The 72,089-nt window shown below is 38.8% G+C and overlaps 1 protein-coding gene across 9 annotated transcripts; it reads left to right on the top strand.

Annotated features, from left to right (window-relative positions):
- Window positions 1-16,541: 16,541 nt before the first annotated feature.
- On the top strand, window positions 16,542-60,808 carry flvcr1 (FLVCR choline and heme transporter 1). Of its 9 annotated transcripts, none has more exons than XR_015758439.1 (11): window positions 16,542-17,362; window positions 27,356-27,500; window positions 29,262-29,399; window positions 30,382-30,449; window positions 31,236-31,339; window positions 35,023-35,133; window positions 39,399-39,504; window positions 42,575-42,686; window positions 46,419-46,484; window positions 48,133-49,907; window positions 51,530-60,808. XR_015758439.1 is itself a non-coding variant. In XM_043695857.2 (10 exons), the coding sequence occupies exons 1-10, from the start codon at window positions 16,736-16,738 to the stop codon at window positions 51,605-51,607; spliced, it is 1,545 nt and encodes a 514-aa protein (XP_043551792.1). In that variant the 5' UTR covers window positions 16,543-16,735; the 3' UTR covers window positions 51,608-60,808. The 9 variants fall into 9 exon arrangements, 2 of the variants coding, with proteins under 2 accessions (XP_043551791.1, XP_043551792.1); XR_015758444.1 differs by lacking the exon at window positions 46,419-46,484 and having other exon boundaries at window positions 48,133-48,206; window positions 49,852-49,907; window positions 51,530-51,636; XR_015758443.1 differs by lacking the exon at window positions 46,419-46,484 and having other exon boundaries at window positions 48,133-48,229; window positions 49,852-49,907; window positions 51,530-51,636.
- Window positions 60,809-72,089: the final 11,281 nt, after the last annotated feature.

The following is a 72,089-nucleotide window of genomic DNA, read 5'->3' as shown; positions in this document are numbered from 1 at the left end:
CAGGCAAGGATGCCTGGAGGCATGGTACATTGGGGAAACCGAGCAAAGGCTACGACAACGGATGAATGGGCACCACACAACAATCAACAGACAGGAGGGTTCCCTCCCAGTTGGGGAACACTTCAGTGGTCCAGGACATTCAGCCTCGGACCTTCGGGTGACAATCCTCCAAGGTGGACTTCGGGACAGGCAGCAGAGAAAAGTGGCCGAGCAGAGGCTGATAGCTAAGTTTGGTACCCATACTGAGGGCCTCAACCAGGACCTTGGGTTCATGTCACATTACAGGTGATCACCATTGCACTACACACACAGATATTCCTACACACACACACACTCTCACATACACACGGACACAGGTACACACAGACGTGCACACAGACACCCACACACACCCTTATAGACACACACTCCCACATGCACCCCCTCACAGACTTAAAACACTCTGCACTCACTACACACGCACACACTTTCTCACACTCACAACCCCCACCCCAGACAGACACACACACACACACACACACACACACACAGACAAAGACCCACATGCACACATATATTTTGTGGGGTGAATTTGTACTTGCAGAGTTACATTGTACTTTGCTCAAAAACTGCATGCATTCATGTCGAACTCTGAGCTCAAAAACTGCATGAATTTATGTAAAACTCTGTTATTTCACTTTTTAGATTAGAATCAATCTAAACATCATGGCATAGACAGACAACACAGGGGGCCAACACCTTCAACATATTGTCTAGCTATCACCATTGTTAACAGCTAACCAGAGAATGCAACTTTAAAAAAAAGGTTTTGTGATTTACACATGAAAGAAGTGAAACTATCATTGTATTCTAACAGATGAAAGGCTTAACAGACATTCAATTTTTCAATGTATAATTTCAGTTACATCACACTGTAAATTTTTGCAATAAATTCTGTGTTACGATCGAGCCCTCCACTATCACCTGATGAAGGAGCGTCGCTGCGAAAGCTAGTGTGCTTCCAATTAAACCTGTTGGACTATAACCTGGTGTTGTGTGAATTTTAACAATGACCATGAAGTAATTGTTGATTGGTTTTTATGACAATCTGGTTTACTGATGACCTTTAGCGAATGAAATCTGCTGTCCTTACCTGGTCTGGCCTACATGTGATGTCAAGCACACAGAAATGTACTTACCTCTTAACCGCTCTGAACAGTTAGGGATGGGCAATAAATGATGGCCTGGTCAGCGATACCCATATCCCATCAATGAATTAAATGGGAAAACATGGGACTTTTGTGGCACAGTGGAAAGTGTCCCTACCAGAAGGTCTGTGTTCGAATCGCACATGCTCCAGATAATAGTAATAACATATTAATCAAGAGATTCAGAACAAAAGTGGGTCAATTAATTTTTTTGTACAGTTCATCATGAACTAATTGGTTGTCAAAACAAAAGATTCTGTTTTTATGACGCTCAAATATAACTTTTAGAAGTTGCATGTTTTTGCTGAGTATTGAAGGGGTTTGAATGGAACTTACAAGAATGAATGGTGAGACAGATTTTGAAAGGTGGATTGACAAAGGAAGCAAAGAGCTAGCTGTTTATTACGTCGCAAGCACTGAGCTGAGGAGAACTCGATGAGTTGATAGGTTATGCAAACATTTTACATACAAGTCCTGACTTGAATTGTTCTTGCTCAATTATCTTGTAATGCCGTGCAAGTAATATGTGCAATCTTACACTTCTGAACCTTGCACAATTTTCAGAGATCTTTTCACAAGCAGTCTGGCTTTCTCCATTGCAACAGCCAAGGTAGGAAAGTTGCCTAACGCTTGGAATGGGTGTGGGGATCACAGTAAGCAATTAACTGGTGCCCATTCTTCTGTTGGCAATGGCACATTAAAGTTTTTGCTGTCTGCTGCTTTGCTACAATTGCACACATCATCAGGAGGCTGAAACTCCAAGTCACTAATGCTACATAAAGGTAGACTTTATTTCTGAAGGGAAAGATACATTGTGGCTGCAAGAAAGCATAAGAAGGTTATTTCAAATCTGTGAACCAAAGCCAATCACTTTTACTTTTCTCTATCCCTCTTTAAATTTCTTTTTATTCTCCGAGACCTCTCCTGTTTCCATACCTCCTGGTTTTTATTCTCTCTCAAATACTCTGCCTTTCCAAATTCCTTCAGTACTCGTTGACCTTTCTACCCTCCAACTGCGACCAATTTCTGGAAGCATTCTAATATAAGCTTTGAAATGAATGAAAAGTAGTCTCCACCAACCAGGCCACGACCTGTAAATCACTAAATTGTTTTGCAATTTTAAACTTAGTTCCAAAATGTAAACAATTTCACCAGCAGCCAGAAGAAATCATGCAGCAACTAGTCTTAATGTCATTCATGACTGTTTTGTGTAGCATTGATGGCCTTGTATACTGTTGACCAGCTATTTAGCTGTATGAAGCTAACACTAGTGTAGAGTGAACTGTGTTGCTTGAAAAGGGAGCAAGAGTGTCAAATATTCCTGCTCTGTCGTCATTAATTTCATATGTCCAAAGCTCTTTATCAAGATAACAATCAGCACACTTCCCTTTAGAATCTCAAATGTTATTTTCTAGCATTGGATGACCATATTGTCCCTAAGGAAATAGATGCTGCAGAGCCCAAGTTCTGTCCAAAGTGTTAATAATAATTTTCTCGTAACCAATCAATACTTAGTACTGATTACTAATAAGCAATCTTTATAATTTAAACTCTTGATTGATAAAGACAATCATATTTTGTGATATCACAATTCAGTGGAAATGCAGAGAGGAGCAGCTCACAGGCCATACCAGCACATGTAGAAGATAAGCTTCAAAGACTCATCAGAACACCAGTAGCTCAGGATGTCAAATCAGGTTGAACAAACAATTGAAGCCTTATGGAACAATCTAGATCTACTGGCAATCTAAACAATTTTTTCTGTACTGCATTCAATGAAAGTACATCCCTCCTTTAATATGAAGACAAAATCTGCATAATACTCCAGTTGGGAGAAAGTGAGGACTGCAGATGCTGGAGTACCAGAGTTGAAAAATTGGTGCTGGAAAAACAACCACACGGGATGAATGTAGATTTCTCCAGCTTCCTCATTTCCCCTCCCCCCACCTTATCTCAGTCCCAACCCTCGGATTCAGCACTGCCCTCTTGACCTGCAATCTTCTTCCCGACCTCTCCGCCCCCACCCCCTCTCCGACCTATCACCCTCACCCTCACCTCCTTCCACCTATCGTATTCCCAGCGCCCCTCCCCCAAATTCCTTCCCCCCTACCTTTTATCTCAGCCCGCTTGGCACACCAGCCTCATTCCTGAAGAAGGGCTTATCCCCGAAACGTCGACTCTCCTGTTCCTCGGATGCTGCCTGGCCTGCTGTGTTTTTCCAGCACCACATTTTTCAACTCTAATCCTCCAGTTGTGCTGTTACCAAAGTCCATTACAATTGCAGCAAGGCTTCCTTGTTCTTGCATTCCAATCCTTTGTAATGAAGACTAATATGCAGATTAGTTTTCCAATCGATTGTTGTACCTACAAATTAACGTTGTGTTTCTTGTATGTCTCTGATTTCACACCTTTTAAAAAATATTTTACTTTTCTTATTACCAAACTGAATAACCTCATACCTACCCACATTATACTCCATCTGCCACCTTACTGTCCATTCACTTAACCTCTCTATATCTCTTTGCAGGTTTCTCGTATTTGCCTCACAGCTTACATTCTTACCTAAAGTGAAACTGTAATGAGTCAAACCCAGACTTAAGAAATTTTGGTTATGCTGAAATTGTCAACTACTTACATGTGAGAATAACAAATCCCATAGACTAATGCCTATGACAGACTGAAATTCTCCAAATTAGCTGAACTTGTTTAACCATGTTTAAACTAAGCTGGCCAAATACAGCAGAGAAGAGTACAAAAGGTCTGCAAGCCACTTATGTAACTGTCCTGTTTTAATGCCCATTTTGGGTGGCCACGTATTCAAAGAATGAAGACATTATTATAAATACTGCAAATCATGGAAATCGTGGATTGATATTGACAATGTTTACAATGCAATTGGAATGCCTACCAGGACATCAAAAAGTCTTTGCTGTCTCTCCAGAAATTTCCTCTTGGACCTGTGTTGTGTTAGTGAGCAGGTGAGACCCAGCTGTCTGCCTTACTGGTCTCACTGAAATATGGGCAAATGCTTGACCTACGAGTGTTGTAATCCAGAAAGGGACTGACCCCTTCAAAAAATGTCATTTTTAACCTTCTGCACCGTCAATGGGATGCTTTGAGATCCTGAATGAGTCTAAAGACACGTCAGACCATCAAGATAAAAACTGTACTCACCTTTCTTGCTTTGCTTCTGTCTTAAAAACTGCTTCAGCATTAAATTTATGCACATGGCACTTCGCCTCTGTTGTTGACCTCATGAGTAAATCCTAGCTATCCACTTTTCCAAACCAAAAAGAAACTGGATGCTGGAAATCTCAAATAAAATGAAAATGCAAGAAATTCTCAGCAGATTTGACAGTACCTTTGGAGTTGACATTTTAATTGTGACATTACATCGAAAATTCAGACAGAGTGCAGGAAATCCTCAAGGACGAAGGTGAAGAGCCAGAGGTGGTGGCACAAATGATGTCGGGAAGAAGAGGAGGAACATACTACAGTGGGACTTCGGAGAACTAGGAAGAAGGCTGAAAAGCAGGACGTCCAAGGTGGTTATCTCCGGTTTGCTTCCAGTTCCTCGCTGGTGAGGCCAGAAACAGGGAGATAATGGACTTGAACGTGTGGCTGGGGAACTGGTGCAGGAAGCAAGGATTTAAATCCTTGGATCACTGGGGTATGTTTTGTGGTAAGCATAAATTCTACAAGAGAGACAGTTTGCACCTTAATAGGTTAGGGACCAGCATTCTGGCAGGCAGGTTTGCTACTGCAACACAGCTACATTTAAACTAAGTAGCGGGAGTGAGGGGACAAACTGGGTGTTTCAGAAGGAAATTGGAGGGAAAGTTAGAACAAGGGAAGTCAAGAAAGACAACTGTATCAATGAGGCAGAAAATTCAGAAAGGGATCATGCTGTAAGGTTGAGTGAAATAGGAGTTGATGGGAAGGGTGAGGGCAGTAACAAATTAAAAATACTATACATGAATGCACGAAGCATTAGAAATAAGATGGATGAGCTTGAGGCTCTTTTGGAAATTGGCAGATACGATATTGTGGGGATAACTGAGACGTGGCTTCAAGTGGACACGGCCTGGGAAATGAATATTCAAGGCTACACGTGCTATCATAAGGACAGACTGACGGGCAGAGGGGGTGGGGTGGCCATGTTGGAAGGGATGATATTCAGTCCCTTGCGCGGGGGGACCTAGAATCAGGGGATGTAGAGTCAGTGTGGATAGAGCTGAGAAATACCAAGAGTAAAAAGACCCTCTTGGGAGTTATCTACAGGCCCCCAAACAGTAGTCTGGATGTCGGATGTAAGTTAAATCAGGAGCTGAAATTGGCCTGTCGCAAAGATGTTACTATAGTTGTTATGGGGGATTTCAATATGCAGGTAGACTGGGAGAATCAGGATGGTATTGGACCTCAAGAAAGAGACTTTGTGGAGTGCCTCAGAGATGGATTCTTAGAACAGCTGGTGCTGGAGCTGACCATGGAGAAGGCAATTCTGGATCTGGTATTGTGCAACGAACCAGAATTGGTCAGGGACCTCGAAGTGAAGGAGCCATTGGGAAGTAGTGACCATAATACAATAAGCTTCAATCTGCAATTTGAGAGGGAGAGAGTACAATCAGAAGTGACAATTTTTCAGTTGAATAAAGGGAACTATGGAGCTATGAGGGAGGAGCTGGCCAAAGTTCAATGGTGCAATACCTTAGCAGGGATGACAGTGGAGGAACAATGGCGGATATTTCTGTGTATAATGCAGAAGTTGCAGGATCAGTTCATTCCAAAAAGGAAGAAAGATCCTAGGAGGAGGCATAGGTGGCCGTGGCTGACGAGGGAAGTTAAGAAACATATAAAGTTAAAAGAGAAAAAGTATAACATAGCAAAGATAAGTGGGAAAACGGAGGACTGAGAAGCTTTTAAAGAACAACAGAGGATTACTAAGAAGGAAATACGCAGAGAAAAAATGAGGTACGAAGGTAAACTGGCCAATAGTATAAAGGAGGATAGTAAAAGTTTTTTTAGGTATGTGAAAGGCAAAAAAAATGATTAAGACTAAAATTGGGCCCTTGAAGACAGAAACAGGGGAATACATTACGGGGAACAAAGAAATGGCAGAAGAATTAAATTGGTACTTCAGATCTGTGTTCACTGGGGAAGACACAAGCAATCTCCCTGAGGCAACAGTGGCTGAAGGACCTGAACTGAAGGGAATTTATATTTGCCAGGAATTGGTGTTGGAGAGACTGTTAGGTCTGAAGGTTGATAAGTCCCCGGGGCCTGATGGTCTACATCCCAGGGTACTGAAGGAGGTGGCTCGAGAAATCGTGGACGCGTTGGTGATTATTTTCCAGAGTTCGATAGATTCGGGATCAGTTCCTGCGGATTGGAGGGTGGCTAATGTTATTCCACTTTTTAAGAAAGGTGGGAGAGAGAAAGCAGGAAATTATAGACCAGTTAGTCTGACCTCAGTGGTGGGAAAAATGCTGGAGTCAATTATAAAGGATGAAATTACGACACATCTGGATAGTAGTAACAGGATAGGTCAGAGTCACCATGGATTTATGAAGGGGAAATCATGCTTGACTAATCTTCTGGAATTTTTTGAGGATGTAACTCTGAAGATGGACGAGGGAGATCCAGTAGATGTAGTGTACCTGGACTTTCAGAAAGCTTTTGATAAAGTGCCACATGGGAGGTTAGTGAGCAAAATTAGGGCTTATGCCCGAAACGTCGATTCTCCTGTTCCCTGGATGCTGCCTGACCTGCTATGCTGTTCCAGCAACACATTTTCAGCAAAATTAGGGTGCATGGTACTGGGGGCAAAGTACTAACTTGGATTGAAAGTTGGTTGGCTGATAGGAAACAAAGAGTAGTGATAAATGGCTCCATTTCGGAATGGCAGGCAGTGACCAGTGGGGTACCGCAGGGATCAGTACTGGGACCGCAGCTTTTTACAATATATGTTAATGATATAGAAGATGGTATTAGTAATAACATTAGCAAATTTGCTGATGATACTAAGCTGGGTGGCAGGGTGAAATGTGATGAGGATCTTAGGAGATTACAGGGTGACCTGGACAAGTTAGGTGAGTGGTCAGATGCATGGCAGATGCAGCTTAATGTGGATAAATGTACGGTTATCCACTTTGGTGGCAAGAACAGGAAGGCAGATTACTACCTAAATGGAATCAATTTAGGTAAAGGGGCAGTACAGAGAGATCTGGGTGTTCTTGTACATCAGTCAATGAAGGTAAGCATGCAGGTACAGCAGGTAGTGAAGAAGGCTAATAGCATGCTGGCCTTCATAACAAAAGGGATTGAGTATAGAAGCAAAGAGGTTCTTCTGCAGCTGTACAGGGCCCTGGTGAGACCACACCTGGAGTACTGTGTGTAGTTCTGGTCTCCAAATTTGAGGAAAGACATTCTGGCTATTGAGGGAGTGCAGCGTAGGTTCACGAGGTCATTTCCTGGAATGGCGGGATTATCTTACACTGAAAGACTGGAGCGACTGGGCTTGTATACCCTTGAGTTTAGAAGACTGAGAGGGGATATGATTGAGACATATAAGATTATTAAAGGATTGGACACTCTGGAGGCAGGAAACATGTTTCCGCTGATGGGTGAGTGCCAAGCCAGAGGACACAGCTTAAAAATATGGGGTAGACCATTTAGGACAGAGATGAGGAGAAACTTCTTCACCAAGAGAGAGGTGGCTGTGTGGAATGCTCTGCCCCAGAGGGCAGTGGAGGCCCAGTCTCTGGATTCATTTAAGAAAGAGTTGGATAGAGTTCTCAAGGATTGTGGAATCAAGGGTTATGGAGATAAGGCAGGAACAGGATATTGATTAAGGATGATCAGCCATGATCATATTGAATGGTGGTGCAGGCTCGAAGGGCAGAATGGCCTACTTCTGCACCTATTGTCTATTGTCTATTAAATTAAAGCATGGATTCATGAGAAAAAAGAGTGGGGAGAGAGGAGGAGGAGGAATACAGTAAACAGTGGTGGAGATGAAGCCCAGAAAGTGACAGAAAAATAATTGGGCAGACCAAGGAATGGGTAAAGGTGAACTTGAGATAATCAATAGCTACTAATGGGGACCATGAGTGGCTGACAGTGGGCTTTTTGTGGGAGCAGCCCATGTGATGACAAGGTCTAGTGTGTAGGGGTTGGGGTATAGACATGGGAGAAAGTGCTCAGACCCTAAAATTATTGAATTTGATATTGAGGCCTGAAGACTGTTGGGTCCCAAGCAGAAAATGTGGTGCTGTTCTACCAGCTCACACTGGAGTACTGCAGCATGCCTGAGACAGAGATGCTGGCTAGGGAACACTGCAGTGTGTTTAACTGGCAGACAACACGAAGCTCAGGGTAATTTTTTTGAGAGAACATCAGTGTTTTGCAAAACGGCCACCCAGCCTGCGTTTCGTCTATTCAAAGTAGAGTAGACCACATTGTGAGCAGCGAATACCGTAGACTAGATGAGTAAAAACAGAGACTTGAGTAGATGTGCACAAATCTTTGAAAGCAGGAGGCCAGTTAAGAAGTATTTTAAAAGATATACTAGATTATTAACTTTATAATTAGGAGTATGAGTACTAAAGCAAGAAAACTATGCTAAATTTTTATATGGAAGAAATTTATTCAAATGGTACTGAGATTCAAATACTTGTTACGTTGAGAGACCAAGAAAGTTAGGGGAAGAATTGACAGGTATTCAAAATCATGAATAGTTTTGGTAAATACATGGATATTTCGCAAGAAAATGTTAGGTAGGTTAATACCTGGCTTAGCACCATGTTTAATCAGTGTAACAGATTTGTACATCATAACTGGCCCTCCCCAACCATCTCCTTCAACCTGACCCAACAAACTACACCCCCCCCCCCGGCAATTCAGCTCCACTATTCCAATCACCCAGGCAAGATCATAAGACACAGGAGCAGAAATTAGGCCATTTGGCTCAGCAGGTCTGCTCTGCCATTCAATCATGGTTTCTCAACCATATTCTCTCTTTGATACCCTTAACAATCAAGAAACTACCTATCTCTGTCTTAAATATACTCAATCACCTGGCCTTCACAGCCTTCTGCTGCAACGAGTTCCAAAGGTTTATCACTCTCTGGCTGAAGAAGCTTCTCTTTATCTCTGTCTGCTTCCTTGACCCAACTACCCACTGAACCTGAGTACATCTTAACTCAACTACCCAGCCGACTCAAGCACACCTCCAGCCCAACTACACACTCAACCTGATTACCAGCCTGATTACCAACTCAAACAATCACACACTTGAACCGACTACTCCACCCAACCCAACTGCACACCTATACTGACTGCCTACCAATCCAACCACCCAACCCAACCCAATGCCCATTCGATCTTCAAACTCCTCCTGACACGAATGCCCCAACCACCTGAACTACCTACTCAACTCACTACCCCTTAACCAGAGTACCCTTGACTTGATTGCCAACTCCGTCAATCCATTTATTCACTCATTCATCTATTCATTAAAAGACTGAAGCTTTTACAAATTAACTTCAATATGGCAGGGAGCAGCTTAAAAATTGGGTGTGTCTTTCTTTGTCATCCACTCTCCTGTACTTACTGGACCTGGAGAACTGTTTCAGTAGGGATTAGGAGTCCTTGCTGAAAAGTGATAATTTCAGCAAGCTGCAGCAAACTTCGTAGGTGGCAGTTGACTAGGTCTGGGTCATTGTGAATCGACACAAAATAGCAGAAATGGCAGGCAAACATTCTCAAAGCAATTAATTAAGACTCTTTTTAAAATTACAATATAATAGGATATTTTAGTTTGACAGTTTAACTTTATTCCACCTTTTGCTAACCTTTTCAGTGGACAAGTGGATGTATTTGAGTAAACCATAAACAGTTAGGAAGATAAGAATGCTTGCTTCTTTATTCACTTAGCAGAAGGGAAGGAGGCTGAAATAACTGCACAAAGGCCTGTATTCCATCACCAAGTCATCCTTTATTTACACTTGACTCTGATCTCGCTTCCTCAGAGCCAGCTCTCAAGGCTGGATGTTTGAAACACCTGCTTTTATCTGTTAGCCAGGGCTCCCTAATTGGACCAAATTAACAGCCCCAATCAGGAAACTCATATTCGATGAGGTCCAGTTGGCTGACCTTACAATCACTACATCCCTCCCACTCTGAGTCTGAGGACATAGGTCGGTTCTTTTCCTTGTAGCTCCTCCAGGGGTGAGGTTCCTCTGATTCTGACTTGGATATGGACAGTGTGTAGCACACAGTAGCCCGCCTCTTGCACTCTGAACATCTCTGAAGAAATTAATCTTGTTCTTCAGGTGGCTAAGGCATCAAAGACACGTCATTAGCCATGTCCTTCTCAGGTTCCAAGGTTTCTTCAATGCTTATCTGAGGGGAGAGACCAGGGGTTCTGCCAGCCTTTCTGATTCTTCTGAGGAGCCAGGCATGTTTTGCTCCTGCCAAGTTGGAGTTTGCAGCTTTGATATGGCCCACATGCTTGTTCAGGACTGTAGCACCAACCCAAACTTTCTATGTAGAACTGACCTCAAGTCGACCATGCCTGTTACCATTGCAAGGCTATTCCCATGGTTCCTATACAAAAGTTAATCACCAATCTCTCTCGCTTAATGGAGCCTTGTGTCTGGCACTGATGTTCCTGATGCCATTTGACTTTAGGAAATATTCAAATTCTGTGCTGGCAAATGATTGGTCATTATCTGTGACTAACACTTCCGGGAGTCCATGTATTAGAAAAGATGCATGCAGGTTTTGTATTATCGTCCCCATATTTGACAATGTCTCCATGCACATCTAATCACTTTCAGTGACTGCTTATGAGACCTATGCTCCAATACAGACATGAGAGCGAAGGCACCTTTCGTTGCCCTCCCTTTATCTTCCAATGGTTGTACCCCAGTTTTGTCGACTCTGAAGCCCAAGTAGGTCACTTGAGGTGCCTGAACACATATTTTTCTGTTCTAAGGCATAACCCCACCTGGGAAGAATGTTTATGGACTATGTCCAAGTTCTCCAAGTGCTCCTTATTGGTCTTCCCTGTCATTAGCACAGTCTAGATAAATGGCGAACTGGAGGAGACCTTCCAAAATGTTCTCCATCATCGCTGAAAAATTGCACAGGCTGATGATACCCCAAATGGCAATCTCATATATTGGCACAAACTCTTTTGGGAACTAATTGTAGCATACTTCTGGGATTGCTAATCAAACCATAATTACAAGTCCAGCTTCATGAAGAACAACACCCCCCGCCAGCTTTGCATATAAATCCTCAATGTGAACGATTAAGTATTTATCTAGCTGCGAAAAGTAGTTTGCCATTTGTTTAAAATTCCCACAAAGATGAACCGATCCATTGGGCTTCACAATCCATACGACTGATGCTGTCCATTCTGAAAACTGGACTGGTTTGATGATGCCTTTCCAGCTTCTGATTTTTGACACTACTTTTACCCGTCAGGTTAATTTCATTGGGTGGGCCTTTCAGAATTGTGGAATTGCTTCCTGGTCAACATGCAAGATGACCTTGGCTCCTTGGATAGACGCTAGACCATCATGAAAAATATCCAGGTATTTAATTAGACTTCATTCAGGCAGTCATTTTCTAATCAAAAGATGTTGAGCCAATCCAGATGAATCTTTCTCAACTAATTTTGCCCCATCAAGCTTGGGCTCGAGTCTTTTACTACAATTAGTGGTAATTGAACCAGCTCCTTCTCATAAGATACTAGAACCAAAGTTATGCCCTTAATTTGTAAAGGTTCCCTGGTATAGGTTAGAGACAAAACTATAGGTTCTCAGTCTAGCCAAGGTCTTGTGCAAACTTAAGGGTTGGAGCCTAAAGCGAATTTTGTTAAAGATTGGTTCTGCAATCACTAAAACGGCTGCACTGGTATCAACTTCCATTAAAAGTGGGTGACCATTTTGATTGGTTCTGATTTGGATGTTGCTAAGCAATTTAGTTGTTCCAGGCCAGATAGAGGTGGTCTTTCCAAGCATGCACTCACCTGGATAAAGGCCTATGAATTCTTTTACTCAATTTAGATCTAGTGGGACTCTTTTACTGTCTCACACCAGCAGCAATTACAATGGCCTGATGGCCCAGATCCTGAAGAAAATTTTAATCATTTGGCCAAGGCTTACTTTGTTTTGGTGTTTTGCTGTGGGCTGACCTTGGTCCCCCGGGCAAATGTGAGGACTGCAGATGCTGGAGATCAGAGTCTAGATTAGAGTGGTGCTGGAAAAGCACAGCAGGTCAGGAAGCATCCGAGGAGTAGGAAAATCAATGTTTCGGGCAAAAGCCCTTCATCAGGAATTCCTTGGATGCTGCCTAACCTGCTGTGCTTTTCCAGCACCACTCTAATCTAGACTAAGTCTCCCTGTGCAGGATTTATCCTGGTGTTCGCCAAGATCATTTGGGCTGACTAGGGTGTCCTGAATTGGTTTACCCTGAAACTTGCTGCATTTTCCAATGATAAAGCCACTTGTAGTGCCTGTTTGAAGTCCAGTTTGGCTTCAGTTAGTAGCTGCTTTTGCATGGTTACATAATTAATCCCAGATACCAAATGGTCACTCAAGATCTCATTGAGAGTTAAACCAAAGTCACAAACCATGTTTCTTATCCATTTCCATAGCCCCTTACAGCCACTCAAAAAATACAGTTCTAAATCATGCTCACCCTAATACTCCAGCAACACTTATGGACCCTTATAGCCTTGATGCCAGCTTAGTAAAAACACACACCTCTCATCCACCTCCATGGCTCCTTATGTTTCCTAACAAATGTGGTGCCAAATCAAGCCAACCCATCACCGGCTCTTAATAGCCCTTATGCCACCTTAGGTATCCACCATGCTGAGATGAAATCAAATAGAGTTCTAAATATGGAGTACTTACTTCACTACATAAAAAAACACTTGCATCGATGGAAGACTGTCCAATGCATTTAATTCCCACTAACTTTCTAGTTTGTTATGAAAAAACCAAACATTTGTATGTATAAACCTACATCAAAAACAGCTAATCCTTTAAACACTTCTTTTAGTGTCAGTGAAGCTGTAAATATACAAATTGTCATTGTAATGAGGATTGTGAAAAGCAGTCAAGCATTATTAATACTATGTTGATAGCACTTATAACTGTGAGGAGAAAGTGAGGACTGCAGATGCTGGAGATCAGAGCTGAAAATGTGTTGCTGGAAAAATGCAGCAGGTCAGGCAGCATCCAAGGAACAGGAGATTCCTGAAGAAAGGCTTATACCCGAAACGTCGATTCTCCTGTTCCTTGGATGCTGCCTGACCTGCTGCGCTGTTCCAGCAACACATTTTCAGCACTTATAACTGTGTCAACAAACTGCTGAAAAAATGTTACAACAATATATTTGTACTCTCGCATTCACAACCAGGCAGATTTTTTTTACATTTTCAAAGAGCTGATATCTGAACTCAGAGCCAAGTCTAAATACTCTACTGAGTTCTGGATTGCCTCACATGCGAGCCATGTGACATCCATTTACCATTTTAGACATGCTACAGAGCTTCAAGGAAGGGTTCAGAAAAGATTTACAAGGATGTTGCCAGGATTGGAGCATTTGAGCTACAGGAAGAGGCTGAATAGGCCGGATATTTTTTTCCCAGGAGCATCAGAAGCTAAGGGGTGACTTAACAGAGGTTTATAAAATCCTAAGGGGCATGGATAGGGTGAATAGCCAAGGTCTTTTTTTCCCGAGCTCGGGGAGTCCAAAACTATTGGTTTAAGGTGAGAGGGGAAATCTTTAAAAGGAACCTGAAGGGAAACTTTTTCACAAGATGGTAGTGCATGTATGAATGAGCTACCAGCGGAGGTGGCGGAGAGGGTACAATTACAACATTTAAAAGGTATCTGGATGGGGATATGAAGGGTTTTAGAGGGATATGGGCCAAATGCTGGCAAGTGGACTAGATCGGTTTAGGATATCTGGTCAACAAAGATGAGTTGGACAGAAAGGTCTGTTTTTGTGCTGTGTAACTCTATAACTCCATAAAATCAAGGCTGTGGAGGAACATATCTTTCATAGGGCTGTGAATTTTTGGCATTCTCTTCTCTTGGGATTACTCAGCCGAAGATTATATTTAATACTAGCTGGTGCAATAGATTTTTGTGTATAAGGTTTGGGACAGTTCAGTAATGTAAAGTTCATGGTAAGTGTTCAGCTACTTTTGTAGTAAACAGGAGAGTATGTTTGACCATATGGTCTAAACATTTATTTCTTATATTCTTATGAAACCAAATACTGCATTTAATACATTGAATATCTTGGGCTTTTTAATAGACATTGGAATAGAAGATGAACATTTAGCCCCTCAATCATTATGCCATTTAATTAGATTTCTACCTGAACTCAATTTACTTACCTTGCTCCAAATTCTGGACATTTTCACTTCACGAGTAATCTATCTTGATATTAGACTTTCAATTTATCTAGTCTCAAAGCTGTGAGAAAGAATGTTTCAGATTTTCATGACCATTATGAAGAAATGCTTCTTTGCTTCGTTCTAATTGGACTTGTTCTGAACTATCTCAACAGAGGAACCATTTTTTATTTAGCCTACAAATCTTTTAATCACCTTAAACCTCACTTAGATCATCTTTTAATCTTCTATAGGCAGGGACGCTGGAGCCTAGTTTTTACTGTCCTCATAATTTAACCCTTTCAAGGCCATGTATCATTCTGGTGCCCCTTCTCTCTGACATCTCTGTCCCAAAGTCCACTCTCATTTCTCACCTTATGTGATACAATCAGTACTCTTGACAGACATAACTCATGTTCCTTTGCATTTCAACCCCCTTTGGATACATTACAATTTGTATCTGTCCATTGTAGCTTTTAGTGAGCTCTGTACACGGACTTCTAAATCTCTTTGCTCCTCCTCAGGTCCTGGGTTCTTACCATTAAGCATCCGTCGGTCTGTAATTGATGACCTCATATTTCACCACTGAATTCTGCTTGCTGCAGTTTTTTAAAAAATGTGCACTTATTCAGGTCATGCTCCTTCGTAACTTTCTGTTTCCATTGATACTACTTGTGCCATCTAATGTAAAGTTTGTCATCAAACATATATCTGTGGCTCTTTATTCCTTCCATACTTGTTGCAGAATTGTATTAAACTGGTAGTAAGATGTGTAATTTTACTCAAATAAAAGCAAAAAACGGCAGATGCTGGAAATCGGAAACAAAGAAGCGTCATTCCAGACTCGAAACGTTAGTTCTATTTATCTTCATAAAAGCTGCCAGACTTGTTGAGTTTCTCTAGCATTCTCTGTTTAGGTAGTTTTATCAATTTTTTTCAGGGTAAGAGGGGAAAAAATCCATACAATTGCAAAAGCAGCACGAGAAACTTGCTATTATTGAAATGATACCACATCTGAGTATTCATTGCCTACCAGATTATCATTCTCTGTGTGCCATATTTAGCTTTAACACTTTACATTAAAATTATGTTGCAGGCCTTGTTTCACGTTTGGCTGCGGTAAAAGAACGGTAATCTTGAATTACAGTTTTGCTTATGTGATATTTCTCAGACAAACAGCGGTTGTTAATCATTTTTGCCATTGGGGGAAGTCAAAGGGGATACGAAATCACATGACCAACAGCCATTTTGTGAATATATTTGCTAAAGGGAAGGGGCTTTAGACGTCGACAGTTTAAAAAAAAACTTGTGGCAAAACACCATTAAAACATTTAAACGTGTTTATGTGGACCATGTCTTTATATTTTCATACAAACTGCTTACGGTGTGTTTAAAATCCTAAACAGAACATTTCGAAGATTTTTTTTCAAACTAACCATAGCGGAAAAATGATGTCACATCAGCAGATTTTTCAATTGGCTTACTGAAAGCCAAGACACGAGTTCCATTGCGCTTCTTATGTTTTCAGATCGGATTAAACTGAAGTTTTATTTAATTTTAATTCTCCAATTGGCAAGCGGATTTGTCCTTTGTCCGTGCTAATATTTTGACATTCTCAAAAAAATAATTTTTCTCTAGCGAAGATTGCGCATTTTCCACATCGGTGCGATGCTCGGCAGCCAATTGGTCGATTGAGGTGCCAATCGTTTTATAGTCCCGCCTTACCACTGTATTCGATTGGTCGGTACTACCCTCCGATGCTGAAAACCGGTTGGTGGATTAAGCCTCGCACCGCCTGTTACGGTAGACAACTGGACAGAGCCCGCGTCAATCATACACTCCCCCATGATCCTAGTCCTTATTGGACCAAAGGTGCATCAATTGTCGCCCCACCTTTCAGGAATGCGCGAGGCGACTTCATAAACCGCTGCATCCCAGAGCCGCTCTCAGTCGCTTAGGAAACATCTTCAATCAGGAATTGTGCGTGTTCCTAATTGCGAATTTCAAAGCTTATTTTTTTCGAAAAATCTAAAGTGTAACATATAAAAATATATATTTTAGTTTATAAGCAAGTTGAACAAGCCATATATTTTGTGTATCAAGAAAATAAATAAAACAAAAGCTAACAATGGTGGATGCCGATGGAACTGGGTGCCCTGTCACAAAGGCAATACCTACCGCCTGCGGTAAAGAAGTGGTTATAAACGGTATTACTGGCCATATAGACGGTGTTATACAGGACGGAAAATGTGTGAAAACTGCTAGGTCCCCTGAGGAGAGGGAGGCGATGCTGACCGGCGATGTGAAGCCGATCCAGACGCGCCTTTACTGGAACCGTTTCGTCATTCTGGTCGTGTTCAGCCTGTACTCCATGGTGAACGCCTTCCAGTGGATCCAGTACAGCATTATCGCCAACATCTTCTGCCATTTTTACCAAGTCTCCTACGAGCAGATCGACTGGCTCTCGGTGGTCTACATGCTCGTCTACGTCCCCCTCATCTTCCCCGCCGCCTGGCTGCTCGACAAGAAGGGCTTGCGGACTGTGGCGCTGCTGGGCTCCGGCCTCAACTGTATCGGAGCCTGGATTAAAATCGCCAGCGTGAGGCAGGACCTGTTCGGAGTGACCATGTTCGCCCAGACGGTCTGCTCCATCGCTCAGATTTTCATCCTTGGCCTGCCCTCTCGAGTAGCATCAGTGTGGTTCGGGCCCAAGGAGGTATCCACAGCGTGTGCCACCGCCGTCCTGGGCAATCAGGTAAGGAGCATCGGGGTGGGGTGGGGTGGGGTGGGGGCTGGGTCTGAATTTGGGGAGGGGGTGTTCGGGTTTGGGGTGCTCCAGGGGCCGCAGAGGGGCGTGAGCGGCTGGGACGGGCGGGCCGGAGGCGCTCCGTCTCCTTCGTCCTTTCCCGCCGCTGCAGAGGTGTGCCCCGCCCGTTGGCGGGTTCGCCGCCACTTGGCACGTTTCCGCTGCCTTTCCGTTCTCCATCCCGTTCTCCGTCCCTCTACCCACCCCCCCGGGGGGGGTTACCGAGTGCTCCGGAAAACGCGCTTCCCCAAGGACTGCAGCCGGCTCGGTTATTGTTGCCGTTTCCTCTCCCCGTGACCCGATCGCGGTTGAACACCGACCACCTCGAATCCTCCCGCCCCCCCTTGCCCCACCAAACCGTCAAAAGTACGTAGTTCTGGAGCTCCAGTTAAAACACCGCCCGAACCCCGTGAAGGAAATTGGCGGCCTTGAGTTTTTTTTGTATTCGCATATATTCGAATTTGCCTTTACCTTGGATTCAGTTGCGTTCCCTTTTCGGCCACGGTGCCAGCTCATCCGACAGCTCTAGTTCTAGATAACTTACAAATAAAGCATTTTTTCTGCATTTAAAGAAAAGCATATTTACTCCCCTTCGAGCTGGGGCACGTAGCTCAGTCAAACGCATGCACTTCATCAATGTGGATTTCATCACGTAGTGATTCAAGCAGGAAACCTTCAAAAATGGCAGTTACAGTTAAGGGAACTTGGCAGAAGAAAATGGTGTCCTGTCTTGCAATACACTTTTTATAAGTTTGTAACTGGTGTCTCATTCCATCGTTCGTTCACTTGACTAAGAAATCACTGAAGACATGGGAAATGTTGCGCAAGACAGCCCCTTTTTTCCCCCTTGAAAAGTATCATTATGGTGAACTGCAGCCTAACCTTTTGGCATCAGGCAGTCTGAAATTGGCAGCTCTTGTGGCACAAGTTGTGTACCCTTTCTTTGAGGAAGTGCGGTTCCTGAAACGCTGGTTTTAATTTATTGGAGCCAGTTTGTTCAGTGAAAATTCTTTCCTCTGTTTCAATGGTTGATGATCTGAGTCTGTGTAATAACCCTTGACTTGATCTTTTTGATTTTTCTTTGATTTTTCCAGATCTCATCCTCTTATCTACACTTTGAAATTATGGCATGGTTGGTGGATGTTATTTTTGAGTGGTTGGTGAATACAGTATATTGGCAGAAGCCCTCCCCATGCCATTGGGCAGTGGCAGCTTTGTCATCCTGCAATGCCCTCTTTAGTGTTCTTAGCAAAGGAGACCATTTCAGTTCAGGCCTTTTATTTCCTGACTTCCATCCCCCACCCCCCTTTTTACCCCCAATATTACTTCTGAAAACTGGGGGCTTAATCCGTCACTAAGTATTTGGTGTCTGCTATTCGTTTGAGATGCCATTTTTGTTACTATTTGTGTATGCTTTAACATGTCTTCTATTTTCTCTTAAAAATTTTGAACAATAAAAACTTTCTGTGAAAGGACAATTCCAGAACATTTCTGTGCAATTTTGCTGAACATAAATACCTTTTAAAAACAAAACCTCAAGGAAAGGCAACAAGGATTTCCATCATTTTTCCAGCTGATACAGATGTTGATCAGTCCTCTCGGATTTAAGGAGAAAATGGATTCAGACGATTTGAGTTTTCTGATTGCTTCAGACATAACAGACAGGACTAACAAGTATGCCATTCTGTTTTTAATATTACAGTAACAGAAAAAGGTGAGGCAAACTGTATGAAACTTGTGAGCAGACTTTGTGCTGAAGAAACAAAATGTTTAGCCAGCTAGACAAACTGAGTGAGGCACTAGGCATGCATCTTTTTAATGTTCATGAATTAGAACATGCATGAGAATTCTCAAATGCAGTATCATCACAACATACTGAGTATAGACTGAACATTTGGAACTTCTGACTTGCAAACTTCAGACATTGAACAAACATGCCATTATAACATCCATAAACAGAAAGTCTTATGACAGTATATATAGAGTTTCCAGGAACAAAATAGCAGCGTCTTCAAATGATCCCAATTGTAATACGCAAAGGATCCTTTCCTTTCAAAGGTAAAATCAGATCATTGCGCATTAACCAAAATGGATTTGCAGTTTCCTGTCGTTGTAAATCATGGGACTGTCCTGTAAGGAAGACGGAATCCAAGAATTCAGAAGATGTACTAAACAACACAGCTAGAGGGCGATAATCACTCCACCCAGACCCTAATGCAACACAAATGATGAATGTGATGCTGTAATCTATCCAGATCATTGATGATTGAAATGAACATGCTGTTTATAACTGTGCAAGAAATGATAGACACCGGGGTAAGTGCAAGCTTATTCAACCAGCGTGCCTATAACAAACGAGCATTAGAATCTGATGGTGTCCAGCTTCAAAAGAATGATACATCTCAAGTGGAGCCACAGTTTTTGAAACTTGACCTCCTCGCAATACTTTAAAATTAGCTCCCAAACACAGGTAGATGGTCTTTTTTGCAAAGGTTATGAACAACGCAATAATGGAATTCCTTCAGCAACATTTCAAATGCTATTCTTCATACATAATTGGCATACCTGGATATCAGTGCTTCATGCAACCCAAGTGAGGTAAGAAGCTAACTGGAAATAGTTGAATGATTGTGCCAGATTTACACCTGATTTTGCCACAATCACCCAGCCCATTACAGGACTTAACAAGAAAAGGTGTTAGTTCAGTCTGGGAGCTGAAATTTTTTCAGATACTACAGAACCAAATAGTTAGATTACAGTAATAGCATATCTACTGTTGACTGCATGTTATGATAGAGGCAAATCTAATCAGACGAGAAGCTGTTCATTTTCGTCCAAAGATTTCTGTAGGTTACAGCTGATGTGGATTATTCGGTCTTTGCTAATCTTTTGAACAGCATTTATTTAAAAATAGAATATGAAGCAGTGATCAGCACATGGGAGTTCAACACTTTTTTTTTATGTAGCATTCAGGAACTTAACTGAATCCTGATACCCATCACTAGGTTTCAACATGTAGATGTTCAATATGGATGAGGTGCACTGATCAGAAGAGGATCTATTCAGTTGTTTCAGTATGTGCTCTCTGAATTTAATTGTTGTGCACCTCACTGCCTGTGCATTCATCATAGGTCTACTTAGGTATTTGTCCATTCCTGTTTCAGTATTATACATTTCAGTCATTCTTTCCTACTAGGTAATCATTTATGTTTTTGGTGTTATAATTACCTTCAGTTAGCTACAATAGATTGTCTCTTCATTTTTGCATGAGTGTTTTGCGCAAGTGAGGTGAGATTGGATTGTCATATATAATGAAGTATCGGAAGTTTCAGAAGTGACCTTTAGGTATTTGCAGAAACTTGAAGACATCCTCCTTCTACATCTATATCAAAATTCAATATCTTCAGCAAAAGCTAATTTTAGTTTGAAATATGCTGTAGTTTGAGAGAGCAGGATCCTGGAATAAGGATTCAATTCTAGAATTGGGTGTGCATTTGTCACTATTCAAACTGCAGTCCAGTTGATTTAACAAATGTTTGTTAGTGTTATTTTTGTTTGGGTTACTGATATCAGTTGAGAATATTTTAAGATTTGATTAATTGAGGTAGTATAATGATAGCATGTACTTAGCACCTCCACCATGTCCAGTTCTGCAAAGGTGAGTGTATCTCCACTTCCACTTTTGTCACATCTCAATCTTGATACGTTAGAAATTAAGCCCCACTGTTTGAGGAGTCTTCATAAAAGATTGTCAACCTGTATCTAAAGCAACAATAAATGGGGAAACTTTGCATACTTTAAAAAGAATGCACAAATTACTGATTATTACAAGTAAATAAACTCTAACTACAAATAAAATGATCCATTGGCATAAATTCCACTTGTTAAAACTCTAACCCGTTTATAAACCTCTCCCTTATGCATGCATGCGCATACACCCATAGAGATGGAAAAAAATTCTTGGGTTTTGTGGGCATAATCTGGGAAAGCAGTTCATTGTCCTCTAAACAGGACCTGCTGAGATAATTCTTGTGCTGATCAAATTGCTGCGTCATACTGCACTGCTTGCAGGAGATACAGGTGGCTGGTTCACACCTATAAAAAAAGCTCTCTGACTTAATTGAAAATCAAAGCTAAGAGCAACTGCAGAAGAAATAATAAACTGGCTTTCTTAAAGTGGCATTAACTGCAGAGAGCTCCTGATCTTGTAGCTTCTCTCTGTTTTGCTCAAGGCACCAAACTGTTCAGCTATTTAAAATGAATTGTAGTTAGCAGGCAGAAGATCTTCATGGATAACTGGTTACTAGTCCACAGACTAATCAGTTGTTCATTGCTAATTGAATCTCAGTATTCACAAGCTTTTGCACCAGCTTACCTGCAAGCTACACTTATGACACTGCTGGTTTCAGTAATAGTTGGTTATTGCTTTCAAAACTGCAGTAATTTGTAATCCTTGATTTTTTAAAACAGTTCTCATTTCAATCCAAAATAGAAATACAGAAAAATATGAAGACATGATCTTTTCCATGCTCAACTGTTTAACTGGCTTGATGGGACTCACTGAGACTGAGCATGCTGTGATGTTGGTTTTAGTTGGAAAGGGAAAATGGACAGCCTTGAGTAGAGATTTGATTTTGAGAATATTAACATTGTTTTGATTACTGAGCCGGTAATCCAAAGCTCATTCAAATTCAAAGATGGTAGCTTGAGTCGGTGTTAAATTCAGTTTCTTACATAGATCTGCAATAAGTTAGTAGTGTCAACACTGGTAGTGTGAAATTCCTGAATATACTTGAAGGATAACTGTCCTATTCTGCTTTGTGTGGCTCAACCAGTCCTGTGTTAACTCTGTTTTGAGACGACCTAGTGAGACACTCAACTATCCCAATTGCTGTAATAAAATTAAGAGTGTGTGGACCATCTGGCATCAACTCCTAGGCATCTGATTCACGCACCACATAGCATGCCTAGTCAACTCCTAAAAACACTCTTGGTTTGGTGCTTGGCCAGAATTGGGAGAATTATTCATAGACATGCCATGCAAAAATTTGGCAGTTCTCATAGAATAACATATTTTGACTAGTCCCCAGATTTTTATCTTCTCTGGGAATGTCCTTTCCCTCTAGCGGAAGCTGAACAGTGCCGTAGTGAAGAAGGAGTGAACTTGGGTGTTCTCTGCATGATTTCAAAATCTATGAAGCCCCTCAAAATCAGCTCAAATCTGGGCAAGGAAACACAATAAGAACTGTGGATGCTGGAAATCTGAAACAAAAACAAACCACTGGAGATCTGGCCTTTTCTGTAGAGAGAAAAACTGAGTTAGCGTTTCAAGTTCAGTGACCTTTCAGTACTGGATGGGTTCTGAAAAGGGTTACTGGACTCCACATTAACTTTGGCAACATCTGTAGAGAGAAAAGCGAGAGTTGCTGAGTTTCTCCAATGCTTTGTTTTTGTTCAGTGCCACCTCATGTTATTGCCTACAATGCTCTTAGCTAAGTACTACTTCCAAATTGTATTCAAAATTGAGAAGCACTGTGGTATCAAAAGCTGAAAAGTTACTGAGTTTAGGGTTGTTAATGTCCAAGATCAAGAATAGCTTAGCAGCAACACTCTTGACTCGAGCTCTGAATGTCATAGCTGGAGTTGGTTAGTATACTTGATCACCTCCTCACGTTTATACCTATTGCAAATGCATTAGCCAAGAGAGACCACTGCAGTGTCCTTTTGGAAACTATGCTGCATCTGCAGAATGAGACGTCTTTTGTGTTGTTTTGTCCCACTGCTGTAAAGTGGGGGAAAGTACAGAATGCAGCTGCTTGAAGCTGGACATCCCTGAGATTGAGGACAATCGGCAGAAAAACTCTTTCACAATTTATAATTGCAGCCAAATATATCTCCTAGTCTTCCATCGCCGTCAAGTCAGGAGGCCAAATGTGGTTTGTGAGGATCTGAGAAGATCGTGACATGAGTGGAACCAGGCACACTGCATATTTTATTATTGAAGTGCGTTTCTGAAGTACAAGATTGCATACTAAAGAGTGACCCCTAGTCTAGGTTCTGCTTAAAGAGAAGCAATCCTCTGTGAACTTTTGAACTGCTTCCAGTGCTTTTACATCAGTACCCCAGATGTGGTCTAGCCACTGCCTTGTATAACTTGAGGTACAACCTCCTACTTTTGGATTCAATTCTCACAATTTGAACATTCTATTTTCGTTCCTAATGACTTGCTGTACCTGCATAATACATTTCTGCAAATCTTGTGCTACAAATCCAGATCCCTCTATTTTGGAGCTCTGCAATCTCTTGCGGTTGAGATAATATGTTACTTTTTTATTCTTCCTGTCAAAATGAACACTTTCAGATTTTCCTGTGTTATAACTCAAAGTTACCAGATCTCTACTTTGTTGTCATCTTTTCCCCAACATATTTTCTGACCTATCTTTGTCGTCCAGCAAATTTAGCTGACATGTGGCATGGTGGCTGAGTGGTTAGCACTGCTGCCTCACAGTGCCAGCAACCCGGGTTCAATTTCCACCTCAGCAACTGTCTGTGTGGAGCTTGCACATTCTCCCCATGTCTGCATGGGTTTCGTCCGTGTGCTCCGGTTTCCCCTCTCAGTCCAAAGATGTGCAGGTTAGGTGAATTGGCCATGCTAAATTGCCCGTAGGGGAATGGGTCAGGGTGGGTTGCTCTTCGGAGGGTCGATGAGGACTTGTTGGATCTAATCATACCTTTTGGTTCCGTCATCCGACTTGTATAAAATTCTGAAGACTGTGACCCTGATCATTGAAACACATCACTTATAATGTTTTGTCAACCAGAAAATGACCAATGTATGCCTATGCTCATCCTTCTTGGACAGCAAATTATCTGTTCATACCACTACATTACTCTGTACACTATAAACATGTTTTCTGCAAACATGTTTTCTGCAAGTACCTTAGTGTATCTCTTCAAATATCTCCTGGAAATCCTAAGCCAGTTCATTTACTCAACGTCATTCAGGTCAGATATCCTTTTAACTGCACATCCATAAACTCAAATTATCTAAGTTTATTAGTGCACCCTCATATCAATTTGTATGGGGAATCTGCAATCTAAACACATTCAAATCACATCTAGTGGCTCTGGCCTGTTGTTGCTGGCAGTTGTGCTTCAATTAGAATGTATATGTGTATATCTATAGATTATTATACCTGTGTATGTATAAATTAATAGTTTCTCATTATAAATGGCCTGTACTTCATTCTAGAGGTTTTTTAAACCCATTTACAATCGTGCAAACTGGTCAATGCACTTTTCTAAAAGAAAAAGTCCAACTTTGTTTACTCTGTTTTGGGATTGACATGCAAGGGATCAAAACACAGTTATTAGAATTTGTAACACTGGGAAACAATGAATGTAGCCAATTAAAATATATTTTTGTTTATAAAATGAGGCTTCAATTAAACCTTAAAGAACAAATAATCAAGTTAAATTCACTCAATGGACATTGCCTCCCCAAATGTTCCAGAAGTTTTTTTTTCCCCCAGCAAAGTAAAATAATAACTCCCTTTCCTCGTACCCGAACTGAGGAGAATAAAAGAAAGATCAACTTGCTCGGGTGAAGATAAAATGAACATAGATGTGAAAAGAGGCTGATAGTACATATTAGAAAATAAATTGCAACCTAGGAGCAATGTGCCGATATCGCTGCCAGATGTGCATTTCCCCTTCTCCCAAAAATGAATAATGAGCCTATGGGCTTTGTTGATCTGTAGTTGAGAGAGGTGATCTCACTGTTAATGACAGACAAAAATGTGACATGCATATCCTCTAATCATTGGAATTTTGGCAATCTAGATCTTTCCTTCCTTAGGATATTGGAAGATTACTTTTAATGTTAATATGGTCCAGTACCCAGCCACTGTCACAATCTACTCAGCTGTGGGAACTTTGTGCCCAGGCTCAAATGCCTTTGTAGACTTGCCCACTGCTGCTCTAATCACTGACTCTTTCAGTTGAGTGTTTTAGCAGCAGAAATCTCAATAGACTTTTGCTTCCAGAAGTTTTCCTAATCTAATTTTTCCCTGCTTTTTAGGGCATTTGAAGGTATATGGCCTCTATTTTGAATTCTTCTCTCTATATAAAGTACTTCAACAAAGGGACTTCATAATTTTCTGTCCTCCTTCTTGAGGGCAGTTAGAGGTTGCCATTAAATACTAACCTCTGAGAAACATTATATCCCACAAAGCACATATGCAGCTAGGTGCTTGTAGGCTAGTTCTGAAGTTGTTTAACAGTAACTGAGTTAATCCACAAGTACCAATTGTCCTCTGGTATCCTACTGAAGCAGCTACCATTCAGTAGGCCTTTAAGGTAATTGGCAATGGGTAGCTCAACTGAGAACAATTTGATAAAGGGATCAGTGCTGATATCCTTGCAGTTTTCATCAGTTGTTCAGGAATATGGTTACTGTACTTTGATCTGGAGAACCACAATATCTTTGTCTTGGGCACATATGGTAATGAAAGGAGATTAAGTGCCTCAATCAGTGCTCAATTATTTTATACATTTGCGCATTATCTTCCAATTTTTATTTCCAAATTTGTCTGTACCACAGTTTCCTTTTGTGTCTTGCTCATGTGGTAGCCTTTTGAAATATTTCACTGTGGAGTAGTGGCACTTGTAGTGTTATCCATTATTTCAATTTTTAATTGTAATAGTAATGCAAAAGGTTGCTAATAATTTAAGCTACTTGGAGAACGTGGGAGATTCACTTTTGGTTGGGGTAAAGACCACTAAGGAAATGACCGAATATGGAATAATACTGAATATTAGCTCTGGCCTCACTGATTAGACATGTTTTGAAAGGATGCTTGGGGGCAGGTGGAATACCAATAAATCAAAGGCCACAGGTTTAGCAAAGCTATACTTCAAATAGACCTTGGGCTGTGTTATTGTTTATGTGCATTTATAATTGGTGTCCTGTCAGTCATTGATTTTGTTTTCACGTGAAGCTTAGTAATTCAAAGCCAGGCTATGATAAATCTCCTGATGCTGCAATATCTCCCACCATCCCAATGGAATGTATTTGTTGGAGTGCAAGGTACATTCTATAGATGGAAATATATTCCGCCTTGAGAGCTTACAGCTTAATGGTCTTAACATAAAATTCACCAGCTTCAAAATCTCCCCACCCCTAACCTCATACCATGTCCAGCCTTCCCTCTCTTCCCCACCTCCTTGACTGGACCTAACCTGTCCATCTTCCTCATCTATCCGCTCCACCCTTCCCACTGACCAATCACAATAATCCCCTACCTGCATCCACCAATTACTGCCCCACACCCTCCCTCTATTTATTTCTCAGCGCCCCACCCCACATCCTGATAAAAAGTACCAACCCGAAACGTCTATGTTCCTGCTCCAATGCTGCCTGACCTGCTGTGCGTTTCCAGCTCCACATTTTATCAACAAGGAAAAATAAGTGTTGTGCAGGTAGCTCCTTCGTGACCAAACTCCTCATCTTTTAAAGCTCTATAATTAATTTGCATCTAGACTATAGGTTATCTAGGTTCAAGTGCAGAGGGAGCTCCATAGCAATGTATGCACCTTAATCTTAATCTGCCAAACTCCAATTCAGAACATTCTCATTTCCTCAATCTTTGAGAGGCAAGCATTTCCAGTTAGGAAGTGAAGATTTATAGGGTAGGTGAGAATGTATGTTTTGAACCCACAATTGGATCAAATGTCATCTCATTAAATGGTGGTGCAGGCTGCAGGGACTGACTGGCATATTCCTGCTCCCAAGTCTTATGTTTGTACATAAAACAAAAGAGTTTTGAGCTTTGAAATACTACCCAGGCTGTTGAATGATTATCCCTACTTAATATAAATTGCAATTATTTCAATACAACAAATGTCATGTTTTCATATTTGAATTGTTTCTTTATTTCACAGTTGGGTGTGGCTTTTGGATTTCTTTTACCTCCAATTTTGGTGCCTAATACTAAAGACGATCTTAACCTAATGGCAAGAAATATAAGTATATTGTTCTATGGAACAGCAGCAGTAGCCACGGTGCTCTTCTTCTTGGTTGTAGCAGGTAAGTTTATTTTGTTTTAAAAAATGTGAATTCTGATTGTATTCATGGCTGGTATGTGAAAGCATGCATCCACAGGATTTTGCATACAAATAAGATGGACCAGAGGGTAGAAACACTAATTTTTTCACACTTGAAAACAAACATTAGAGTCAGCACCTAACTGCATTAGTTAATAGACTTTGCTTGGCATAACACTCTAAAATCATGCAATTCCTTAACAAACCTTAATTCAGCAAACTTGACTTGGCAACATACAAGTTAACCATGGCAATTGGTCAGTTTGGACAGCATTTGGTAAATTTTCAAAGCTGCTGTGGTTGCAATATCAGACCTGCAGAACATAACACTTTGTTTCTGCAGTGATACGAAATGTTTTACGGTCATTTTGGCTGCATCAAATTAATGAATTCATCAGTGAATTTAAGCTCTATCATACATCTTTGTGGAAACCTTGTCTAAATGGGTAAGTTAGTGCATAGCATAGCTAATTTAGTTTAGGTTGACTAGGACAGGATGTTGTAGAATAGATTGTTTAATGTAGGACATGAATTCCAAGAAATTATCCAAGTCCCAGCTGTCATGTAATAGGGGATAATTAAGGAACAAATGTCCACTTTCCAAAGCACAAGGAATTTAAAATGAAAAATTGTTGCCCAGTCAAAATTGATCTGAACTGGGCTTTATGTACCATGGCGCGCTCGCATTGTGTTTGTGCTCTTGACTCTGTACTCTCGTTTGGGAACCATGTAAATCCTAGTTCAACTGATTACCAAGTAGCTAATAAATGCATCCACTTTCCTAATTCATGCCTTTTGTTGGCTTTCTATCGTGTACATTAAACATGGATTAAAAGATTCTTTAGCTATTGAATATAGTCATCCAAGATGAAAAGAGGCCATTTGGTCCATCATGCCTATGTCAGATCTGAAGAAACTGTGCGAGTAATTTTACTTAAGTACACTTTGCTGATAGGTCTGTGTTTCACTTGTTAGTAGTCATTCAATCCCCTTTAGCCTGAATAAAAATACTTGAGAAAACATGGATATTAATCATTTTAATCAGGATTTTAATTTGAACTGGTATCATTGTTAACTTTGTGATCCTGGAATGTTAAATTGGGTTTGGGTCCTATGTTGGGCAAGTTTATTCTCTGCCCAGTAGTAGGAAAATAGCTGTACCTGATTTTGTAATGAGAAATCCAAACAATTAGTTAGAAAAAAAAAATTGGAAAGGCTCCATAGTATGCAGAAAGTAACTTAGAGAAACAGGTGTCCATACCCTAGCCTGCATACATGGTATGTTTAACTTTTCCAATGAGGCTAAATTATTTAGTAAACCTTAACTTTTAAGTCATTTCTGGTTTAGGTTATCTAGGTCTGGTCTCTACTCGAACGTCTCTTTCCCCCTTCTCCCCATGCAACGGATGGAATCTGAAGATTGGAGTAGATGTTGAAAATGTCTTGCGTTGATGGAAGTTTTTAAAGAAAATACATATCAGTGCTGTGGTGCAAGAAGCTAGAAGTTTGACATTCTAGAATTAAGATGGGGTTTTATTACCCCTAGTGACTGCCAATTTTTTAATTTAAACTTTCTTCCTGATTTTTGTCACAGTATTTACTTTTTCTCTCCATCTTCCCTTATATCTTGGATTCTTGTAATGCTGTAAACTGAAGTTGTACACAATTCTTGGTTTAGCTTTTGGTTTGGAAGGCTGAAGTTTGCCCTTCTATGCTTACACTTGATATTTTTTCTTCTAAATAGTATTCAAGGAAAAGCCTCCACTTCCTCCAAGTCAGTCACAGGCTGTGCTTTTGGACACTCCTGATGAGTATTCTTATAAACAATCAATTATAAACTTGTTCAAGAATGTTCCATTTGTGCTACTACTGCTAAGTTATGGTGAGTAATTCAATAATTCCAATTTGAATTTTAGTTTTGAGATACTTTGTATTTAATTTATTTCTTTTCACTCTCGTTCTTTGTTTAGTACTTGAGCTTTAATTTGTTGAATGTTCTTCATAGCTGTTGGACTGAGTGTTCAAAATTTTCTCTAGGTTTGCAGGTCTGGGTCTGGTGATCATATATTGACAAGAGCTTTCTATGCAAATTAAAAATTCATTGGCATAAAAACTACTGAAGTACTATGGCGCAACCATGAGCTTCTATCAAAATATTCCTGATTAACAGATTAATTTTTCTTTGACGACTTAATTCATCAGCAGTTGATTAGTTTGGACAAATATATTCCATCTCATACATAGAACAGACTTTAATTCTCAATGATTTTACCTTCATTCAACTGTTCTTGGATTTGTTTGAAATCTTTGAATCAGGGTGAACCTATTTCCCTTTAAATCAGTCCTCCACTCTGGTTTCCTGTAAATGGTTACTCTAGAGTAGAATGTCTGAGGGTGTTCTCAGTCCTCTGAAATTGTGATATCTTTTACAACATAACATTGGAAGGCTCATGCCAGTGAATCGCTTTACAGGGTCACCTCAATGGCAAGCAGAAGTTGAAGCTTAGGGTGTTTAGATTAGGTTTTGCACTGACATTGCCTTATTCACTTCAAAGACAGTTCATGGAACTTGTTGTTGGAATGGGTTAGTTAATGGCATACTGTGGAAAATTTGAAGTTATTCATAGTTTAGGACTTGTACTCTACAGTTTTGACTCTTTAATTCAACATTTATTGACTATCACTCTGCATTAGGTGGACATGATGAGCATAGGATTAATCCAAGACTTGTAGGTTTCAGCTCCAGCTTGAGAATATAAACAGGCAAGGCGGGTCTACAGTCGAATAAAGCTTGGAATAATATTGTGTGTTTTAAGAGATATATTACTGTAGCTGAGCTAATACATTTATTTTATCTCTTTTAGGTATTCTGACAGGCTCCTATTATTCTGTAGGAACGCTATTAAATCAGATGATCATTACTTACTATGAGGTAAGTTGGTAATCTTCAAACTAAGTGAAATTTCATATGAAGTTTCAATCTCCAATCACCCTAACAAAAGTTTTTCTTGTGAAATATGAGCTGTTTTCACGAGTAAAATGCATGATTACTTGACCAAATTCAATGTCTGCTTTCCTTACCGTAATATTACTTTTATCTTTATAACAGATGGTATTTGTGGGGGGTTTGAAATGATTTTAATTTAATTAGATTAGTATTTAATACTTTTTATTCTAAAAATGCATCTGTATAAAGTTATCAAGGTGATCACCAACTGAATAACATGTAAACTCAGTTGTTTCCAAACATGCATAGCTTTTTGATTTTTTTTGCCCTTGCTGACAGTGGAATCCATTGATAAAATTTTGCAAGTAGTTACTTAACTGTAACATAGTTGCCTTCTGATCTTGCATTGTTTCTGTTAATTGACTCTTTAGTAAAACAAATCAATGCTGATTTACTTCGGGTCCCCATTGATTCCTTGTGATTTGCAGTTCCACATTAATATTATTTTGCATCCGTTCACTTTATTTTAACACATGCTAATTTATATTTGTCTTGCGTATAGTATCATTTTGCTCCCATCTATATTGCATGTTTTCACAGGTGTAAGAATACTTTATGAAGGAAAGTGAAAATTGACTGATTTCATATTGGATTATTTCGGATTTTATGCCTGATAATTGCTAGCAGAGCACCGTGGGATGTTTGTTAGCATCCTGTTAGATAGGAGGAAAACATTTTGTATGTCAATTTGAATTTTGTTTTTGTTGCAAGGGTGAAGAATTAAATGCTGGCAGAATTGGACTAACTTTAGTGGTATCAGGGATGGTAGGTTCCATCATCTCTGGTTTCTGGGTGGACCGTACAAAGACATACAAGTGAGTATAACCATTTTCGGCACTTAACTGCAGTCTGTGTAAGTGTGCGAAGAATCCAAATTTGTCCTGACTTGTTGATTTTATGACTCTTACTGGTACACTTTCCATTTGCTTGCTGTAGGACAACTCAAACATTGAATATGATGATTCTAGAAATCAGACTAAATCTAATAACACCATAACCTATTCACGTAAATTTTTGATTTTTAAGTCACGCTTTTCAGGCTTGACTTGACTGACTTGTACCAATCTAGACGTAGTTTGCTTGAACATAGTGAAGGAAAAGGTGTTGTACCATTAGGTCTACGGAGAGCTCTATTCTGTAAATAGTGATGGTTAGTGCCAGCACCTAAAGTCCTTGCTAAGCCAACTATGTTGAGGCATGCTACCCAAATGTTTTCGATCTGTATCTGAAGCCTTGAATTATTAGGTTTCCTGCTGTGATTTCAATAATTATAATACATAAACATTTCATGAAAATAACATGCTGTTTAATTTCTCTTTGTTGTAATATATGTATATATTTTAGAATGTAAATCTATTTCTCTGTAATGTGTTTCTTTCTTCTTTTTCTCTTTCTCTTCTCTACACTCTTCACTATTTTAGTAGTAATAGATGAAAAAGTTTACCATCCAAACTTTATGGTTAGAAATCTATAGAGTCATAGTTCTCCAAGACATCATCTGGGTGATTTAGATATCTGCATAACAACATTCAATGTCAATTTTCTGCAGAATAGGCAACTGAACAGCTTGCTGTTTTGAACTGAATTTCAAGAACCAATTTCTCAGTTATCCAATTGTTCTACAGCATAATACCTGATATTCCGAAGGGATTGCTTAACTAGAATATATAACACAAAATGACAATAGTAAACAAAGACTCAACTGACATCCAAATGTAAAAGGTTCTAGGAATGCAAGAAAATAGCATGATATGTTTAGAATTTCACTGTTAAATCCTTGATGATGTGCTTGACTAATGACCTTTATATCTCTTGTTCAAAAGCTTAATATTGTCTTGTAGCAATCTGAATATTTGTGGCCAACTCCAAAATCCTTGTCTGCTATAATCTACAAAATAAGTAATTAGCAATTAATTGCAGTTCTAATTATTAATAGGTTATCTGAAAGTCCCTTTTCTAAAATATAAATATATTTAGCTAGCTTTGTTTATCAAGAAGTGTGGTAAGGTTCAGTTACACCTGCGAATTTGGCAAATTGCTTCAGTTGCTACGTTGATACATGCTTGTACTGTAACATCTATCTATGAAACTGCTTTCTGCAGACTAGTTCACATGAATGTTCACAGTTTTTGATGAGATCCAGGTCTATAGCATGTGTCATTCATTCTGTAGAGTCTGGTCTTTTATTGTTAGATTATGGATGATTTATCTTGTCGCCTTTGGCCATATTCTTTGAAGCCAAACAAAAATCTATGCATTAATCTAGAAACAGAATACTGTGCAAACTGGAAGTTTTAAACACACCAGAAATGCTGTTGATGGGAAATTGACTGCAGATGTTAAATCTCTTTCTCCTTCCTCTGCTGATCTATCTGATGAATTGTCCAGCATTTTCCTATTTCAAAACTGTTCTCATCTTTGACTTAAATTTCAATTGTCCCAGCATCCATAGGCTCTTTTGTGAACGTTACATGCTTTTACTACTCACTGTTGTTTGGGAAAGGTTCTCACCTTTAAAGGCTTTGCTAAATTTTAAGATGATCTATTGTTTTGGATTTCTCCCACCAGTGGAAAATGAGTTTATATAATTTCAAACACCACTGGCAAACCCCGCTCCCCCCCCCCCCCAAAAAAAACTACATAAACTCAAGGGAATATAAACATAATGGTACACGTCTTTATAATTTAAATTGTGGTGTCCTTTGGATGAATCTGCACTATAATCTCCAAGCACAATGTATATTTCCTAGTAAATAAAATCTGAAAGAACTGCAAATCAGAAATAAAAATAGAAGTTGTTGGAAAAGCTCAGCAGGTCTGGCAGCATCTGTGCAGAGAAATCAAAGTTAACATTATGGGTACAGTGACCCTGCATCAGAGCTCCAGTTCTGAGCTTTTCCAGCAACTTCTGTTTTTGTTTCTGTGCATTTCCTGGTGCCTAGTGCGTAAACTTAAATCTGGTATTGTAGATGCATTCTAAGGTGCTGTATAACTGAAGCATCACATCCACACTTTATTTCAAAGCTTAACAATTCATGAACCTTATTGATTGCTCTTATCTGTATTTACTTTTCAATAGGCCTTGCTGCATTGTAACAGCTATAATTATATTTGACCCGTCTGGTTTGGCAAATCCTCTATGCTAGTAACAGGCAACAAGTAATTAGTTGCACTTCATAATTTGTGAAAGGAAGAATGTTGGCTAGGAATCTGGATATTTCTCTCAAATTGGTGTGTAGTTGTATACATCTTTACTCCACTGGAGAGCTCTAGGGGTAAAATGTGGACCTTAAACCAGAACTTGAACAAGTTATTGCACACTTGATCACTTTAACGAAAATGAGTTAAACTTGTTTTAGTAGCCCAAACTCGGTGTTTTTATTACATCTCTAGACTTTAAATTTATTTTTCAAAATGGGGAACTTTGTAACCCTTTTTGCCTGTGCTTTGTGACAGTGGGCAGCAGTGTCTGTTCTATTGTCTGCTAACATCAGTCACTGAAGACTATTACTCACTGACGTCAATTAGTGGGCAATAGTGAAAACGTTCTGATATGAAACAACTCTTCAGCCAGTTGTGTTTAGCATTTCAGTGGAAGGTATGGAATTTTTAAAAACACTTATTGTATCAACCCTAATAGAAATCTGTCTGCTTATATGTACCTAATTTGGCATGAACCAGTGGCCCAGAATTTGCTGGGAAAATCAGTGAATTTTAAGGTGCATGCCATTATTAGTTTGAAATTGTCCTGTACTTGTGCTGAGAATCGCAGCTTGCTATAAATGTCTTCATAGAGTTTCAGGAAAGTCCTGCATTTCCACTTTAATCACCAACTAAGCTCACCACAAAGTTGGGGATGGTACTTTAAAGATGTTAGGATATTTATAACTTCTAGATTAATGATCCTGCTTTGCCACTAGATCTCTGACCCAGAAAAGGAACAATTGAAATAATGGAAACTGATTCCTGTAGGCAGTTTTTATTCACAATTTTTTTTTAGAAAACCCTCACTTTCCCCTTTCTTTCTTTCTTTCTTTTTTCTTTCTTTCTCTCTCTCTCTCTCTCTCTCATTTTTGTTCCCCCCTCTTTATTTCTCTTGCTGTGCCTAATCTACCCTACTTCCTTATGTCATTCTTGTTTCTTTTTCTGTCCTTAAATCATATTGGTTAAGTAGATAAACTGTTGGTCCCATCATTTACCAGGATTCCAGCTAAGCTGTTATCAGCTTGAACTTAAGCAATTTGCAACACAATTTTTTGAGTTGGAGGCAAGGGAGATGTATTAACTAACAGGGCACGCTCCAGCAAATTCTGAGCCAGTGTCTTATTTCAAAATCCACTAGAAGAATTCTTCTAGAACTTTGTTTTTAGCAACCCTGTATCTTCATTCGTTAAATATATGCATGTCTTTCCTAGTAGTCCAGAACTAATGTATTAATATAAATGTTGAATGGGAGTTCTACCTTTTGTAATTCTTTTCCTTGGTTTCTCACTTGCAGACAGACTACCCTTGCTGTCTACATCATCTCATTTATTGGAATGCTCGTTTTCACCTTCACATTAAATCTTGGTTACATCCAAATAGTCTTTGTCACAGCAGGAGCCTTGGGGTAAGAGACCATTTTATATTTCAACTAAATAGATAAAGGAATCCATTAATGTGTTTTGTCTGTATTTTTATGCTATTGCATTGAAAGTGTTATTAATGTTATTTATTGGAGTGATTTTTAAAAATCTATTTATAATTCAGATTAAGTTAATTCTTAAATGGTGTTAGTTTTGCAGCAGGATTAGTTTAAATTTTTAAAATGCAGTATTCAATGAGATGAAAATTTGTGAACCGTTTTTGCTAATTTTTTTTTCCTTGCCATCATTCCTCTCTGGTTAATTGCTTCTTGATAAGGCATAGTTTCAACCTGATAATCAGTATCAAGGTTTGCACATCAGGGTATTCTTCAGTGGGTATCACATTTCAGTCTTGCCTGTTCTGATATGTTACCTACACACTGGATAGCAATTAGAATTGGGAACTCAGCCTTATTTTTTGCCCCCTTCCACACCACAGTAGTAAGTTCCATCCTATTGTCTATACCTCTATTAGCTAACACTGACTGAAGATTAAAACACAGGAACTTATTGATCTGTTTAAACTAGTCACTGAGCAGACTTGCAGAGTCACCAGGGGAGTCTGATGTCTCTGTCTTGATATTAATTGATTACTGAATGGTATTTGTATTGTGAATAAGTATTATAATTAGATTACTTTTGCCATGTCATTCCTTTTAAATGTTGTGAGTTCAAGTTGATAATTTTTGAGGTCCAAATATATTTTGAGAATGGAATGATATACCTTTGAACTGTTAATTCAGAGTCTCAGCAAGTGCAGTCTTAACACTGTCAGCTGCTCTTCTTTCTCTGCATGCTCCTTACTCACTGTTATATCGTGACTAAAAGCCTTTAAAACACTTAATTGGGATATTAGAATAAAATCTTGGAATCATGATTAGAACTTTTTATAATCCTTCTTAATCAGTGTATATTTTAATAAACAAAGTTTGCTATAGGTCTGTACTAAAAATTAATTACCATTCCTATTGAGACCCTCAACAGCTTAAATTTACAGTGTACCTGACAGTCACATGGCGTCCCAATGCTTCTTATCAAATAATGTTTTGCTTTTTGTGTGAAACATGTACTTTTTTATAATAATGCATTCAAGCTGAAAATAGAAACATTTTAGGAATATTCTTAACTGCTTGTCAGTGATTTTAGTTTCAAATATACAAGTTAATCACTCCAAGCAATAAAATGCAATAAATAAGCTTGTCCATTGAACCCTCCATTGAGATGTAATGGAATCTTTTATCAAATTTATTTGTGACAATGTATCCGCTTTTTATTGTTCTTCAATACTTGTTAGGGACATAATGTTTTTTAAAATGTTTGTAGGTGGCCCAGTGGTGTACTAACATGTTGCGCCACAGAGTAATGGACATGGGTTCACCGCGCGATTCCTTGTATGGTGAGTTCTTGATCTCAACCAGTTAGTCTAGGGGAGATGCTTCCCCAGAGCAAGGGAGGGAAGCCAATTGCACACCTCCAAAGAGCTGGTTCAAGAGCACTATTAACAAAAGCTTAGGAAGAGGTGGTCACCCACCTTTAGTTAGGAAAACCTATGCCATACAGGTTGAAAGATAATTCTCAAAGCTGAGTGGAATAATTCCTATCCTAGCTTTGAACTGTTGAGAAGGTTCGACCTTCTCATTCAGAGGTGAGCACACTGAATATACAGCATTGTGTCCACAGCGCACATATATTGAAAGCTGCGTGCACTGGAGCAGTTGAACTCTTCCAGACAGCTGTAAGGGTATTTGCTCATGCTCCAGGACACTGTAATAAACTAATTTGTTTAAAGTGGTTGATGTTTTATTAACATGTTTAAAAATTTGTTCTTTTCCACTTCAGATGTAAAATACAAGTTATTGTTGCAGACAGTGTTTTTGCCAGTCTCTGTTCACTTATGAAATGAATAAATTGCTCATTTAATTATCTCTATTCCCTCTGCTGTGGCTAGCCAGGGTTATTTTATTTATCTTTTTTGATTGCTAAGTAACTAAACTTACTAACTTTACTGACTATTCAGTGAAATGTAGATTGAATAGATTTGTTTTGCACTCACTTTAGTGTGATCTTTGTTTAATGTGACATGTCTAAAATACCATATGATGTTCAATTAGTTAATTGCACTGTTGAATTATGAACTGACTATCAGTTTTCCAACCTTTTCCTTCATGTGGTGCCCAATTTATAGTGGTGAACAACAGCTGAATAAGCACACAGTTTGGTCGTCTCGGTGACTATAAACCCGCAAGTGAAAAAGATGATTCACTGGAAGCTCTCACTTCAGTACGTGCCCAAAAATCGAAGGGGGTCAGATCACTTTTTTTTTAAAGCCACTTTGTTTATTAGTTCAACTGTCCTGAACCACCTTGTGACCCCTGTGTTACAGTTCTGACAGAATCTGTAGTGCATAGCATGATTCATGTGTGCAATAACTAGCACATTTACAGTTTAAGAAAATAATCAGTACTTTTCCTAGTAGACGTTGGGGACTCTTGTAAGGTATACAGTAAAATTCTTGGCATTGAGAACTTCAGATTGTGCTTAATATGCCATTGCTGTACCCACAAGAAGTTGGAATTGTATATGCATAGATTCAGTAGTATCAACACCATAGTAAATCAAATAGTATAGGTTTTAGAATTTAAAAGTTTCATTTCGTCAGAGTCGAATCTGTTACTCTTTTTTAATTTAGCATGCCCCTCCCCAAGTAACTAAATTGGCTTTGTAGCAGTGTGGTTTGCTGCAGATACTATGTGCTTTTTTAACACTCTGCAGAGCAGCGTTGATGTTTCTATAGTTTGTAATTTTAAGAGATGTATACCTATGTAGCTAACTTATGTTGCATCTTTATTCATCCAGATATTAATCCTAATGACATTAATGTTTAAAACAGGTGTAGGATAGCCAGGGTAAATTGATCTGATCCAAATTTCAAACATGAGAAAATAACTCCTCCACTGATGCCATTAACTAAGGATATAACTGAGGAAATGTTGATTGACAATTGATACATTAATAAGGTTGAAAGGCACACATCTACACCCATGTCATTTCCAGTGCCATTCTTCAATCCTCATCCTTAAGTCCTCATCCTTACCTAGCTAGGTTTGTGATTAAATTCAAGTTAAGCGCCTTTGTTTATAGCTTTGTCCTAAATATAAAGGTGTTTTGACTGTACCATTTCAGTTACTAATGCCTACCCATCATTGACTTAATTTGGAAACAATTTCAGAAACTTTGGAAACATTTGTTGGGGGCTGGGAGGGAGAATGATTAGTGCATCTGATTACTTAATGCATTTTTACTCATTAACTACCAATTAAATTTGGCTGCATGTTGTACTTCAGTTCTGTGGATGTTTAAGTATAGTGTTCGAAGATCAGTTTTCAATTTTAAAATTTGCTGAAGGGAAAAAATGAGATTTCTTGTCATTTGATAGTATTGAACTTGGGTATATCTGAGCAAATGCACATTTGTAGAAGTGTTTCATCCAATACTTAGTTGAGTTGCATGATAAATCTTCAGTCATATTTTTTGACAATATCTGAAATTACTTTTTATATTTCTTAAATAATGCATGAAAAAAGTTCAGTACAAACAATCTAGAAGAATATTCACAATTTAATGCAGACAACAAAAGTTTAACTATAGTAAATATTTACCACATAAACACAAAGCAAGACATGTAGTTTGAATTTGCAATAAAAGTAATTTGTTTCTAGTTTGATGAATGCAAACGTTCCCATTTTAAAGAATAGTTTTCTAAATGCATTAGTTTAAAGTCTTTAGTCCATACGTTATTGTGAGCTTGAGTTTCTAGATGAATGTAGATAACAATTACACTTACAGTTCTAACAGCTAAAGTGATCTGGCAATCTATGTATAGTACAGATGCAACACTTGGGGGTTTTGAATAACCTGGGAAAGTAACTTAGTATTTCAATGTCAGATCTAGCATTTTAATTCTTAAAATTTATTTCATTGTTAAAAACTTGCACTTGCTAAGTATTGAAGTCAAAATAAATATTTTCACTGCGATTAGATTATTGTAAGTATCTGAATCTTGTTAAAATGTTTGGTAATATTTATGTACTTGAATAAAATAATTTGTATTTACTCAACATTTCACAGCTGAAATTAGAACTGGACTGTTTGAAAGTTCAGTCACCAAAGGATTCAAAAATGCTGTTTACACTTGGTTGTTTGCTGTGTTTTCTATGCAAAGTGACTAAATACGTTTTTATATTTTCAGTTTTTTCATGACTGGTTATCTTCCATTGGGATTTGAGTTTGGTGTTGAAATAACTTACCCAGAGCCTGAGGGGACATCATCTGGACTTCTCAATGCATCTGCACAGGTAAGTTATGATTTGTAGGTGGAGGATTGTTAAATTATTAATATTTGTCAAGCTAGATAGATATGTTTTGTCATTTGATAAAGAAGCTGATGAATGATATAATCGTCCATGCTCTCTCGTCATTCGTTTATTTAAATACTGGGTGTTGTGATCTGACTAATACTTACATTTCTTTCATCAAGTAAAGTATATTTGACCTAAATTTTAAATGTGAAAATTTAAGTATATTTTTCTCTGTCTTGATCATAAAATCAGAAGATATAAGAGCATAATTAGGTTATTTGGCTCAGAGTCTGCTTCATCATTCAATCATGGCAGATATGTTTCTCAACCCTGTTCTCCTGCCGCCTTCCATAAATTTTGATCCCTTAGTTAAGAAGTATCCATCTATCTCTGTCTTAAATGCACTCAATGACTTAACCTCTACTGCCATCTGCGGGAATGAGTTTCACAGATTAACTACCCGTGGGCTGAAAGAATTTTTCTCATCTCAGTTCTAAAGGATTGTCTCTTCACTCTGACGTTGTACCTTCTGGTTCTAGTCTCTCCTGCATCTTCTCCACGTCCGCTGTATCCAGGCCTGTTCAATGCCAGCACGTCCTTCCTTAGATGTGGGACCCAAAACTGCTTAAATATTCCAAATGTGGTCTGACCGGAGCCTTCTACAGTCTCAGCAATACATTCTGCTTTTGTATTCTAGTGCTCTTGAAATGAATGTTTAACATTGCATTTGCCTTCCTAACTGGTAACTGAACCTGCATGTTAACCTTAAGAGAGTCTTAAGGGCTCCCTAGTCCCTTTGTACTTCAGATTTCAGAAGTCTTTCCCCATTTAGAAAATATTCTTCCATCAAAGTGCATAATCTCACACTTTCTCCCATTGTATTCCCATCTGCCCCTTCTTTGCCATTCTCCTAATCTGTTCAAGTCCTTCTGCAGTCTCCCTGCTTTCTCAACACTACCTGTCCCTCCACCTATCTTTGTGTCATCTGCAGACCTAGCAACAACACCCTCAGTTCCTTCATCCAGATCCCAATACTAACCTCTGTAGAACTTCACTAGTCACTGGCTGCAATCCTGAAAAACGCCCTTTTATCCCTGCGCTCTGCCTTCTGTCAGTCAGCTAATCCTCTATCCACGCCAATACCGTGCCCCTAATACCAAGTGTTCTTACTGAGTAGCCTCCTGTGCGGCACCTTGACAAAGCCCTTAGGAATTCCAGATAGATCATGTCCACTGGCTCTCCTCTAATTTGCTCATCACCTCCTCAAAGAATTCTAATGGAATTGTCAGTCATAACTTCCCCCTGACAAAGCTGAATTGACTCAACCCGATTTTACCAGTTATTTCCAATACTCCAAAATCTCATTCTTAATAATGGACTCTAAAATCTTACTGACCAAGGTCAGGCTAAATAGCCTATAATTTCTGTCAGGGTCCTGCTGCATTTGTTAAACAGGGATGTTTCATTAGCCATTTTTCAGTCCTGTGGAACCCCCTCTGACTTCAGTAATTTCTAAAAGATGCTAATGCTAGCAGTGTCCTCTGTTAACTCCTTCAGAACTCTGGCCTGTCATCCATCTGGTCTAGGATTTATCTACCTTCAGACCTTTCAGCTTCCCCTTCTCCTTAAGTGATGACCTCTGCACTCACCACTGCCCGGACTCTTGAAGTTCTAGTATACCACTGGTGTTTTCCACCATGAAGACTGATGCAAAAATGCCTATTCCTCTGCCGTTTCTTTATTCCCCCTTACTACTACTCCTGCCTCATTTTCTAGTGGTCCTGAGTTCACTCTTGCCTGTCTTACCCCCTTACTACTACTCCTGCCTCATTTTCTCGTGGTCCTGTGTTCACTCTTGCCTGTCTTACCTTTTATATATTTGAAAAACTCTTGCAATTTTCTTTTATGATGCTGGCTATCTTACACTATTTTCATCTCCTCGCTTATTGCATTTTTAGTTGTCCTGTAGTTTTTAAAGGCTTTCAAATCCTCTCACTTCCCATTAATCTCCACTGAATCATGTGCTTCTTCTTTTGCTTTGATGCTGTCCTTGACTTCCCTTATCAGCCATGATTGCCTCGTCCTACTTTTAGTGTGCTGGATGAATCTTAGGATGAATTTCTGCTGTGGTTCCTGAATTGCCCTCAGAAACTCCATGCCATTGCTGCTGCACTGTCCAATCAATTCTGGCAGCTTCTTCCTCAAGTCTTTGTAGTTACCTTTACTGAATTGTAATAATGTTACAACTGATTCCAGCTTCTCCCTCTCAAAAACTTAATGGACTAATGTTTCATGCTAAACAATATAGGTCCATAATTTGCGATGGCTGTCATTGGCTAGATTTATCCATGCCATTTTAACAGCGTCAATACTTTACAAGTTATGAAAGTCTTTCGATGAAAATGTCATGGCAAGATAAACCAGAGTTCTGGGATCTAATAGATGTGCAATCAATTGTCAGACTGAAGGATTGGGACCAAGAAGGAAATATACGATAGAATGGGTGATTTAAATGGTTAATCCAATATAAAGAAAAATGGGATTAAAGGGAAAAAATATTGGGTTTTAGTTTTTATGGTTTTGTATCAACCAATTTAAAACCTGATTAAGCTCCACACTTGGAATAGATCATTTTCAGTGCCCAGCATTTGACAATGATAATTAATTAAAAGTGATGATTCCAGTCATGGCTAACATGTTGCTGGCCCCAGGGGTTTGGTAGAAACTATTTAATCCAGATGAATTCTTTCCTACTGTTTAAATATACTTGTGTTGTTTCTGATAGAAACTTTTGATATGATTATTTATTAAATTGTTGAATTATGGATTACTGTGAGCACTACATTTGATGTTTGAGTTCCTGGCTGATATTCCACATAGGCTAATTTCCTGAGGAGAGGATTTGTTTTCTGACAGTCAAGTAACTTGCCAGCATTTAGTGCACTTGTAATGATCACTTGGTGAGATATTGTTGAGTAATTGTGGAGCTGTATGCAATCTAGTTCATTCCTTTAAGAGGAATTTTGGACAGTTATTTCAGTAGAGTTTTGTTTTGATTTAATTGCAGCTATTTGGAATTGTGTTCACACTGGCCCAAGGAAAGTTGAAAGCTGATTATGGCACATTAGCTGGAAATCTTTTTCTTTGTTCTTGGATCTTTGTGGGAATCCTTCTTACAGGTAATTAATTACTTTTTACTATTTGGCAATTGTTGTGTAATAAATTTCTGCCTGAGGGAAGCAGCACATTAAATCTGCTAAATATATAAAATGCAATGTGGAACAAGAAAGAGGCTGTTCAGACCATCAAGGCCATTCCCTCCACAGATCTTGTATGTTCTTTCCTATTCAGGACAACACTCAGCCCTATCAATCTTAAGAAGGTGGCAGCCAACGACTGATAAAATCCAAGAAGATAAAGCTCTGAAATTTTACCCAGACCCACTTCTATTCTTCCTGTATTTTCTCTTCCCATCACTTCTAGCCCCCCACCTGAAGGGTAATGAAGTAAAACTTCTGGATCAATCTAACGATGCAATATGCACCTCTCAATGCTGACTGTTCCACTTGTTTCTCCGTTGTACTTGGAACCTTCACAATGGTTCTTTTAAACATTTGTCCAGCTTTGAAAGAGTTAATTGCCATTGCATTGACTGCTTTTTAAATATGGAGAAGATAGAGAAAGATACTTTCTTTCAATCTTTTACTCAGCTTTGAGCATTACTAAGTTTCCTTTACTTTTTGTGATCAGTCCATGTTCAGGAATATTTGCAGTTCTCTTTGCAACATAGGGCCCCAAGTCTCCAAGTTATCTTGCTCTGCGAACATTCGACAGTGCATCGGTATCCTTTATGTTTTAAAATCATGTACAATGTTCCCAGTGAGATCAAATCGTAAGATACACTGGGCTCAGATAACCTATTTCAATTTTGTTATTTGAGCTACTTTCCAGAAGTTTGATGTGTTAACAGCTTTGCATTGACTGAATCTTTTTAGTGAAATGTTGTTTTTCATCTAAATTGCTTTCCATCACTCAATGCATATTCCTTTTACACTCAAGCATGTATTTCCTATTCTACTTTTCCATTATTTCTTCCACATTCACTTTAAACTCACCTAGATTTTTTTGGTATGTTCTCCATTTCCTTTACACTACTGATTTGCCTATTGCCTGGCATTATCAACAGAATTTTAAATCATTTGAAATATCTTGCGTTCAGATCATTTTTAAATAACATAGCAGGGAGGTCAAAGCAGACTGCTCAGTAATGTCTCAGCTGATGCCTCTCATTCATTTTTTCCCTCTTGATCTTCATCTCCCCATTACTATTCTTAGCTAATTTCTGTTCATTTAATGAAATTAGTCTCTTATGTTTAAACATATCAGATGGCATCTGAAGATCCAAATAAGCTTTACTGGACATTACTTCTGTTAATGTTAATTCCAACTTCACCTAATTCCATACTAATGGGACATAACCTATTGCTTTTAAAAAACATTAATTACAGCTTAATACCCCATTAAAATATTCATGGAGCTCTTGGAGGGCTAGATACATCAGTTAGCATCTTGTGGCTTGATTTTTCGTCGTTCTAGTGTGCATAGTTTAATAACTTCAGTCTCTTCATACCACCACTTTTTAATTCCGAAGTGACTGTTTTTTAAGCAATTTGATTACCTAGAATTTGTCCATTATTTTCTAAAATGAAGACTGATGTGAAATATTAATATTGACATCACTTCTTGACCTGTCTGCTTTTAAAGAACCTACTAACTGGTTTCTTAACAATTGAGAGAGAACGTCTGAATTTTTCTTGCACCTATCTCCAGTCATCTTTTCTATTCTTGTGGAAGAATAGTTTTGATTCTATTTGTTTCTCCTTTCTCTTCAAAATATTATCATCTTTAGTGCTCCTTGTTTACAGCAGGGATTCCAATATGTTTCTTTTAGATTACATTAGATTACATTACATTACAGTGTGGAAACAGGCCCTTCGGCCCAACAAGTCCACACCGACCCGCCGAAGCATAGCCCACCCATATCCCTACCCCTACATTTACATTTACCCCTTACCGAACACTACAGGCAATTTAGTATGGCCAATTCACCTGACCTGCACATCTTTGGACTGTGTGGAGGAAACCGGAGCACCCGGAGGAAACCCACGCAGACACAGGGAGAACGTGCAAACTCCACACAGTCAGTCGCCTGAGGCGGGAATTGAACCCGGGTCTCTGGCGCTGTGAGGCAGCAGTGCTAACCACTGTACCACCGTGCCGTCCACTAATTCATTTCATAGGAATTAACGTTGCACCAGGCTTCACTTTTAACTTTGCCTACTTACTCTATTTTGGAAGTGTTTTAATTTAACTTTGCAATCTATGCAGTTATTCTCATCAAAAGCTTAATTTGAACATCAAATCTACCTATTTAGTGGCCACCATAAAAATAGTTTTCAGTTCCTTTTTAGATTATTAGGCATTTCTGATGGATTGTTGAATACCATAGACCGACTGTGGTGCTTCTGTTGTGTTAAATAATAAATTTCTGCCCCGTTTAACTGTTCATCTTCCTTCATCTTAATATTTCCTGGTTTATCCCCATTGTTCCAGGGTGCCCAACTCTCTCATGTTGACTCTTAGTTACCTAAGTATTTAAACATTCTTAACTACTTTCCACTGACAAATGTTTTCCCCAATTATTCTGCTCTTATTAATTTCGACTGTATCAATTGTTAATTCATTCTTAGCTATTTTATCATTACACAGAAGCATTAATTTTCTGCCTAATTCTGTCATCGGAAAGCTTCTATTACAGTAGCTTTATCTCTTTAGTTCTGATTAGATTGTAATTTTTTTATATTGCATTTATACTAGCTGCATATCTAACCACCTATTTTGATTTTGGGTTGCTAACGCACATTTGTTTTCCCTATCTGATTTGAGGTTATCATTTTTTTCCTCAAAAATCAGTTCCCTTCAGTACGTAATTCAGTGATTATTTATTATATAGTATCTTCCTTTGTACCTGGATATCGACATATTACTTCCTGGCTTTTATAATATTTCTAACTATTTTTGTACTGAACTTCTACAAAACATTTGGTTCATCCACATTGCCTTTAATGGAACATCAGCCTGTCTTCCTGTGTCCTTCCTGTGTACCATTGCTCCTGGAAAATGAGGTGCTGCACTTTATGTTCTCTCTCAATTCACTTTTATGCTTACCTCCATACTGGGTTCCTGATAAGAATGGCAATAATCGCCATTATGTCATTTGCACCATTTTGGTTTGAAATGCTGCTTTTGATTGAGGAGACATGCACTGTCTTTTGGCACATTCACTTAAGGAATTTAGTTTCTACCTGCTAGATAACTGTAGAAAATTCTTTGAGGCTGTAATTATGTGGCCTTGAGTAATTTTCAGTTCTTCCATCATTTTACTTGTAGATTTCGTTCAAACATGTAATTTAAAAAAAAAATTTTTCAGAACACAATCTTACACCTAGTATGCTTCTTGTTTTTATTTACTTTTTGTCACCTTGATCCTTTGTTAAGCAATAGGTATGTCTTAAGATTCTACTGTGTTTCATCCACTTTTGATTCTCTGGTATCCCTGGGGGTTCTATATTCAGCTGCCTTTTATTTTTGGATTTCTTACGTTCCAGTACTGTCTGTCAGCAGCTTCATTTTGAGAATCCTTGCTGCTCTCATTAGGCTTTTACTCACACTGGAGAAAAGGCTGCAGCGAATCTTGAACTTTGCAAACTCAAATCTTGTATACCTTCAAAGTTTGTTGATTTAAAAAAAAATTTCAACTGACTGTAACTGTAAACATTGTGCACACTCTCCACCCAAAGTATTGTATATTCTTAACCAATTTACCCAGTTTTTTTCCTAATAAATCGCAGAGCTCCTTTTACCAGCTGCTCCTCTCTCCAGCACAGGAAGTATATAGCCAGTTCAACAAACTACAGGTACTAAGTTTTGATTGTATGTTGAGTACTGTAAATACATATAGTAAATTACAGTAGGATTTCACAGCATTTATGCAAAGAAAATCAACTAGGTAAGTCAGTTAATTAGAAAGTTGTATGCAAGTTATTGGTAGTGTGTAATTAGAGAATTTTGAGACATGAGTTTTAGCTTTTGTTAGATTTCCAAGATAGTGAAAGGTTTTGAGGAATAATGTTAGATCCTTCTCTTGAAGTACATGGCTGAAGAATGAAATTCAGAAAACATGTTTAGGAAGCTTTACTCCATTATTCCTTTTAAATCCTGGTGGAATAAATCACTGAAGAATTTTTGACAAAATTGGAAGAGACCAACGTCCTTGTAGTGATATGAATGACTTTCAACCCAACATGCTCTTCTGGTCATCCAGATGCAGCTCTGGGTGGTTAAAACTACATTTCCTCATTCTTGAGATTTAGACAGGACATGGAAGCAAGGGGGCCCCACGCGATTGGTTGAGGTTCCATAATAATGAATTGCTCTCCTAAAGGAGGCTGCTACTAATAGTCTCAAGACCTGAAGTTGTGCACAAATTCTCATCTAAGTACACTGACTCCATCAGAGCTCCTTGAATGTATTTCAGCTTTCTAACAGATTTCCAGTATCTCTTCTCTATACAGTGCGTGAATACTAAAATGCTGATCACTCTTCTGTCACTTGAAATAAAGGCATGTGGCAATACATGGTGGCTATGCAAGTGGCGGTAAGAAAAAAAAGCAGTGGTAAGGGCAGACGTTCAAATGTGAATGGAAAGCTCAATGAAAGGGAGATAAAATAATGTAATTTATAAAGACAGATGCAGCACTTTTCAAAAACATAACACTTTTTCAGTCATTGTGATGCTCATGAACTATTAAGCCTTCATTCTTCAAATTTGACATCCTGTGAACTCTTGTGTGTTCTGCAACATTGTGGGCACACACTGCTCTTGTTTGGTTTACTGACATGTTTGTATTAACAAGTCAATTGTGAAGCTAGTCTGTTTAGGTTTTAGGAAAGAAATATAACCAGTCTTCATGAACGAACCAAGATTGTGACTGTCCGTGGAAAATCGTGTAAGGGTAAGGCGGCGTTATGCTGCTGCTGCTAGTAACAGAAACCATCGTGTAACCAGAAACAATTCTGATGGGGATTTGATGGTGCTGAGGATTGGAACACTGTCCTCTCCTGGGGCATGTGTTGAAATAAAGCTGAATGTATGGAAGGAAAACCTTTTAATTTGTTTAAAGAGACTTGACATGAATTGAGTCCGGTAATCTCAACCTTTTCTTAATTCGCATAGTTCCACAACACAGGGCTTCCTGTATGTTTGACACCAGGTGGCAATCTGTCTCTTGAGGCTATGAAAATAGCTGATGAGGAAATATCACTCTGGTGTTCTGAGATTGCAGTTAAGTTACTTTGTTGGGGCAGTTTAAAGGGAGTTTTACTCTGCATCTGACCGTTACCTGACCATGTCAGGAGTACTTGATGCTGGCTGGGGCTGTCAAAAATAAGTTTCTAACTCTTAACTTAAGCACAAATAAACCCTGATCGACTGACCTGCTGTAACCACTATTCTGTACACGTCAAAACAAGATAGTGTCAGTTTATTTTTTGTTTCTCCAGCAGAAGGTTCATACTCTAGTCTGTCCACCATCTGATGTGGAAAAGTGACAATTTTTTTCCTCCAGCCACTAGACATGGTATGCAACTGTTGTTGTTACAGGTAATGAATCCGTGTAGGGGTATGACTTAATAGTGAAATGTCTTTTTATTAAATCCTTTTCATGTTAAATATGCGCACTCAAACCTTTTGAGTTCTTCATTGGTTGTTAAGGGCAGGTTGCATATGTTACTCTCTTATGAGATGCTTCTAACACAACTATAAAATCCAGTGGGTGACATTAACTGCATGAACCATCTTTTGATTAAACTTTAGTTTAAAGCATAAACATGAAAAGAATGGAGCCACTGCACAACTGTCATAACCTAAATCTGCACACACTACTCATCAAGTATGCAGGTATAAAATGGTGAATTAGCTTCTGTACTTGAGCTTGGTTGTAGCTTTAATGCACCACACTGGAGCAGAAAGAATAGCTGGGAGTGATTTGAGGCCATAATTCATTTTGGAACTCTGCACAAATTACAATATAAAGCTCATGGCCTTTTAAAATAATATAACAATTAGTGCTGTGTAACACACGTGACTTCTCAACCACACTCTGCAATGTTTTTTATCTCTCATGGGCGACTGTCGACATGACTTGTGCAGCATGTGACTGATGATAAACAATGCAGATTGCTGTTGAGGTGAAGTTTAATAGACACCATACCTTCTATTGCAATCACACTGAATATCATGTGGAGTCTCCACACATAGTTCTCCCACCTGACTTTCTTACAACTTATGCTCCAAGCCTGAGTCTTTGGACTGACTTGCACAATAACAACATCTTAATGCCCAAAAATGTAAGCACATATGTAAATGCTTTAAATATTTGAATTATTTAACAAGTTTATCACTTGGCCTCAAGTTTGTACAAAATAATCTCAACAATCACAAGTACTTTAAATCATGTTTTTGTGGCAGTTACCAAAATTATTTTACTTTGATAAACCATAATTCTACCTTCATGTCCCCTTTATATATAGCCTTGAAATCACTCCCTTCTATTGGTGACTTCTAATATATGCTGGACATTTTTATTTCTAAATTGGTTAGTGTTACTATTTTCAGCCATTGTTCTGTCTGGAAGCTGTGTGAGGTAAGGACTCTGCAAAAATGTAACTCAATACTTTTTTGTGTATGGTGCTGCTATTCAAGTAAATTAAATATTTCATCGCCGGGGATTTTTTTAATAAAAAGGACAGGTTGACAGAAGCTGATTTGTAAATTTTGTTCCTTGCTGGTAACAATGATAAACAGACATTTGTATAACATCCACAACGTTGTTAAAGCAAATGTAATTGATTACAATGGAATTGTCATTATTAAGAAAAAAATGTTTAAAGAATATAAATGAGATGTGTTTCAGTAATACTTCTCTAATGTTTTTGTAACTAGAAATGTATTTGTAATAATTTAGTTTGTATGATGGAAACTATCTGAAAGCCTTCATTTTATGTTATGCATTTTTGAAAGCCTCATTTTTCATGATTTAAAAAGATGCTGAATAAAGTTTACTGTACAGATGTTATAATTTTTATGGTTTAATTGGCTATGTAAGTAAACTAACCAATCTTCTTTGGAAGGTTGTAAATGTTCACTTTCATAGGTTCCATTGTTGATTTAAATGTGTGTGCAACAGAAAATAAATGGTTTCATAATTTGTATTTTCTTTACAGTTTTCATAAAATCAGACCTAAGAAGACAACAAGCAAACTTGGCTGTAAGTGCGCAGGTAAATTGATTGTTTAACTCTTTCAATTATGAAGGATTCTGTAGTAATTTGACACAAGGCAGGTTCATAGTGTGCGAGTCTAAGACTTCAGATTCTAGTTTTTTTGACAAATGTATACAGTTCTTTTAGAAGGTAATAAACAGAGTACATAAAGAGGGACCAGAAACTCTTATAAATTTGGATTCTGAAAGGGCATTCAATAAGGTACTGCACATACGGCAACTTAGGGTAGGATAAGAGCCCACGGTTGCCGTGTTCACAGGTGCCGTTAAAATTGGTGGGAAAGCAAGTGGAATTATCTCCTGTGGAATATGTTGGTGTTGGGACATTGTATCATTAAGTAATCAAGGGCTTGTGGGGGAAAGCAGGAATATGGAGTTGAGGACCATCAAATGAGCTCGTGGAATGGCAGAGTGGACACAACTGGTCCAATGGCTTACCTCTTCCAATGTCTTATTCTAGCAATGATTGCTTAATGTTGAAGGATAAGACTGGGCTCTAATTCTTGGCCAGAGAAGCTGAATGTGATAGACTTCAGGATTCGTATAAAATTCATATCAAAAATTGGTTTTCTCATTTGAAGACATGACGCTCTGATCTAAAGTTCAAAACTGACCTTTTAGATGCCTGCTGAAACTCTAATTGAGTTTACATGATGGTTCACAGTGCTGTAAAGACACATAAGTGTCTTTGCCTAAAAATTTAAATAATTCAAGTAGTCATTCCAATTGCAAAAATTCTGATCAGTTAGAGATTTGGCAATGGAAAATAATCTTCCTCTCAATTTACCTGACATATAGCAGTTGAAATTTGGACATGTTTCCATGTCTTGCAGCATCTAGACTTGGAAATCTATCGCCATTTCTTTAGTGCCATCAAGTGAAAATCTGGAATTCCCTCCTTAACAGTACTGAAGATGTATTTACACTGCATGAATTACAATGGTTCAAGAATGCGGCTTAACACGAGCATTTTCAAGCGCAATTAGGGATAGGTTTAAATACTGACCTTAACAGTAATGCTTACATTGCGTAAGAATTCTTTTTGGAAGTACCATTGCCTTCTCTGGTCAAGACTGATAGATAGGTTAAGGTCCCTGTTGACACCACCATTGTCCTGTAAGACATGAAGTTGGAGGCGGCATGAGAATTACAGTAAAACACCTGACAAACTGGCTATTTTACAGCAAACAAAATCCAAGCTGCAGTAAGTAGAATTCAAGACCCAAACTACACCAACATTTGATATGGGTAGTTTTATCAGCAAAATGCACTGATTGGAGCATTGTTATATACAGATTATATGCACAGTACCCATTCTGGTCATAAATTGCAGCGATTTGATGGGGAGTGAATTAGTCAACTGCATTCTGGGCAGGTCTGTGTTCAGCCAGAATCAGATGGTGATCACTTAAACAGCTTGTTGAGTAGGAATGAAAGGCATTTTACTGAATCATGTAAATATTTTAGTAAAATTAATTGAAATATTGCAGCCTAGTTACAAAAAAAATATTTACAAGGGCAGTATCCAGAACAGAAAGGAATAAACCTTATTTATAAAGACTCTTTAGTGGTGACTGAACACTAGTTATGCAATATATTTATTTTATTTTTCCTCTCCAGCTTGCTGCTCGTGATTCACTAGAAAAAGTTTCCACATCGCAAAATGAACTCCGTGCACCAGCAGAAACCGCAATCTAATTAAAACGGGAGACTAGATAGCAGTGGTACAACGCACAACTAGTACATAGCACTGAAAAAATATGAACAGCTGCTAAGGGTGCAATGGTTAGAAAACTGTGATAATTTATTAACGGTGACCAATATTTATTAGAAGTTCTTGATGATTGACTCATTTTAACAGGTTTCAAGAGCATTACATTGTTGTATTCCAGTAGCCTGAGTATTTTTACAAAACAACGTAGAATGATCAACTTTCCATCTTTTAAAGTAAAAGTTCATAAAGCCTGTTAACTTTGAACATTTTCATTCTTACAGTCTTCTGCTTTCTACCATTTATAATGTTTTCAATAATTTTCCAAATGTAAGCACACTGAATTTTCAACTTTATTCTGGTAAAAATTCCCATTTCTTTTTTAACATTGTAATTTTTGTTATTGCTCTTGGACATGTTGGATGAGTATCAAGAACTGGTCAGTGTTCTGTAAAGTGAAGGAGTATTGAGTCCTTCAAAAAGTAAACTTTCTAGCCTCCTTTAACATTCTAAGAGAAATTTTAATTTTTTAAGTTAAATTGTGTATAAGTAGCTCTTGCACAATTTGTAACATCTGTAAAAGCAATTTCAGTGGAAATGCACTTGATTCTTGTTAAATAGTCAAAACTGTAATGTGCTTAGCAAGTAGCTTGCACAGATTTGATAGGTTTTTTTATATATATATCTGCAGTGAGTTACAATTTTTTGATCTGTAATGAAATGCTACAGATGTCTATGTATGTAAAGATGTTAGTGGGCAGAAAATATTCACATAATTTGCACTTAAACCTATTCAGTTCACAGGAATGAATACAATAGGTTTAAGATTCGCAGATTATATTCTCTTGAACTTCATGTGAAGCTAGAGAGAGAAAATTGTATAGTTGTCCAGTGCAGTTTATGTACTGTAAACCCCCAAGGGGTGGGGGGGAACAAATATCTGTTCATCAACTAGATGTGCCTTTAATATTGATAACGCGAAGATGCAACAGATTTCAATTATGTAGATATATTGAATTCTAAGAACTTGTGGTCCAAATGATCAAACTCATGCAAGATCATGAGTTCTTAGAAGCTGAATGGTACTGTATATATTGACAATGTAGAACCAAAGCTGTTTTTTTCTTCCTTGCATCCATGCTAACTTAGCAATTCTGCATTTTCATTCATTTGCAAAGACTTCCAGTTCTTTCATTAGTTACCAGGTGACGTCAGTTTATGAATTAGTCACTGTGGAAGTGCATATTGCTGTAGTTATTTTGGTTCAAGTTTCACATATCTGTATATAATTGTATCATTTTCTTCCAAGTGATTTTAATACACAATGAAATTTTTATTTTGTATACAATGATTTGTTGTGGTTTTTTTTCCAACCCGTCTTTCCCCAGATAGCTTGGCTGATATCAGGAATTGATTGTGTAGAGAATTATGTCTGTAGCCATCATTCTGCAGTACAGTTTATGGTTGCACTTGTGTGTGCCAGAGTGTTTGTTTCCTGGGAGCAGGTTGGTGGGGTGGGATCCCACACTACTTTAAAAACTGGTCTTTTACATTCGTGGCATTGCTATGAAGTATGTTGGATTACTGTAGTTTAACCCAAATATTTTAGAAGGTCAGTATTTTGTGGCTATTTTATACTAATGTATCTCCTAAATTCTTATTTTTAGGGGGAAAATGTAATCCGGGCTGAAATTGCAATCCAAAAGAAAAGCAATTGATAAATGCATTTTAACACTATTTATGTTCATATAACTGTTAGCTATAAGTTGTTTATTAAATGTTAGTTCAGTAATCTCACTTGCAGGAGCTATTCTGGTGCATGTCCTTTCACCTCTTCTACCTGGATTCCAATTTTCCCCAAACTAAAGGAATGGAAATCTCATAAGGACCAAGTTGTTTAGTATAAATTGGACATCTGGACATAGGAAATGGAACAGAGTGAAAAAGGATGTTCTTATGTGACTGGAATTAAGGTGAATCTGAGAGCCATAAGCTGGCTTTTTCAAACCTGATCTGGAAGTATTTTAGTTTAAAAGCACCCAAGTGTGTGTTTTTCACACCACAAAACTTCGCCAAAGGCTAATGCACAATTTGGGTATAGAATTTCAGGACAATTAGAACTCTACTCAGTTGCCAGGTCTACTTCAGCCTGTGATCTGGGAACTCACTTTTTGTCACAGGGTGAAGCTAAGTATCTTTAATCTGTGACTTACTGGTACTTCATACTTAAATCAGCGAATCAGATAATGACTGAACTGTAGGGAGTGTCCTTGATACAGGTGGTTTGCATAAAATCTCATTGCAGTACTGATGACACCTTTTATAATATCTAGTGTCCAAAAAAAATCCATTGCGAGTAACTAATCTGCTGTTGATTTTTAAAGTTCCCTGAGCCTTATGAAGTGATCCGCAACCTTCTGAGAAAATATTAAAGTAGGTGTATGGAAAATAAGTCTTCCCCTACCACATTGAGTCATTGGAACAGACCCTTCTGTTCAACTTGTCCGCACCGTTCAGACATTCCAATTTGACCTAGTCCCGTAACTCAAACCCTCCAGTCCAGCAACATCCTTTTGTAAATCTTTGCTGTACCCTCTCAAGTTTAACAATTTTTTTTTTATAGAAGTGTGATCAGAATTGTATGCATATCTTGAAAATTGTTGATGATATGCTATTGATTTTCAGAAACGTTCCCATTTATACCTAGTCTGGCCTGAATGTTGCTCCAAATCCACAACAGTAATTTTACTGCCAATTGCCTTCTGAAATGGCCTAGCAAACCAATAGGTTGTCTCAACAGCAGGTAGAAATGGGCATTAAATGTCCTTGTCAACAAAGGCTGCAATGCATTGTTGAATATTTTAAAAATTAGTCACAAAGCTTCCCTTAACAGTTTTTTTTTCTTGCCCTCTTCTTGAAAGTGTACATTATTTTATGACACGGTGTACTTTGGTGAACTGTTTGGTTTCAGGTTTATGATATTGGATAGTGAAAATATTTGAACCTAAATCTGACGACATTTTAATGGAGTATGCTTTCATGAGTGCCATTTATCTTGCTCTACCTACGCAGCTGGCCATTGTTCATTTAATATAGACAGTGAGGTTGATTAATTGATCCATCTCGGGGATCAACACATTTTAACCCAAATATACTTAGGAAGGTCCAGTGAGATCGGTGGACCTCTTACCTACTAGTATCTTGACTGAGGTTGGCTAATTTGAAAAATGCTGGTGTTTAAAAACTTATGATTTTACCAACCAGTGTGGTCAGTGAGGAAATTATCTTAATATTTTTGTGGGATTGACATGTAGAAATAGTACAGGAAAGTGATATATAGGTAGAAGATTAGCCATATCTTATTGAATGGTAGAGCAGGTTCCAGTGGCTTATCTCAGCTGCTATTGCTAAATGTTCATGAATTCTGGCAGACATCCAAGAGAAATAGATGGCAAGTATCCAACACTAACACCAGTGGAACACTATCAGTTGAGTTGATACCATGCTGATTTAACAGCACTGTGATATGCCAGGACTAGTATTCTAAGCCACATTGGTCTGGGATATTGTATATGTTTGTGCACAATTTCAAGCTTATTTGTGTAGACACATCTTGATCTATATTCAGGCATATGCATGCATTTTTAGCATGATGTGATGAGCATCTTGGTAATAATAAGAGAGTGAATTTTTTTAAAAACTGCTGACAAATTTTGACCTAACCCTGACTGCATTGGATCAGCTGACTTGTTTTTAAACCTCACCTGAATTGAATTTGCATTGAAATAAGTGCAAAGCAGAATATAAAATGGACAGCTGATCCAATCCAATCAATTTTCTGCAAGGTTGAATTCTTCCTAATGGCTATAGAAACTAAAAGTTTAATCCATTTCCAGAAGGAACATTATATGCTACGAAAGCTACATAACCTATCTGTTATCTCCAAGGGGCATTGAGCATATATATAACCGGCATCACGTTCTCTTGTCAACTTGAAAAATATGTCCTAATTGAAAGAAGTGTTACAAGATCATTGGCAAAAAAAGTTAATATAGCTAAAAGTTCAGTTTGAAATGAAGATTGCTGCACTCTTCCTGCAACTGGATACATCTAGCATGCAGCTTACTTTTAATAGCTGTGCCTTGCAAAGACAAAAAAACTCATTTCCAACTATTTGAATTTGTAGTAATCTGAAAGCTAAATGACATTGTTGAATTCATTTTTAAATGGAAGCCAATCTGAGAAAATCCAGTAAAGATTATTTGTATACTAATCTTATACTTTGAATTACCATTTGAGTATTTTCTGTTTCACTCAAAGAAATGATTTCTCAGATGACTTTCAGTAGCAGTTCTGTTAAATGTATTTGATGTGTATTGAACATGTTTCCAGAACTTCAAGAGTTGTACTACTTAATTGAATAGCAGGTCCAATGCTTGATTAGACAAAATTCTGTCAATGTTTTATTTGTAGTTTGAGCTTAATGTACAGGTCTAACTAAAGTGACTAGTCACTAATATGACTAGACAGTATTTTTTCTACATTGGTCTAAGTCTGTACTTGAATAGATTTTTACTGCTGAATATGTTGGAGTTGTCACAATTTGTCAATTTTTTTACTTCTATTCTGGAATTTTATTTAGGACTATTGTCCATTAGCTCAATTGTTATTTATTCCAATTTTTAACCAAAAATACTATATATTCTAATTTGATATTTGCAACTACCCTGTGTCTCTTTTCAATTCATAAAGCTTTCGATTTGTTAATTTGCACCATTGCTGGTGCTTTTTCCACATTCTCTAGTTTTATTACTTTTAGAGTATTATCCAATTCCCTTGTTGAAAAGTTATCTTTGAATATGCAGCCATTACTCTTCAAGCAATGGATTCCAGATCAAAACTACTCCCTTCTGGTTCTTTTGCTAATAATCTTGAACTTATGTCCGCTAACTATTTACCCAACTACCAGTGAAAATAGTTTTTCTCTATTTACTTTATTCAATGTCTCCACTAAATATTTTCCAAATCCGCACTAAGGAGTGCAATAACGGGGAAAAAAGTTTAGGAAAAATTATACTTAATTTATGCAGTCAATTGTTAAATGCCTACATTTATTCAAGTTGTGAAGTTTTGACGGATTTGTTATCGTATGTCATCTACAAATATTCTGTTATCTACAAATAGTCAGTTATTTCGTTTTTAATTAGACCGATTGGAATGATCTGGCAGTGAACTTTATGAAAAGGGTAAAATTAGTACAAGTGGTGAGTTTGTAGAGTGATTAAAAGTGATGCAATGAAAGAGGTTACATTAAGTGGTTATATTTTCTCAATTCCTCCACTATTTTACAAACACCCGCACTTCCTGATTTCAGCTGTGCTATTGGAGAACAATCTGACTCTTGTTCTTTGTTTTCTTCCTTCCCCCTCCCTTCCAAATAAGTCTTTTTCCCCCCTTCAGTACTCTAGCTGGACCTGAATTGGCATAAAAAAATTTAGTAATCAACTCCTACACCAAGGAAATGTGTGGAAAGGCAAATATACTGAAAATCCAATTTGAATCTCATTTGGCAGTCACATTCCAATTAATTTTATGCAAGAAAAAGGGCTCCACTTTATAGAACAATAAAAGAATGCTCGAGTTTTTTGTGTTGAGATTTTTGGTAATAAACCAATTATGGGAAAAGTGATTAAAATTTATCATTTTGTTTCCTTGTATATATTCTGCAACTCTGGCTTGAGCTGTCCTCTTTTGAGTGTCTACGTTCAAAAGACTGAGCTTTCACAATTGTAAATGATACAGTTCTTCATAATGCGTAGAACATATGTTAAGTATATAATTTCTGCATACAACATCCAGTTGAATTGGGTGTTCTTGTATGGCTGGTGGAAAACATTGCTTGAAATGCCCTGTCTACTACTATAACAATCTTTTGTATCCGTGCACTTTAAAAACTGTTCTTCTAACTCAGCACATAATGGCTATGTGGATTTTTTTTAAATGAAAGAAATTTGTTATATGAATCCAAAAAGTACTGTATTGTAAGTGAAAGAAAGATCATGGCTATAAGGCTTCCATTTAAACAGATACTCTCTCTATTTGTGGGCGGCACGGTGGCACAGTGGTTAGCACTGCTGCCTCACAGCGCCAGAGACCCGGGTTCAATTCCCACCTCAGGCGACTGACTGTGTGGAGTTTGCACGTTCTCCCCGTGTTTGCGTGGGTTTCCTCCGGGTGCTCCGGTTTCCTCCCACAGTCCAAAAAAAGATGTGTAGGTCAGGTGAATTGGCCATGCTAAATTGCCCGTAGTGTTAGGTAAGGGGTAAATGTAGGGGTATGGGTGGGTTGCGCTTCGGCGGGGCGGTGTGGACTTGTTGGGCCGAAGGGCCTGTTTCCACACTGTAAGTAATCTAATCTAATTGTCTTTTAAGGAATGTTTCATTAGTGATTTAAAAAACAATTTTATTCTAAATGAATTAAATTTAATGTGCATGTTTCCTAAAGTATTTTGTTCAGTCAGCGGTCCACACTATAAAAGTTCTTGGGAAGATCATAATTCAGATTTATTTAGTGGCTTTGAAGTATTAAAGTATTTTACTGTTTTTTAACTTTGTTTCCGGTATCACCCCAGTCAAACTGCCAAGTGGAGCAAATAACTCAGCACAGATTCTAGATTTATTTTTGTGGCTATTCCTGTTACATTGTTCTATAAAGGGTTGCCCCTTTTATACGAAATAATTGTGTTGAATTTGCTTTTCAGAATTAAACATCTTTTATAGCTGTACATCCAAATGCAAAAAAAAATTTTCTTCATGGTCTTTGCTTTTTAGTTAGCTGATCCACATTTTTTTTAAGATTCTGATTTATTTTTGCATTGACTTACAACTATTCTATAGTTCTCAAACTTTTTAAAAAATCTGTATGGTAGAATTTTTTTTTAGAAATGTTGAACAATAAGTATTAAAATAGTTTAAAAAGCAAAATACATTGCTCAAGTTAGTCATGCATTGAACGGAAAGTGCCGTGTGACTATCAGTTAGAACTGTTGTATCCTCATTGTAGTATATATGTTGGCTTGGAGAGAGTAATTAAAAAAAGAGTCCAATATGCCTTATTTAGGTTATGTAACTAAGCTATTCAATGTTGTGCTTATGTGTACCGATGTTATCTTTAAATATTTATTCTGCTGTTGTCTGTCTGGATTATATTGTAACACCTTGTGCTGGAAACACTGGATGATTGATTGAAAATGGATTCTGCATGTGTTCTACAAGCTATATAAGAATTTCAAGATCAAAATAATTGGTGCTTTATTCTGTTTGGAAAAACCATATAACGGCTTTGGCAAAAATTAACTTGGTAAACATTTATAAAAGTTTAATACCTCTCATTAGGTTAGCCAGTAATACATTTAGTGATTCATATTCCTCCCTTATACCCCTTTTCAAAGGCTTCAATTCACTTGTTTGTAGTCAAGCCATTTTCAAAGATCAACAAGTACATTTTTTCTGGATTATAATTGAAGTAGTTGCAGGTGGTGCAGAGGTTTGAACAGCACTGATGGAAGCCCAGGAGCAAATTGTATCAATTTGCTTGTGTTAACAACAGTGCATGATATCAGAAAACCCAGTCAAATTCCAAAATGCTTTGAAATGAATAACACTCCATATTCATTAGATGAAATTGCTGATTTCCTGGAATGGCTTATTTGTTAGTGAACTCTGTTTATTCTGCATAAAGTTAGCACGTTCTGTTGAAGTTCAGCAAAATTGAATTTTTTTTTCTGATTCTTGTGCCACTTTATGCTGTGTAGTAATGTAGCATGGCAGTGGTCCCATTTATTTTTCTTTCAAACAGAGCTTCCATTCAAAATTTTTTTTAATATTTCCTTACTCAGCCATGAAGTGAGAATTCACTCAAGAAATATATTTGGTATCTTCACTGACTTTGTTTTTAAACTAAAGTCCTCTTTATTCCTAGGTAGATGTTGAAACCCAACATTCACTAACATCATTTAATGGGCTTACGAGAACTGAGTACTTTTAAAAATTACATTTAAGTTGAGTAGTGTTTAGAAGATAATGGTCTTTTTTTGTTATTGAGGACTTGTGGGTGGGGCTTTTTTTTGTCCTACGAGTTTGTAGGAATTTTCTGTCAAAGCTACATTGGCTTGAGAATTGGAGTTCCAATGTAAGTGTTTCAGTTACTTAATTGCCATTGCCTTCCATTGGGTTTCGATTGAAACTTTATGCAGAGCAGTCCATAAGACTGACTTAATGTGAACCCTTCTATTCTTATCTAGCTCCAAGAAGAAATTATATTGCTTAATCCATCTAAATATTGACTGTGTAATGGTTTGAATGGGTGTATCATTCACTTCTACTGAAGAAGCATCAATCAACTAACCATCGTTAAAAGATGACCCAAGATTTTATTGGTTTTGTATCAAATTTAATGTCAATTAATTGGTTGTTCTCTTAAAATCAAAGTTTGTATGGTTCTCTGCATTCTGTAAAAAAAAAAAATAGTTCAGTAAACTACTGAGCAGAATGGCATATTCTGATACTTAAGTTTATAAGAATGGCTAGACATCAGTGACACAAGGGCAAACCTGCCCATTAGCATGTGCCTCATTCAGCTTTAATGAGGTCTGTCCCCTGTACCTTTCCAGCAAATTTCAACTGACAAATCTGAAATATTCAACAACTTTCAGACTTCTGGACTCAATTTTAGGAGAGATTAAAGCTCTCCTTGAAAATTACTTGTGTTTTATACCAGAAAAACTGGAAAGCCATTTTGGATGTAGCAATTTTGTGCAAATAACTAAATTCATTAGGAAACTATGGGCAACAGTAAATGACTTGTGCCAAAGCATACTTTACAGTGGTTTGTAACGCTTGGACAATTGGAAAGTGGAGGGTGCAGCAATTGTTTTACCCATCTTTTTATTGCTTTTGTTTTTGTATGTAGCTCTTCTACTGTGTTCTTTCCTAGAACCTAGGTTAAGGAGAGTTTATTTATCGTCTACATTAGATTTGAATCATTTACCTGCATTTAACACTGTGTATAACAATTGTATATTTAATGTTTTGCTTCTTGGAAGCCAAATGTAATTATGTCAGGTTGTACACCTAATGTATTACCTCTTGTTTTCTTGAAATGTTTAAAATAAAATATTCAAAATAAAATGCATGGCTCCAATCACATTTGTTTCTTAGAGCGTAAGTTTTACTTGAACCAAGGAAAGCTTTTTAAAATTAGTGTATCCCCTAAGCACTGCACATAACCCAAATTTCCTTCACACAGCACAAATTGACCCCTTTAAATTACCACATTGCCAGATGTAAATGGCAGAAAATAAATAATCAGATTATTTATTTATTGCATCCAATAAAATTCCAATTCTAAGCCCAAGTTTATACACCACAGCACTTTTGTTTTAGCCATTTCCTTCGTGATTAAGTAAAAAGAAAACCTGAAATTTGAGTTGACATCTGTTGCTTATGAGTAAGAATTATAAATCCAACCCCTAAAGAAATCCTTTAGTTTGTTATTTGGGTATTGCTTCAGTTCTGAGAGTATTGTATTTTAACATTCTCTAATTGAAGTGAGCTGCTAAACTTCGGCCCTTATCATTCACACTTCCCCTGAAAATCTTAGTTACATCAGGAAGATAAGTTCCATTAGTAGTCTGTATGAACAAGATGCAGGAGTGAACAATTCAGCCTTAAACTCACCTTACCACTTAATGTGGGAGTGCTAGCATTGGACTGGGGTGGACAAAGTTAAAAATAACAACACCAGATTATAGTCCAACAGGTCTATTTGAAAGTACAAGCTTTCAGAGTGCAGTTCCTTTGTCAGGTAGCTAGCAGGGGATTCCGAGTGTGTGTGGACACTCAACAATCACCAGGCAGGAGTGATCCCTCCCAGTCCAGGGAACATTTCAGCAATCCAGGACATTAGGGCTCAGACCTTCAGGTGACCATCCTCCAAGGCAGGAAACAACATAAAGTGGCTGAGCAGAGGCTGATAGACAAGTTTGGTACCCCTGGCGATGGCCTCAACCTGGATCTTGGGTTGATGTCACACTACAGGTGACACCACTGCACTACATATGCTCAAACTTGGACAAGTGTATGTGTGCACGTACACTCGTGCAGACTCTCATCTGCTCGCACATCGATATTCCCCCCCACCACGTGTGCACACACACACCGTCTCATCCACATAGCCTCTCACAGACTTATACCCCATTACACTCGCAGAGACACTTTCCCCTGCACATGCACAAGTTTGTGGGGTGAATTTGTACTTGCAGAATTACATTCTATTTTGCTCAAAAACTGCATAAGTCCATGTAAAATTCAGTAAATCCCACTTTAGAAATAGCATCAATCTGACCTAACGTTGGGACATAGACTTCAACTTCATACCTTCGTTGCGTTATCTGAGCTTTTGACAAGAGGTGCCACCACAGCTATCTTGAGAATGTAGCTAAACTTCTGGGGGATTTACATACGAAGGAACTACAACTAATGTAATTACTCTAAAAGATGAAAGGCTCAAACTAAATTTGTTTAATATTGCATTCCATTGAAATCTCAATCCTGTTGCTATAAATTCTGTCGTATAATTCTGCTCCACAACTACCTGATGAAGAAGCAGCGCTTTGAAAGCTAGTGCCTCCAAATAAACCTGTTGAACTATAACCTGTTGTTGTGTGGTTTTTAACTTTGTCCACCCTAGTGTGCAACACCAGCACTTCCAAATCAGTAAAAGTAAAATACTCCTCTAACACTCAAATTTGCCTCAATGATTCCTAACCAGATAACTACAACTAGACATCAAATGTATTGTTCTAACAAAGGGATTAATTTATTAATAATACAGTAGCTTTAGCAAAGTTAAGCAGCAAGGTAACCTAATTTATGTCTACGATTTAAATCCAATTTTCTTTGTTTAAGTAGGGGCTAGAATCAAACAGACACCAGTAAGGAATATAATGAAAAGAGATAAAGAATATATAACTGGCCAATTCACTTAAGCAGTTTCCACCATCTATAATATCTACAACATTGTATCGTGCTTAGTTTCTAAAGACACTGATATATACAAATAAGTTCCAGTAGGCTCTGAGGAGTATTCATTCCATGCTTAACAGAGACTATATTCTCCAAGCTTTCAATAAATCAATAATGGGTGGATACTCCAGGAGCAATCAAACCTCTGACCTGTAGCTTTTGCAGCCACTATCTTTCCGACTAAAACTTTTCAAGACATTTTCAAACTTTATTTTTTATTTGTTAGACTGGTTATTTCCTATAAGGCCCTAATTAACATTCAAATGTCTGTCATCTGACCATATATGAGAACAATGTATCACCGGAACTAAAATATCTATTTGAACCATGCAATTAACTTCCAGGCCTGGCCTCATAAGCAAATATCAATGTGCTACTTGCCTCTCTTTGAACAAAGCAAGCTACTGCTTGAAATAATTCCAGCAGTAGCCGGTATCTTATCCCCAAGTCATCCTTTATTTACATGTGGAGAGTCCTTGACACTGGCCCAGCTTACTCAGAGCTGGTTTTCAGAATGAACAGATCTTCTGACACTCCTGTGTCAGTTCGGGCTCTCAGATTGGGGCTGTTAATCTGGCCCAATCAGAAAACTCATTCTATGAGGGCCACCTGGCTGACCTCAATCACTACATCCCTCCCCCACAACTCTGAGGACAATAGACTTTTTTTAGTTCCAGGTCAGGTTCATACAACTCTGCCTCTGAACCAGTAGTTTGTAGCCCGCTTCTTGCATTTGGGGCATCGCAGTAGAAATTGGTTCTCTTCAGATGGCAAAGACATCGAGTGGTGATATTGAAATGTCCATATCAGATTCTGAGGTATCTTCAATGCCTGACAGAGGGAAAAACCACAGGTTCTGGAAAGACGGTTGAGGAGCTGGGCACATTTTGTTCCCATACCATTGCGTGTTTGCAGCTTTCATATGGTCCACGTGCTTGTTCAGGATCGTCATCGACCCAAACTTTATACATCACCAGACCTGACCTCATGTCAACAATGGCTCTTACTCATGCAGGGCCATTCCCCACTGTTCCCACAACAAACATTGTCCCATGAAGTAAACTGTCTCTCTTGCTTAGAGGTGTCTTGTGTCCGGCATTGGCATTCATAATGCTGTTTCACCCTCCCACTCCCGTCACCGCCCCCAGGCTTGGGAAGATCAGATTTAAGCTGGTGCAGAGTCTTCTCCTAGTTTGAACTCTGCTGGAACTAACCCTGTAGTTGCATGAGGGGTGATCCTTTGATCAAATGGGAACCGGGACAATTGGGTATCTAGTGAAGCTGTAAGCTGTTTCTTTAAGACTGCCATCAAAGGTTAGACTGCTCTTTCTGTGAGACCATTGGATGTCCTTATATGATGAATACCATTTGACTTTAGGAAATACTCAAATTCCCTGCTGTTAAATAATGGCCCATTAGCTGTATTATGGATTTGAAGGCATGCACCATACGTTTAAGAGAAAGTGAATGCTGTTTGCACTGAGAGCTTGCAGACACCTGTCATGTGACTGACTAGCAGTCTCAGAGTGTACTGGAAAATTGAAAATATGTAATATTTGGCTGGGAAACAAATACCTGAGTTTTGGTTGCTATTTTGACAGCCATTTGAATTTAACCAATCAGTTTAAAATATGCCCCAGGATACCAAAACCCAATTGATTTTGAATTTACTGTTTTGCCAGCATCGAACAATGAGACGATCAATGTTTGGGGTATAAGGAAGCAGATATTTTGAAAGTTAGAGTGAGACCAGCTGCCATCAATAGAGTAACTTCCAGCAAAACATACTCTATCAAAGGTATATTTTTCATATGAAACATCTTTGCAGTAAAAGACCGAAGGCGACCCAGGGAGATCTACGGCCAGAGGAAGACAGACACCAGAGATAACAGCCACTATGTGGTTTTGAAATTAAGTTGATGTAATTTTACTATGGGTGGTTATTGGAACAGTATATTGTTATAGAGTTGGAGGCAGATAACAAACACGTAAGAGAAAGGAGGCTTAGAGTTATAAATAGTTGTTGTTTAATGTTCACTTTTAGAGTTAAAGAATAAATTGATGTTTTTTTCTTTAAATGGTGGAATTTGGGAGTTCTCTGTCACACATACTTTAACAGATTACGAGGCTAGGTGAGGTTTTCTAGGTGTTTGGTTTATTTAGAGGAAGGGTTTATCACCGTGTTGTAACATCTGTGACCAACACTTCCAGAAGTCTGTGTATTGCAAAAGATGCGCACAGTTTTTCATCATCATCCACTTTGAAAAATGAACTCTATGCATGACCAGCCACTTTGAGTGGGTGTCCACAATGACTAAGAACATTAAGCAAATGAAAAGACCTGTATCGTTGATGTATGACTGAGTCCAGTCCCTAGGTAAAAGTGAGTACTACAGATGCTGAAGATTAGAGTCAAGAGTGTGGTGCTGGAAAAGTGCAGCAGGTCAGACAGCATCTGTGGAGCTGGAAAATCGATGGTTCCTGATGAAGGGCTTTTGCTTCTCAGATGCTGCCTGACGTGCTGTGCTTTTCCAGCACCACACTTTTGACTCGAGTCCAGTCCCTGGCCATTCCCACAAATCTGGGGGAGCTGCTAATACTAATTTTTGTCCTTGATGGGACTCTGGGCACTGCCCCACCAAGACAGCTATGTCTGCGTCAAATCCTGGCTATCACACATAACTTCTCAGCAACGTCTCCATTTTGGAAACTCCTGGATGACCCTGGTGGAGTTCAGTCAGTATCTCACGGTGATCTTTGCTTAGGACAATCACTCTTGCTCTCCATAGTAATAATATGCCATCCCCTACTGTATTTCTGCCAGTGGAAGGTGCTCAATACATTTGCGTTTAATATTTGGTCTCCAGGATGGTGTTTCAAATTGTAATTATATGCATTTCATATTTCATAGAGCACACTTAGTATTAAAGCACATCATTGAATTTGGCCTGAAGCTAGCAGGGGATTGTGGTATTGGTGAAACTTCCTGACTCCAAATATGACCACCAAACTTTCTCTATCTGGGCATTTTTATATTTTGCATTAGCCAAAGTCCTGAATGCGTATGCTATTGGGCATCCTCTCCATTGGGCCACCTATAAGTATCAACTACCTTGATGGTGTATAGGGAGGTATCCCATGTCAGTACCATATCTTGCTTGGGACCATATTGTGCCAACACCTTAGAGGATGATTACTGTTTTTTTTCACTTCCCTGAAAGCTATGGCTATGCAGCCATTTACAAGGCTGACCATTTTTTAGGAGTTGATGCAAGGGTGCCAGGATGGAGGCCAGATTATGTATGAACTTTCTGTAGTAACTCACATCCCAAGGAAAGACACAAATTCCAGTACAGAAGTGTGGTCTGGGGCACCTCTGATCATCCTTACTTGATCTTCCAAAGAGTGTAACCTGGTTTTGTTGACTCTGTAGCCCAAGTAGGCCACTTGAGGTGCCTAGAACACACATTTTTCCCTTTGAGTGCATATGCTCCCTTGGAGGAACATCTAAGGACTATGTCCAAGATCTGTGAGTGCTCCTTATTGATCTTTCCTTTTGTTAGTACATCATCTCAATAAATGGTGGCCTGGGGTAGACCTTGGAAAATGTTCTCTGTTATCTACTGAAAGATTGCACAGGCTGATGATACCCCAAATGGCAGTCTCATATATTGGTACAAACCTTTATGGGAACTAATTGTAGCATACCTCTGTGAATCCCCATCTAACTGCAACTGCAGGTACACATGTCTCATGACCAGCTTCATGAAGGACAACCCCCCTGCCAGCTTTGCATATAAATCCTCAATGCGAGTGATTGGGTATTTATCCAGCTGCAAAAGGTGGTTTACTGTTTGTTTAAAATCCCCACAAAGGCAAACCGTTGGGCTTCACATTGATATGACTGGGGCTGTGCATTCTGCAAGCTGGACTAGTTTGGTGATTCCTTCGCTTTCAAGCCTTCTGATTTCTGCCTCTACTTTTAAGGCAAATGGCAGTGAGCAGCCCTTGCAGAATCGTAGAATTCCCTCCTGGTCAAGGAGGTCTTGGCTCCTTTGATTATCTCTAGACCTTTCTGAAAAAAATTCTGGGTATTTAATTAGGACTTCACACAGGCAGTGATTTCTTAATTGAAAAATGTTGAGCCAATCCTGTGAATCTTTCTCAACTAATTTTGCCCCATCAAACATGGGCTTGAGTCTTTCATTACAATCAGTGATAGTGGAATCAGCTGCTTCTCAAAAGAGACCAGCATCAAAGTTGTACCATTAATCTGTAAAGGTTCCCCGATATAGGGCCTTAGTCTAGCCAAGGTTTTATACAAACTTAAAGGTTGGAGTCCAGAGCAAATTTTGTTAAAGATTGGTTCTGCGATCACGGAAACTGTCACCCTGGTAGCAATGTCCATTAGAACATTTATTTTGTTTGGTCCTGACTTGGATCTCACTAAATGATTTACCTGTTCCAAGCCAGATGTAGGTGGACTTTCAAAAGTGTATACTCACCTGGCCTATGAGTTCTCTTCCTCCATTTAGGTCTAGTGGGACTCTTGCTGTTTCAGATCCACATAATGGCAGCAACTACAATGGCTTACCAGCCAGGATCCTGAAGAAACTTTTTAACTATTTGGCTGAGGCTTGGCTTTGTTTTGAGATTTTGCTGTGGGTTGACCTATAGTCCCTCTGTTCAAGATATGTCCTGAGAGAGGCTATGCAATTATAGAATCATGCAGTCATAGAGATGTACAGCATGGAAACAGACTCTTCAGTCCAAATCGTCCATGTCGACCAGATATCCCAACCTAATCTAGTTCCATTTGTCAGCACACGGCCCATATCCCTCTAAACACTTCCTATTCATATAACTATCCAGATGCCTTTTAAATGTTGCAATCATATCAGCCTCCACCACTTCCTCTGGCAGCTCATTCCATACACACACCACCCTCTGCGTGAGAAAGTTGCCCCTTAGGTCCCTTTAATATCTTTTCCCTCTCACCCTAAACCTATGCTCTGTAGTTCTAGACTCCCTCAACCCAGGGAAAAGACTTTCTCTGTTTGTCTATCCACGCCCCTCATGATGTTATAAACATCTATAAGTCACTCCTCAGCCTCCGATGCTCCTGCCTTCACTCAAGTGATGTTCTCCAAGCTCAGTCAGATGGGCCAGGCTGTCCACTTCCATCGGAATGCCCTGCAACTCCTAAGCTCCACTTGCTGCATTTTCCAGTGATAAAGCCAATTGTTGTGTCTGTTTGAAGTTCAGTTGGGCTTCAGCCAGTAGGTGTGTTTCCATGGTTACATCACTAATCACACATAGCAAATGGTTTCTCAACATCCCACTCCTGTTGCCACTGAAATAATTCCAGAGGCCAGATTCATGGCAACAAGTCATCCTTTTCTTATACATGGAGATCCCTTGTCACTTATCCAGCTCACTCAGAGCCAGCTCTCAGAGTAAACAGAGCCTCTGACAATCCTTTTTATATCTGTCAGCCAGCGCTTGCTAATTGGCAGGGTTAACAGCCCCAGTCAGGGAACTCATAGTCTATGATATCCACCTGGCTGACTTTGTTACAATCACTACATTGGTCACAGTCCAAAGTTTCACCTCATATCAGCTCATAGTTCATCGCTTCAGACCAAAAATAACTCCTAAAAATATAATGAAGGTCTCAACATTGCTTTCAGTCAAGATGAACAGTATGTTGCTAATTTGGTGTGTGCAATCTAATCTATTTTGTTAAATTTATTGGTATGATCATAGACAGAAACAGTAAGACACAAATGCGGCCAATAACTAGATTTACAAAATTTATCAATGTATTTTATTCGAAAATAAGAAGTGTCCTCGATTCTGCTTCTTAGAAACAGCTTCAGAGTTTGAAATTTTGAGGAGAGGATCTGCAAGAAATTATTGTATGAAGCGCTAAAGAGATACAACCCTCAGACAATGTTGGGATAAAGGTATCCTTTTGAAAATCAAATAATGTATCTAGGAAGTTGAGAGATCACCATTTTAACATGAATGGAAAATGTGTGAGTTGAGATTTTGAGTAGACATTCTGTTTTGATAGCTGTCAGCAATTGGAAAAGATCTGCCACTTTCACCTGGAGTTTTCATCTCCCTGGAGGTGGCAAGTTACCCACTTGTTATCTCATTAAATTTCTGGGTGAGAACATCCATGAGTGACCTTCAAGTGGTCAATTAACAGTCTCAATAATTGCCATATCTTGATTATTTACTTTCCCAGTGGGTGAGAAACAATGGTTAGTTTCTTAACATGGAAACCTGAGCGACCTGCTTGCTGGATTGCAATTGAGACTCCAATTTCCCCATTTTGGGGAAAAGCAAATGCACCAATGGCCATCAATGGAGTGGACCCTTAAATCCTTGCTCTGACCGCATCTCCTTGTAAACCCAATCCAATGAGAAGAGTTGGACGCCCAAGGCATAGGATTGGGCCAGCAGTGCCAGGGGAGTCAGGATACCAGTGCTGAGAACTTCAATTGGCTGAGAATCGTGTCTTTGCACTGTCAGTCAGCTCTTCATGATCTGATTGGTGCATGATTGTTTGGGCTTTCTTGGTGGTGAGATTGTTGTGCCAGTTGCTAAACACACACACACTCCTCTTTGTAAAAAAGATAAAGAAAATTGCATCCCTCATTTTTAACAGACTTACAATCTGCTCAAACAGTGGTGAACTGGGACTTTGAGTCAGAAATTTCCTGTTGTAACCATTATAGTTTGCTGAAGTAGTATTTAGTCTCCATTTAGAGTCATACAGTCATAGAGATGTACAGCATGGAAACAAACCCTTCGGTGCCCTGTCCATGCCGACCAGATATCCCAATCCAATCTAGTCCCACCTGCCAGAACCCAGCCCATATCCCTCCAAACCTTTCCTATTCTTATACCCATCCAAATGCCTTTTAAATGTTGCAATTGTACCAGCCTCCACCTCTTCCTCTGGCAGCTCATTCCATACACGCACCACCCTCTGCGTGAAAAAAGTTGCCTCTTAGGTCTCTTTTATATCTTTCCCCTCTCACCCTAAACCTATGCCTTCTCGTTCTAGACTTCAATCCACCCCAGGGAAAATACTTTGTCTATTTATCCTATCCATGCCCCTCACGATTTTATAAACGTCTATAAGGTCACCCCTCAGCTTCCGATGCTCCAGGGAAAACATCCCCAGCCTATTCAAGCAAGAATTGCTTTCCCAAGATGCAGCACCCCACACCTTTCTAAATTAAACTCTATCTGTCACTTCTCAGCCCATTGGCCAATCTGATCAAGATCCCATTGTAATCTGAGGTAACCTTCTTCACTGTCCACTACACCTCCAATTTTGGTGTCATCTGCAAATTTACTGACTATGCCTCTTATGCTCACATCCAAATCATTTGTATAAATGACAAAAAGTTGTGGACCCAGCACTGATCCTTGTGGCACTCCACTGGTCACAGGCCTCCAGTCTGAAAAACAGCCCTCTGCCACCACTCTCTGTCTTCTACCTTTGAGCCAGTTCTGTATCCAAATGGCTAATTCTCCCTGTATTCCGTCAGATCTAACCTTGCTAGCCAGTCTCCTGTGGGGCACCTTACGAATACCTTACTGAAGTCCATGTAAATCGTATCTACCACTCTGCCTTCATACAATTAACTATTTTCTATTATGTCTAAGTTATATTTCTTTAAGTTCTCCTTTGTGGCACTTTTTCAGTTGGTCATCTTCTCCCCATTATATTTGGTGAAACTGCTCTGTTGTATTCTCTGCTCAATTTCACAATGTGATAAGAGATATAGTAAGATGTTAGAAGTTTAGCTTTGTACTTTATTTATATCCATGTAAGATGTGGACATGCCTGGCTAGATCAGCCTTTATTGTCTAGCTTTAAATGTCCTTGAGAAGCTGGTGGTGAGCTGCCTTCTTGAATTGCTGTACTTTGGGGTGTTGGTATACCCATAGTGCAGTTACAGAGGGAGTTCCCAGGATTTTGACCCAGTGGCAGGGAAGGAGTGGTGATATAGCTCCAGGTCTGGGTGGTGTGTGGCGGGAGGCCAACTTGCAGATGGTAGTGTCTCAATGCATCTGCTGTCTATGTCCTTCTAATTATAGAGACTGTGGGCTTGGGAGGTGCTATTAAAGGAGTCTGCAGTACATCTTATAGATGGCACAGTGCTGCCACTGTTGCTGGTGGTGAAGGGACTAAATGTTGAAGGTGATGGGTAGGCTGCCAAACAAGATGACTGCTTTGTCCTTGATCTTGCCAAGCTTCTTGAGTTGTTTTGGAACTGTGATCATCCAGGCAAATGAGAAGTATTCCATCAATGATTTGGATGTGAACATAAGACCTATTGTTAGTAAGTTTGCAGATGACACCAAAATTGGAGGTGTAGTGGACAGCGAAGAAGGTTACCTCAGATTACATCGGGATCTTGATCAGATGGGCCAATGGGCTGAGAAGTGGCAGATGGAGTTAATTTAGATAAATGCGAGGTGCTGTATTATGGGAAAGCAAACCTTAGCAGAACTTACACACTTAATGGTAAGGTCCTAGGGAGTGTTGTTGAACCAAGAGACCTTGAAGTGCAGGTTCATAGCTCCTCAAAAGTGGAGCTGAGAATAGATAAGATAGTGAAGAAGGCATTTGGTATGCTTTCCTTTATTGATCAGAGTATTGAGTACAGGAGTAGGGAGGTCATGTTGCAGCTGTACAGGACATTGGTTCGGCCACTGTTGGAATATTGCATGCAATTCTGGTCTCCTTCCTATTGGAAGGATGTTGTGAAACTTGAAAAGGTTCAAAAAAGATTTACAAGGATGTTGGCAGGATTGGAGGGAGAGATTGAATAGGCTGGGGCTATTTTCCCTGGAGTGTCGGAAGCTGAGGGGTGACCTTATTGAGGTGTATAAAATAATGAGGGGCATGGATAGGATAATTTGATAAAGTTTTTTTCCCTGGGGTGGATTGAAGTCTAGAACAAGAGGGCATAGGTCTGGGGTGAGGGGGAAAGATATAAAAGGGACCTAAGGGGCAACATTTTCATGCAGAGGGTGGTACGTGTATGGAATGAGGTGCCAGAACAAGTGGTGGAGGCTGGTACAATTGCAACAGTTAAAAGGCATTTGGATGGGTATATGAATAGGAAGGGTTTGGAGGGATATGGGCCGGGTGCTGGCAGGTGGAACTAGATTGAGTTGGGATAGCTGGTCGGCATGGATGAGCTGGACTGAAGGGTCTGTTCCGTGCTGTACATCTCTATGACTGTATGACATGCCTGATGACGTCTCTGCGGATGATTGATGAGCATTGGGGAGATGGAAGGAGATTTATATGCCACAGAATTCCTAACCCATGATCTGTTCTTGTAACCACAGT

The sequence above is a fragment of the Chiloscyllium plagiosum genome, unplaced genomic scaffold (assembly GCF_037043375.1).
Source record: "Chiloscyllium plagiosum isolate Xiang-an unplaced genomic scaffold, Cpla_swu_hap1 HiC_scaffold_10, whole genome shotgun sequence".
NCBI classification, from domain to species: Eukaryota; Metazoa; Chordata; class Chondrichthyes; order Orectolobiformes; family Hemiscylliidae; genus Chiloscyllium; species Chiloscyllium plagiosum.
Note: the sequence above shows the minus strand (reverse complement) of the source record. Positions and strands in the feature narration are given on the sequence as shown.

What these genes read in the sequence shown, in the direction of transcription:
- flvcr1 (XM_043695857.2), top strand. Translation starts at nt 16,736, where the DNA reads ATGGTGGATGCCGATGGAACTGGGTGCCCTGTCACAAAGGCAATACCT. An exon ending in CCGCCGTCCTGGGCAATCAG is followed by an intron (nt 17,363 to 27,355) that starts GTAAGGAGCATC and finishes TTTATTTCACAG; the next exon opens with TTGGGTGTGGCTTTTGGATT. An exon ending in TTCTCAATGCATCTGCACAG is followed by an intron (nt 39,505 to 42,574) that starts GTAAGTTATGAT and finishes ATTTAATTGCAG; the next exon opens with CTATTTGGAATTGTGTTCAC.